This window comes from Pagrus major, chromosome 18, assembly GCF_040436345.1.
Source record: "Pagrus major chromosome 18, Pma_NU_1.0".
Taxonomy (NCBI): Eukaryota; Metazoa; Chordata; class Actinopteri; order Spariformes; family Sparidae; genus Pagrus; species Pagrus major.
In genome coordinates, this window is record NC_133232.1 from 32,199,933 (window position 1) to 32,261,614 (window position 61,682).

The 61,682-nt window shown below is 41.4% G+C and overlaps 1 protein-coding gene across 1 annotated transcript; it reads left to right on the plus strand.

The window, feature by feature from the left end:
• Positions 1-9,157: 9,157 nt before the first annotated feature.
• On the plus strand, positions 9,158-57,433 carry glra4a (glycine receptor, alpha 4a). Its single transcript, XM_073487111.1, has 9 exons — positions 9,158-9,360; positions 37,156-37,283; positions 38,425-38,492; positions 41,095-41,318; positions 42,953-43,035; positions 46,932-47,069; positions 47,283-47,497; positions 50,251-50,400; positions 56,652-57,433. The coding sequence occupies exons 1-9, from the start codon at positions 9,293-9,295 to the stop codon at positions 56,943-56,945; spliced, it is 1,368 nt and encodes a 455-aa protein (XP_073343212.1). The 5' UTR covers positions 9,158-9,292; the 3' UTR covers positions 56,946-57,433.
• Positions 57,434-61,682: the final 4,249 nt, after the last annotated feature.

Here is a 61,682-nt window from a genome sequence, read left to right on the forward strand (position 1 = left end):
TAGGTTTAAATTGTGTTTTTTGACGTCATTGTGCTTATGGTCTTCTTTAGGTTAGGTATTCCATGGCTACGTTCTGGCTGCAACGCGGCCGTTGGAGCCATTTGTGGCCGTTCTAGTCAACTCCACCAGGCACGCCAAGGCGCGTTTCAGAAGCAGCACAGAGCAGATCAAGCCAGGCAGGAAGTCAGACATGGAGATGGCATTAGGCATCTGGCCAATTTGGGTTTCACTTCACCACACCTATCAGCTCCTTCCCTGTTCTAGTGTTTTCCCACTCATTACCCTCACCTGTGTTTCTCTGCCTCACTCCACCTGCACCTCATCCCCTCGTTAGTTTAGTATGTAGTTTAGTTCGGTCTTTGTCGAGTTGCCCTCATCCTGCTGTTGTGTTTCTCTGCGTTTGCCTGAAATAAACTTCATCCATTGCACTTCCTGCCTGCCGCCTCCTAACACCGGAGGAGAGAGGGTATGACATACAATAAAAGGTGTCTATTAACCATTTGAGCACCAGGACACCTCAGGAATGATTTGAGTTACAACAGTGTGTTATGAATGTGTAGTGTGCGACAGTTATTTTCCAAGAAAAGTAGAAGTTATAAATGGATATACACTATTCTGTCCCTGTTTCATGCAGTTAAGAATCATACTTCAGAGATGAGATGGACTTCAGAGCATCCATGATTAATTATAAATCCATGATTAATTTTAAAAAGACGCAAGAAAACAGGTTCAACACAATATCCACAGCAAGCGATGGTACTGTAGCCCCCTTAAGACCAACAGATTCCTCGCTGTGAAGGAAAACTACAACCAAGAGGCAGATTTCTTAACTCTTCTCTGATTCGCTAATTAATATTTAATGCATAACCACAATGCTTTGCATCCTATTCATTTACATCACACACTCACAACAGCAACATGAAAGAAGCCACAGGGTACAGTACTGTTGTCTCTCCCTGTTTCTCACCCTGCGAGTGTCACTGGCGTAACGTGGAAAATAGGCCAGCCATTGAGTGCTCCTTCAAAATCCACTCCAACAGATATGAGTCACACAAGCAGTTCAAAACTGTCAATCTCCAAAAACCTCTTTTATGAGCTGTCTCAAATTAAATAAAAAAAAGATCTAAATGTTTTCCCTAAGAAGAAATGGCTCCACAGCCAATTAAGTACATGTTTCCTCTGTAAGTTAAAGGGAGAACAAAGACAGTATAGAGCACCTTTATTTATGGCTGCTGCATGTTCCTTGCCTCATAAAGCCGCACATAGCTGCACACAGCTGTGCATTCAAGTCAACCCATCCGGAGCTGTATTTCATGGTTACAACTTTTTGATACGGTGGCTTGTGAGTGTCATAAAGGTGCAGCAATTAAAACCCACTGCATCATAGCTGTAACATGACTCAAAGTGTACCAATTTCAATCTGCTCAGTGTGCAAATCATTACAATTGATCTGTGGAGAATGCTGGGTGAGTGTGTGGAGTAAACAAAACAGACTCGCTCCTCGTGTGTGGCTTTCTCTGTAGGCCACGCTGCCTTTCATTTTGCAAGAAAAAGAAGGATTTAGCTTAGTGCTGCAAGTTGGACCGAATGCGACCGTGAGGGGTTGCATGTTGTCATTTCGTCCGGCCCCACATGTGGCGGCGGGGGAAAAAAATGGCGTTATCAGCAGCAGAAGAAGTCTCCTCCTGCAGCTGGAAATAAGGCTGCGAGAGTGTAAAAAGGTTATTTTCTTGTTTGAGAGACGGAACAGAGTTGCTGTTTGGGTTTGAAGCTCTTATCTGGAATTGAGCAAAGCGTTCACTTCACAATTGTACGCAACACCAAAGGCGACAGCGTTTGTCCCCTTGGAGGACTGTACCTCAAAGCTCTTACTGTGTTGTAGAGGGGAAACTGCAGGCCGTGTTGAGCACTAACACAACAAATATAAAACAAATCATCGCTCGTTGAATGAATGGTTTCTCTCGCATGCAATTGGACAACACGGGAATGCGAAACACTGAAAAGTGATACCAGCTATCTTTGATCAGGCCTCCATGACATTCACTACCGACCTCTCAACCATATGTCACCCTGTTCAGCTCTGTCATTTAAGTTTGACCTTTTTCTCCATTTTAGTCTGTTGGGCTATTTATGCCACTGTTAAACATTACAGGCCCTCAAGCTTCCACCAGCCTCTGTATAGCTCCGTACAGCTGGTTGGCAATATCAGGAGATGTCGTGCTCGCCTGACAGAGGTCACAGACTGGCATATAGCAGGTCAGATAAAAGGAGAGAGAAGAACTACATGGCATGATATATCTTGTTTTCATTCTATCTGGGTTAATGCATCTTTGGCAGAGTCTAGAAAATGCAGCGCTTTGTGAGTTTTCTTCATAATTACATGTCAATCAAGTGATAAAGGTTGTCTGCCTTAATGGAAGCTTGTGTCAGAGCCATTCAGGTGAATTATACTACAATAATTAGTTATTTTTGTGTGTGTAAAGGCTTGTGTCATGGGATTTTATTGTCATATATTCTGCAACATCATGGTAGTGATATGTGGACACGGTCGTACTGCTAAACATAGTTTTACAACAGAGTGCACACTGCATTCTCATGTAGGATTGGGCAATAAAACCTGAGTAAGTAAGTCAGGCCAAAGTTGAACCAGGAGGCAGCCCTGCGAAAGCAATGACTGTGTTACGGTTTGCCAAATGTGAGGACTCAAATGCAGACGGGCAGGTTGGAAATAAAAATAAAACAGATGAGTGGCAGGACTGACGTGAGGACAAAAACAGACAAACTGAACCAGAGAAAGAAGGTAAGACACGGATTTAAATACACAAGGGAAGGACAACTAATAAGAGACAGGTATAGGGCAATCAAAAAAGGCGGGAAAAACCAGATAGGAAGTGGAAGGTTAAAACTGACATGAGGAAAAATGTATTGAAAAATAACAGGAAACAACCAAAAACCCCTTAACCATGACAGAAACAAATCTGGGTTATAATGGAATTGACCTCTGAATCAAATAATTGGGTTATTTAAAAGCACTCTGGTCATTAATGTGGTGGTTTGTATTGTATTTATGTATCCCAATAATCAAAAGAACTGATTAGATGACCTAAGGTACTAAAATAAAATTCAGGTGCAACATATGGCCACATCTGTAAGGTCACTCCAAACAAGTAGGGCAGAATATCACCAACTGTTTACTATACTCTTTGCTGTAGCTACCAGCTGATGTTAGCATAGATGTCTGGGAGATGATGTCAAAACTGTTGTTTTTTTTTACATTCTGCTGATGATGTCAGTCAATGTGTTTTTTAAATTCCAGCCATATCTTACAAATTGCTCCTCTAAACACAAATGAAGCCCCTTTTTCTTCAGTTCTTCCCTTCAGATTAACTCTGTGAGGAAGAAAATGGAGGGCTGCAGTGAACTTCGTGCTCGGGAATCATAAAAGAGTCTTTCAGCACCACTAATATGAATAACATGTGGAGCCTATATTGTGTTTAAACTTACATTGACATTGTAATCTTCCAATGATTTGGCTGACTGACTCAGCCTGACTCTGTACTGCCTTGTCATTTCTTTGGTGGCAGCCATGTCCGTCTGTCGAAGCCTATCAGCTTTCTTTTTTGGATTGGCCGTCTACCTTGCCTGGCTGTACAAACTGAATGGATGCTTTATGCATGCAGACCGGTGGTCATGTCTGTCTGGATTATTCTTTGACTTTGTACATCTGTGAAAACCTGGAGAGTGTCTGCCTGGGGGAGAAATCACCCCTGTTTGCTTAATACATGTTATCAAATGATTTAAAAATAGAATTCAAAATAAACCTCTCTCTTAAACAAGTTTGTCTGAAGTCAAGTTTTTGGAGCTAAAAAAACATGACTGAGCAAACAGCAAAGGGCATGAGGATTAGGCTGAAATGGGTTGAGTCCCATATTTATGTATGAGGAGGTTAGATATGGCCAAGCACGTTCTTCATTGAAAGGTGGGTAGCACTTGAATGGGTTTATCCTCCTTTTAGAACAGCTTATCAAAAACTTTTTCCAATACAATTCGTTAGCTGATAACTTACAAAAAGTTATCTAACACTGCCTTGTTCAACATAAATTCCACACAGAACTACGGCACTCATTTTAAGGTCCAAGCATTGGGGGAAAAAAATAAGACTGCAAGATGCCCAAGCTAGTATTGAACAAAGAAGACGCCTCGATAAATAAATGAAATGAAAATGTGAAGTACAAAGAAAAAAATCAAGGCAAACCAAACAAGAACAAACTGAAATATATTGAAGAATAACTGACTAAAAAACTTTGACTTTCCATCTGAGAAATAAGTACTCATTGTGTTATTGTACTACATTTAATATGCATCTTAAAAGCACTTTGTAACTGTGATATTTTTTGTGTTGAATACCACACATTCGTTAGACTAATGCTGGGTTTAGACTACACAATTGTTTGTGTCACTGTGTCAGACGATTATAGAGTCATGATTGCTGTGACTTGGCCAAGAGAGATGACGGGTTACACATCAATACCTGACCAATCATAGCACATCAATGTTGTCATTGGGAAGGAGGTGCTAGGGACAGCTGCAGCCTTGCAGACTCTACAAGCAACGCCCTGAATAAGCCATGCCCATTTCTTTGTCAGCTTCATCAGAACAACCATCCCACATGCTGCACATTATCTACCATTGTCTAATGGCAGGCAGAAACATGTGTAGTGTACACTGATGGAAGCGGACAGTTGTTAGAAAGTCCCATCAAATCCAGACAGACACGATGCAACCAGAGAGGATGGCACCTTAACCTTGTCTCCATGTAAGTTTCTGTAAACATTTTGAGGATAATCACGTCTTTAGGCCATAAACAGCACGGACCACTGCACAAAGCTTCTTGTATTCACCCAGACCTACAGCCATGCAGAACGTTATTTACTCTGCAGCTGAGGATAAGGAAGAGGTTAGGCCACAAACAGGCTACTCCAGCCACAGGTCAGTCCCTCAGGGGAGGTTTTGAGATTGGGATTTTGTGCCAGGCTGAGCAGCCATTTCTCGGGGACTATGGGGGTTAAAAACCCTCTGAGGAACAACTGTGGCAGCTAAACACTTTCACAGCAAATGTAAGAATGCTGGACAGGATGACAACATAATGGACAGCCAGTAGATGTAGTATTACACACATAGTTTCAAATCTATTGGTATGTTTCTAGTCTAAATCACAGGCTCATTCTTTCATTCTTTAGACCACAAGTAAAGAAACGAGACATCGCGTCATCTCAGACACCGTCTCCTTAGGTTACTGTGTTAAAGGTCAAGTTTGGTATGTGTCCACGCATTAAACAGAGGCAGGGCTCATGGTTATATTAAGGTAGGGTTGGTCAAGTAACGCTTTCTGTTCGGATGTCGGGGTGAAAGGGAAAAAGGCCAGCGTGATCACCACAGATGGAATCTGACCTTTCATGGGGACGCCACCCATTAATCTACAAGGCTGAGATCAGGGCAGGGCAAGAGGTTACAGAGTGACACGCAAGATAAAAGGGTTGACATTTCAGCATTTACTTCACATATCACATAGGTGGCTTATCAGTGGCTTATTTTCTTCTTGCAGAGTTGTTTATTTTCATGTTGCAGTGTGAAAAAACTTGGAAGTGCAAGTAACACTGAGGATTTCGTTACTACAGCAGATCATTAAATAACAATGAATTTATGATTTGGACTGATTTACAGACTGAGTGTCTCCTTTTTAAAAAAGGTATTACATATTTTTCTCATTATCAACAAACACCATGAAAAGATCCAAACCTGTGATGAGTTGATCCTACTAACGGGATATAGCTCTGATATACCACAGATCTCCTGCGTTAAAAGACAAAAACACAGTAATGAGCCACATGGTTGCACTGGCTGACATGTTCCTTCATTACCGGGAATATGGGCACTGTTGTTTACTGTATGTCAACCGCACATACACCACCGTCCTTCTGCAGTATATACACTAACACACCGAATGTGTATTATTGTGCTGCTGAAAATACTCACCAACAAATGCACCTTTTACTCCTGTATAATATAACTTTGGCTAAAAAGTTTTTTTTCTGAAATGAGACTATATATTTGCATTTGGTGCTGTACATCTGGTTGGTTTCATCTGTTCAATAAAAAAAACAGGGTAAAACAACTGGTTTCACAGGAGATTATTATTATTAACAATCGGAGGAGCAGATGAATGCAGCATCACTGAACGGGTGTTGAATGGAGTCTTCTAATCTAATCAAACTCTCGGCAAGTGTTGAACCATTCTTTCAAGATTTGCATCTTCTCTATAGTAACGAACAGACGGACAAGTCTGTAAATATTAGGGGTGTCATGATTTCAATATGAGCTTTTAATTTAATTCATCCCAATTAAAGAAATAACAAACTGGGAAAATTGCCAATCCTGCTTTTAAGGACCTGCACTTACGGTAACAGAGTTCACAACAGTAATGGAGATGTTGGGTTTAGTTTCTTTTCAGAGATCCTTTATTGATTTCTTTGGGAAGAGGGTTGACTCAGGACAGATTTGAGAAAACCAAACTTTGGAAGAAACTGAATTTTTATCTTTTGCTGTTTTGAAGGGTGGTGATTTTTTTTTTTTTTTTGGTTGAACGCAAGAATCTTCATTTTTGGTGAAATATTATTTGAACTTACAACTAACCTACAAAAATGGCACCGCGATAAAGGGTCTTGTGACATGAATATTCCACCTATTACGGTCAGCTCCCTTCATTACAATCTGTTGGCTGACAGCGGCCTGTTAGTAGGTGACACGCGCTCTGGACCCAGATGTCAGCACTCATGTTAGAGCTCCGCTGCTCGCCAACTGTCTCAGAAAGCAGCGACAAACGTTCAGCTGCCAAAAGCAGAAGCCCTCATCTTTTAATTTCCTCTGTTTCTCCACCACATCTGCTCACTCTCCCTGCCACACTGCTGTTTGAGTTGGCCTCTCAGGTTTCTACTGCTGGCAAAAAATAAAAATAAATGCATGAAGGCGGAGAAGAAGCGGAAGGTGACACCAGTGTCAGAGTGTGCATTTCTAATAAACTCTTTCAATAAATATAACATTTCAGATGTCTCGACTGCTGCTACAATAAAGTCTGCCTGCCAGCTCATATAGCGGAGCCAAACACACAAGCAGCATTTCATTCATATTAATAAAAAACGAATTATCAGACTGAAAAGCCAAAGAGGCTTATGATGTTTCAGTCCTTCATAAGAGCAGAGAAATCCAATGCATCTTTAATAACCACGCGTCAGTGACGGAGGAACAAGGAGATTGAGTAATTGCACGAGGTGAAGGTTAATCTGCTGTGTTTTCCCACATAAAGAGAACAGAAAAGAGTGACACCTCTGCATGCCGAGGAAACACTGGATCTGCTGGGAGGAAAGCCACTCGGGGAGACGAATGACTGCAACAGAAGCAATTTGTCGGTCAGACCCCTGTGAGTGATGTGTCACATTGTGCGACTGCCCTGTGATCTCTAACATACGGAGACTTTAATGGATCCTGAAGGTGCACATACACTGATGTATAACCTGAGACGCTGCGTGTCTGAAAGACATCCAGTAGGTATTTGATCGACAAGGAGATTTAATATCTGATCGGGGAGATGGAGCCCACTCTCATGAGCAGAGTAATGATGGGCATACTGTGTTGAGACATCCTGACAGTTTGAGAAAACCACTGGACCACTTCCTGTCAGAGTCGCTGTGAGTCACAAGTGAAAGCTAAATTCATGCTTATTCATAACTATTTGTAGTTACTGGTAAAATTCAAGTGACCATGCACCAACAGCATTTCCTCAAAGAAATATGGCGGATAATTGTTTGACCTTCACGGTGGAGAGCCGAATTTGTAGGATCTCAGACCTACATTTAACCCACCTAACTTCTAGTGATAGTCTCCAAAAAAGAGCCCATCTGGCTCCACAGTAGGGTTGGATAGGATTTGCCAGTCCAGTGTACGAGCTTAAAGTGATAGTTCAGGTCTTTTGCTGTGGGGTTGTATGAGTTCCTTATCCTGCAGTCAGTGTGTTACCTGCCGTAGATGACCGTCGGCTCTCCCCCTGTGTGGAGAAGCAGCGAGTTAACGCCTACAGGGATGCAGAGCGTTGCACTGCTAAACAGGTCGAAACAAGGCTTTGTACGAACGTGAAATGGTGCATGAGGCCGAAGTCTTAGTTTATTTATTATATTATGTTAAACTTTAGAAGAAGACAAATTAAGTGGAACGGTTGTTGTGAGAAATTATGACGTACAGTACTGTGGCGCTCTCATTCATGGGATCTCATTGGGTTCAACTCAAGAGACACCTAATGGTAAAATTCAGTGTTACTGATCCAGTTTTTGGCTTAATATTAAAACATTTTTTACACCGGCACAAACCTACTCTTCGGCTCTTTATTTATTTTTTTTTTTTTTTTGCCAAAAAAAGAGTTTGCTGCTGAAAGATCAAAACGATATAACAATCTGTGGAGCTGTGGGGAGCTTGATGCCCAGTACATATTCAAACCATTTTAAACTCTTGGCAAACACTCAAGAACCCCCAAAACTCCAAAAATTTATTATTTTTGTGGAGTCAGGATCTCTAAATGAATCTAACTTTCCTTTCAACATCTTCTCCTGCACACATGAACACACTCCCCTCCTCCTCCAACATTATGTCTCCTCCCACTGTAACTGATTTTTTTTATTTTTAGCTGTGTTTCACTCCAGATTGCTCAGAATGCATTCAACACTCACACATCAGAGCAGTCATCCTTCCACCCTGATTAACTCCTAATTAGACACGAGGCTGCCTTCAAAACAAAAGCTGCTGTTCCTTTAAATCTTCACCCTCTTTTTAAAAAATTTTTTTGGGAGTGAGGGGGGAAAAATACATGAGAACCAGGCGTGTCACACACACGCACTGAGACGCAAACACGCGACACTCCCCTTTCCAAACAAGCACCAACACACACACACACACACACACACTGCCTGCCTCCTTTAGTGACCAGTGCCGTCCAGCCGCGCCTGAAGCAGAGAGCCCTGCTGCTGCTGTGTGGATGTGTGTGTGTGCAGCCCCCTGGACTTGATGGGAGGGGGAGAAGTTTCCCCAAAGACAAGCTTGGATCACTGAGAGAGACGATGCCTTCCTCCTCTAGCCCAGTCTCGCCAGCTGCTCAGTGGATTTGCTGATTATCCCCGAAATTATTATTTTTTTCTTTCACTGCAAGTTATTCAGCGGGACTGAGGGAGAGATTTTGAGCCAGAGGATGCTCCCACAGGTCATTCGGATTCTGTATGTCTTGTCTTTCTGCTTTTTCCAAGGAGGCTTTATCAGGTGAGGCGCGCACTGGCATTTATTATTACTCTGTGTGTGTGTGTGCGCGTGTGCGACTTGTTTTCTCTCATCAGCTGCTTGACTTCAACTTTTAGTCCAGTGGAGTCGACTCGCACTTCACATCTGTCATTTCTTTGACTTTTGCGCTTGATTTTCTTCACGCAGCTTTCGCGTTGTTTGTTTTGCTGTTGTTGAGGCGAAGGGACGGGGTTTAAGCTGCCTTCAACTACCCATCGATTTGTCAGGGCTTGCCACCATTTAACAAGATGAACGACAAAATAAAGCCAGTTTCAGTGCTGTTCATGCGAGGGGGGACGTGCGCATGATTTCAAGAAAAAGGAAAGAAAATCCAGCATTTTACGCACGGAGCAAAACGCTCATCTGTCGTCGCCAACTTCGAAAATCTGCAGTTTTATGAATTCAAATTTATCAATCAGCCTTCATGCAAACAAGCTACTATCAAAAAACACCATCAGATATCAAACCTTGTTGTCTTCCTGCCGAGAGGAAACCTCCCCTGGTGGCAAACTACCTGTGGATTTCCCGCTTGGATCGCAGATTTATAGGTGGCTTTTTGGGAGGGGGAGTAGGTTAAAGTGAAACGTCAAGACTCTAGTGTGTGATATCATATTCATGAGGCGATTAACAATTTACCGACAACATGTGAGCAACGAGGTCATTTGGAAACATCTCATTCATGCTGAGAGATGTCATACATGCCAGATGTGTGCAAGAAAAGTGTTTGGTGACAAATTATTGGAAGAAAAAGGGGAAAAGCTCCAATCGAGAAAACGGAAAACCCACCTCCCTCTGTCTCCTCTTCATTCTCTCTGTTTGTCCTTCCTCAAAACCTCATGTCTCTTTTTCCTCCCTCCCTCAGAACATCAACCAGCTACCAAACTCCCTTTCCCCCTTCCTTCCTTCCTTCCTTCCTTCTGTCCTCTCTTCCTCCCCCTCTCTATCCCCCTTGGTGGCGAAAACTTTTATTTGCAGTGAACACTTTCCTTATTTCATGCCCTGCCAACCTCAGGTATGAGCGGGAAGGGAATTAAGATCTGCATAATCCTGGAGCAGAACAGAGCCGCGACTCCGTGAACCCGGGGGCGAGGAGAGCAGCTCTTAGCCTGGAGAGCAGTGGACTGACAGCACCCTCCTCTGAGAAATGTTCTGCTCTCCCTACCAGACTCTCTGCTCACCATGTAGGCAGGGGGAAAGGGAAGGGATTGAGGAGGGCAGGTGTAAAAGAAGACAGGCAGAATCTGATGTGGGGAGGGTGAAAATGGGAATTGAGCAAACTGGGATTAAGAGAAACGCGAACAAGAAATTCAGAGGGTGATTCATTTAGCTCGAGGCGGCGGGGAGATTAGTAAAGTGGAGGACGGTGCTGTGAGATGGAGAGAAATGGTTCAGATAGTAAAGAGGAGATGAGATGAAGAGAGAGAGAGACAGGAAGTGCTGGAAGAGATTCATGTAAAGTAGAGCACAAGCTGGGTCGGGGTGATAGGATTCGGACTGGATGGTCGTCGACACGAGGAAATGAGAAACAGGACAGAAAAGGTGGAATGAATAAAGTTCATATCAGAGTCTGAGAGGGTTAGGAGACCTGTGTGTGTGTGTGTGTGTGTGTGTGTGTGTGTGTGTGTGTTCGCGTGTGTGTGTGTGTGTTCGCGTGTGTGTGTGTGTTCGCGCGTGTGTGTGTGTGTGTGTGTGTGTGTGTGTTTTGTGTTGCAGCAGCAACACTTCAGGTCTGTTTGAGCTTGAAAGGAGACCCACTATCTGCTCTCCTGAATCTTTTTCCTGCCACCCAGTTTTGTTGCATGTGGGTTTTTCTCAGCCGGTTCGTTTGGGAGAAATCTAAAACAGTATTTGTTTAAATTACAGCATTTTCATCAGCAAAGTGGTCTTTTCATGGCCAAAGTGATGTTGCGTCGGCTTTCATCGTTGGCTTGTTGGTCAAACTAAACTAAAATGTTCTTTTTTGTTCTCTTCACAAACTGATTTTGAAGTTTCACTCCAGGTCAGTAGGGGGCAACATCAAGGTTTGGCTGGTGGCACTCACTATTACACAGCAATATAACAAGCACCTGTGCAATTATGCTGCGTTCCTTCCTGCTAGAAAAAAGTACAATGAAATGCCACTTGAAGTCAAAATTTCTACTTTAAACTCAAATCCATCAATGCTGGCAGTTGTCTGACTTCACACAACAACAGCAGCACACATGGGAAGTGGGTGGGGTGTTTTTGTAGACTACAGCACTTGTTTAAGGCGAGTCAGTGGAATATTTAGAGAAGTTTCCATGTATAGTTTCCTAAAATAAAATGTATAACGGCGTCTGTTACCTCCATGTCTCCTTTTCCCTCCTCTGTTTCATCCATTCATGCGAGGAGGCTCTGCTGCTGAGGATTCAGTTGCCACAGTGACATTGTTTTGTTACGGTCAGCCAAGGTTTTTCTTAACTTTTGGCATTTGTGCAACTGGAATGCTTAGGAGGTTGGAAGTTGGAAATTTCAACGAGGAAATCCCGACCAATTCGAAGGTTGACTGGACCGCAGCATGCGTTGGTGTGTTTGCGTGGAAGGGATAATCCATGCGCTGTGCCACCAAGAGAATCATAGTGTTTGTCAGGGTACAGGTCAAACTCTAGTCATCCAGTGCCAGTTGGCTTCTGTAGCCTCTAAACTTGTGGACGATGTGTTGTTTTTTTGAGATATCAGTAACACTTTTCTACTACACAATTTCCCAGAGCCCAAAGTAGCGTCTTCAAATTGCTTATTTTGTCCAACCAACAGTCCAAAACCCAAAGACTCTTCATTTACTGTCCATGAATAACAAAGAAAAGCAGGAAATCCTCACATTTAAGGAGCTGGAATCAGCAAATGTTTGACATTTTTGTTTTGCCAATAAGTGAAAGTTGGCAACACTTTTATTTAACTCAATTATTAATTAATTGACTGATCTCTGCTTGTATGGAGTTAACAAATCTGACCAAACATTCAGTGCCAGCTTCCCCTCTGTACATGGTGGTTCTTGAGTAACTGCTACCAACACATTTCCATGTGTTGACGCCCCAGTCGAAGTTTTCAACACTCAGTCGGGGTCTCTAAAGACACTTGACTTATTGTATACTTAACTCTGATTTGCAAACTCTCCCATCTGGTGTGTAGTGTCATTAACAAACGGGGCTCACAGTGGGGTGTTGAACAGCAGTTTCTTTCGATTTTTGTTTCTGGTACTCTGGCGCCTTCAGACGTGAACATCCAGAGACTTTTGTTCACTCTGTTGTAAGATGTTGTATCCAGCTCAAAAACAATCACACACGCCGACTTCCTCGGTATGCGTAGATCACAACAGTGGACACACAAAATTGTGCGACTGTACCCACGTCCTCCGGTCATCTGATGTGTATCTGTTCATTGGCAAATTGAGAGTGAAGCGTGGTGAATGCATTGAAGTTGAAGGGCAGAGAATCACATCAAGGAAACCCTGCTGTCCTTGCCTCTGGTCAGTGAGAGATGATGAGTCAGATCTGGAAAAAAAAAAAAAATCAGGAAATAAGTCCCATCATCCGATGGAACTGGGCCGTCAAACGCCTGGTTAGTGGGCGTCCACTTCATAGTGTGTGAGTGTGTTTGTGTGAATCAAAGAGGTAGATTTGTGGGAGGCATACCATCTTCCCTCTTAACGGTAATGACTTAATTCAAGTGTATAATTGCTTTACTTCAAGACGTCTTCAGAAAGTTTCTGTGACAGAATTATGATATGAAGACATTCTGACTCTCATAACTGGAAGAGTTTACCTACTTTACTGAGAAAAAAGACTTTTGCAGATTTGCATCGAAGCCCATTTTGTTGTTCGGTGGCAGGTTTCTTGTTTCCCCAGGGACGCCCAATTAAGACGACACGTATGCCACTGAGATACCTCCCGGTGTTGCTGCAGTTTTGTTTAATAAATGTTCAGCTTTCTTAAATGATCAACTTAAAAATGTCAGATTTCCGAATCGGAGAACAAAGCCTTCTGGACTCCCCAGTTTGCACCAATCTCCAAAAGTCTGTGCTTAAGGCTGAGAGCTCATTATTTCCAGTTTCACGTCCCTGTTTGCTGTTAACTCTGGTGAGCAGTGTCTTCTAACAAACAATGCAGTCTTTTCAGTAAAAGCTGGTGGAAATGATGAGCCTACTGAGCATCCAAATCACGCATTACATCAGTGGAAATTAGACGCCTCATTTTGCTCCCTGTTTGAGCTTTTTTCCAGCTTCCTGACGGTTTTCAAAAATGCATGTTGGAGAGTGTGAAGTGCAGGGAGGTGAAGAAGGTTTGGGATTGGTTCTGGTCAGTGTGAAGAGGAATGGGTGATAACATTTTGTACCAAATGATGTCTCTTAGGACAACTGTCCTTGAACAAAGTAAACTTTGTGCCCGAACACCAACTTCTCATTTTAAGCACAGATGAGCAAATGGTACAGGTCGGCAGAACTTCACTTCCCAAATGAATATCAGGAACAGGCGAACTGAAACTTCGCTGATGACTGGAGTTAAATACAAACTACTCTGACGAGGGGGGGTGAGGTGCAGGTGAAGCACAGGTGAGGGGAACGATGTGAAGGAAAGGGAGCAGGAGAGGAGCTGATGGGCTGGGAAAATATTTGGAACGGGGCTAATGAAGCTGATGCAGAGCAGGTGTGGAGGGAGAAGCAGGCACAAGGAAACACAGGAGGGGAAACAGGAGCAGAAGACGCCACAGAAAACACAACAAACACAAATAAAAGGAGACCGAAATGACAGGACAAAGTAAACACATGCAAATTTTTTTGTGTCAAGTTCAACCTTTTGTGATACATGGCTGCACTGACCTTTTTAAGGGGTCGGAGAACTGAAGTATCTAAATAAGGTAGAAACTATTGAAGCTTATTAGCTGTTTTGCCCATTGGTGCAAACCCAGGAATGGTTTGCAGACAGTTGTGAGATGGGAGTCGATGGTACAAATATGTTTTCTGACACTTGTCTTTGTAATCTGACCCGTTAGCGACAGAGCTAACGGACAGCTAGCTGAAGCTAGCATGATCTTTGAGCTTGTTTTAGCCACCTTCACTTAAAAAGCAAAGCCAATAATATGTGTGACAAATTTCTCGTAGTACACGGGATGTTTCTTCGAGGCCTTTTCTTAGAAACCCCTGTCGACAGTAGAAAAATGGTGTCCATCACAGGAAACACAAGTAAACACAGTTTAGCCAGTCCAAACGTCAAAAGCTCGGCTCTTCGGCAAGGGCACAATCTGTGTCGTGATAGATTTTAATTTAATTCTGACGGTATTCCCAGCTGGTATGGAAGTATGTGCAACAGCAAAGTTGCATATCTGGAGGCTAGTCAACAGCCGAGGGAAGAGTAAGGCAAACATTGCGTGCCTTCATTTTTAAATGTTTCACAATCCACAAGGAATTGAAGATGTGGCTCGTCCCTTCGCATGTGAAAACGTGGGTAATAGACTCTGGTTCGTGAGTTGGTTCTGAATGTTGTAACTGAGCTTTCACTCGGGGTGAAACGAGAAAAAGAAGAAACATTTTTCATAACTTTAAGCGGCGTCACATGTAGCTGCAGATAACAAAGAGGGAAAAATGGACAGATGACAATAAACATGCAGAGTTTAATTTGTTTTTTCTACTAAAAAAAGGCACTGAACGTTACTGAGATTTCACCTTGAGTTATCGAGTGTCACAGACACTTTTGGGGCCCTCTTGTCCTTTTCGGAAAACACAGGAAATCCCCATACACTTGGCTGATATGCAGGCTAGAGCAGCAAGAAGCGCTGACGAAAAGGAAGCGTGAAAGGAGGACAGATGGGATGTTTACGTGAGTTAATGACTAAAAAATGAGAGCCAAGCTGGAGACGAGAGTCGAACAGACGGTTTGCTCTCCACAGCCACCATGAAGAACACCAGTAGAAGGTATACTTATCAATGAAAGACAAAGACGAGAGGAAACACAAAGAAAAAAATCATCAAAAGATAAACAAGGAGTTTATCTTTTTTTTTTTTTTTTTTTAGGCTGGTAAGCTTTCAATTCCACCGAGGATATTCTGAAGGTTTAATCGTAGCTTTCTCAACCCAAACTTCAGAGCAAGTCATTATTTATTCTGCTCGTTCTCAGAGGAATTTCTGGATTTATTTTTTTCCACAACTGCTTTAATTTTGCCTTGTAAGTGGCTCTGCAAGCAGAAAAAAAGTCACTCACACTCACTTCAAGCAAAACTAATTAACGTTCCTTCTCATTATAAATATTTGTCATGAGAAACTTTTAATAAAAAAGAGAGTTGTTGAGCACACAGACAAGAAAGCAGCGTCTGACACAAGATCTGGCCGTTTCCTTCAGTGGGCATTAAATGTGTGTTTGGATATATGGTGGAGGTGACAGCTTACTGATGGTCTCTAGCAGTGAAGCCAGCGCCTTCAGTGTTGGGCTGACAACCTCGGCTGAGAGATGTGACTGATGGTTTTCTGCCCATTTCAATCAAACCACATATGACCTTTCTCTGTTTCTCTTATATGAAATGTGCATAACAACCTCCCTGAGCACAGCGTAAGGGAGTAATTTTCACTGAGACGCTGATGCCGGAGGATAAAAACAGCACTTGTGTCCTCAAGGTGAAATATGTCAATCAATTTGTGCTCTTCTTAGGAGTCACGCCCTCACTGTAAAAGCTATACTCTCACATCTTTATAAAAAAGGTTGTTTTTCAGCCTGGTTGAGAATTGGGTGTCTCTCTCCCTGCCTGTTTCCTTGCCCACATTAAAACCATGCGTTTGTGACATCTCTCTGCTGCCAGCTGAAATAAAAAAAACCCCACCAGCCGCAGAATAATAAATGCATCATGAAGTGTAACTGATGGGCGTCAGCTCAGGGTAAACTTTTAATCTCTGTGGAAATGTAGCCGGCTAATGCCGAGCTGGAAGAGCATTAAAATGCAACATTGTCCACTGGTCATGCAGGGAACCACTAAAACCTTTTTCAGGCATGCATTCACAGAGGTTCAGCTCAAATGTGGTTTTTGTGCTTCCTGCACACACCACTCGCTTTCACACACACGCAGGATAAAAAGTTGTGCCACAGGTCAAATAAAGTGTTGAGTTAAATTTATGACCTCATGGACACAAACTGCTCCAGCCTGCGAACTGCAATGCAAGCAGGTTTACATGATAAACAAAAGAGTTAGGATAAGGAACAAGAGTGATGTGGGTCTGTGCTTTGGCAAAAATACACCAAATTAAAGCTACTTAATGGATTTATTCTGACTTTGAGTGACCCTTTACACATTATACATCAGAGACCCACAGAGGATTATCACCTGACTCTGAAGTTCCCAAACTTTTTTAGCATCTTTCAGCTCATTGTTTTATAGCTCATTACTTTTGGTTCATTCTAACAAGCATCATTTTCTAGCACAGCTGTATTAAAGGGGCGCTATGGTAACTATCTGTAGCTATTTAAAATGTTACTCACTTTTTTTTATTGGCCAAAAGTTGTCTATACGAGCCTGTGGATGATTCGTTTAAGACTTTCTGCAACATGGATGTGACTTTATGGACGTCCTTGAAGGCCTCGTCTCAGATGCCTCTCTATCCGTTCCACTGCCAGAGAGCAACAGTAGCTAAGGTTAGTTTACCAACTGGCTTCCAGGACAACACAGAAGAGCCCCTAAAAGTAGAAAAGCTCTAATAAACTCAGTTTGCTTTACTTTAACTGCTGACAGACAATCACAGTGACTAGCTTATGACCATAGAGGAAGATTTGGCAGCTTAAAGGTCGTATTGATAATATTTTTATGTAGGTGCAAAATAAAAGTGTCTCTTTTCCTTAAAAATGTTGTGATGATTGTGAATTAATAATGTTACAGTGTTTGTCAGGTCTCGTGCACAAGCAGACTGTACATGCACTCGTATCCCGATATCCCTAACTAATTTTGAGAAGTGTAATGTTTTTGTGTCGACAACTTGTGGCCAGAAAAGTTTAATTATTGCAGATTTAGACAATACAAAAGGTCATAAAATGTATTAAGGGAACACGGGGTCGATTTCACATTAGGTGACATTGTGTTGATACTTAAAACTAAAGCTAGTGCCACTTTATCATTCTAGTGCTAGTCGTTGTGAGAGACACAAATAAAAATCCAGTTTTCTCCTTGCTCTAGACCACGGACAAAATCTACAGTCAGACTGCCGGTTTGGAAAAAGATCTTTCAGCACTTGCTGTAGTCAAAAGTTAATTTATTTGCTCCGGGTACAGGAGGAAGTACAGACAGACTGCGGAGGTGGAGGTAAATGTAGATGTGCAGGATGTGATTGTTCCAACCTCTTCCACTCTCTGCACACATCAGACCAACGCTACGTACTCTTGAGTCTCGTCAATATCCAGGCAACAAAGTACGTGACACAGCGGTGATGTAATGCAATCTGCCGGCCCTCTCCACTCTTCTGTGGCCCCGGCAGATTAAAATGGCCACTTATTGAATCGAGCAGCACTTTGGCTGAGGTTCTCTGCTGTAGGTCATTATGTTCTCTGCAATTAGGGACATGAAGTGGGGGGAACATGGCAAACCCCTCCATCATGTCATTATGTCTGACCGTACAGTCCATGACGATTAAACTTTCCCTCTCCGGGTGAAGGGGAAAGCCCGGTCCACACAAAAAAAACAGACCTGGTAATTTATGGTCAGACAAAAAGAAACAGTGAGCAGTGAAGTCGCACTGAAGCTCTGCTTTGTAATTGAATCAAAATCACATTAACTGAACCATTAAGAATGACCACCCTGCAATCAATCAGTAATTACAGGGGCCTGTAATTTATCAGCCAAAAACTGCAGGCTAAGGCTTACAGTCGTAAAGCATACTGCACTTATTAATCATTAACTCAAAGTTAAATTTACACCTCAACCAAAACCTATTGTTATTGTTTAACCCATGTAATGAATTTTTACATAAAATGTAGAAAAAGTCCTAAAACCGCGAAATAACTTGGAATTTTTGCACTTCTGGTTCGCTCATTGTCAATTAATTTTTTTAAATAGGTTTTTGAGTTGATGCCTGAAATAAGAGGTTGTGTTTTTTCCTATTACATTATATACATCAGTAAATATCTCACGGACGTGTGAATTCTGAATCTTTTACGTGCCTTTAAAAGTGGCTAAATTAGACCACAGAGATTGTTGTTGACATTAAACATCATTACACAGAACAAGAAAACTCTATTTACTTACTTAAAGCTGCCGTAAGCGTTGTCATCGTTTTAACTAGCTTCCTGTCCATTTTTGCCGTTAGCGATCCCCTCGCTAACGGAGGATCCTGCTCGCTGCAAAGAAGCGAAGAGGACGGCCGATTTATGTAGTTCTCTGTCCTGATTGGATAAAGTGAGCAGGGATACCGTTTGTGGTGGTGACGTTGAAGTCGTGATCGTTGTGTAGTTTGTTTACAGCCTAGCGTTAGCTTTTTACTTCTGGCGATCACATTTACGCTTCAAAAATCATAAAGTGGTGCTCTTATATAAAGACTATCTTGCTGCAGAAAAAAATATGTGAGTGCCATTATACAAAATCCAATGGAAGAATCCCGTCGGCTTTTTGTCAAGGAAAGCAAGGTGATGCTAATGTCCGGGTTAGCCTACTGAAAAACTGTCATCCCTGCAGCACTCGACACTCAGGTGGAGCGTTTTCATTTGTTTCACAGGTGCGCTGTGCTGTAACAGCCCATTGATTCAGAAACAGCCTCTGTGTCGAGATGGCACAGCAGCACCCTGGTCACTCGTATAAGTAAACCGAGGCCCGGCCGCGGCACAAATAAAAGCCAAAACCACAAACAAATCGTTTCCTCTTCCTCCGAGGTCATACATGACCAGCGAAGCGTGATTTGTCGTGTGGTAAAGGGGGGCGGAGGGTGCTGTTGATGGGGATTACAGCTGTGTTCGTAAAAAAAACAACACAATAGCAGTAAAGAGGGTCTCTTCTCTCCGGGAGCATGAGATGAGAGCAGTCCATGTTGGGATACGATGCAGCAGTCTGTGTAATTCCTCCCACATAATGGATGAATTAGTGGCACAGAGCTCTCACACACTATAGGAAGAATCAAACGACATGCCAAGGCCGTAATCATAGATTCACCACAGATGCTTTGTTGACAACAATGAGTTGTTTTGTGTACGAGGAAGAGCAGCTTTACAATCAGATGTTCACCTTAGTGACACAAACAGCAAGATATCTCCATAGAAATAGCTCTGTATTGACGGTTGGACATACAGTACTGGATGTGTCCATTACCTGACACTTTGTGATGATGTGAGATGGCTGTTTGCCATAAGTGGCCTGCAGGCGACTGCACTTTATAAACAGTGCAAAGCTGCTTCAAGGGTAAAACACCACAGATCATGTACTTCCACAAATCCCTCGTGCTGTGACCTGTGGATCACTGGCAGACTTTTCTCCTCACATTAGTGAGATGGCTAGTTGTCCTTGACAGGTGAAATGCAGTGTTAATAATATCACGGTGTGCTCAAGTAAAAAAAAAAAAAAAAACCTTGACAGTAGCTGAACCAAGTTTTCTATTAAGAGGAGAGCTCAACAGTTTGAGCTTTGAAAGGTGTTTTTTGCTAAGCCCAAGGATATTTTTGGTTGCGCTGGTTCACGGCTTCATAGAGAGAATGCTTTTGAAAAGGATGCAGCCTTGACTTTGACTCCAACAAGGATGTTTTCTCGTAATTGCTGTTTGCAGTTTATAACCAGTAGCACTGCTGTAAAAGATTACTTGCCGAGTATAAAATGTAGACGTTCCAGCTCCTCACAGTCTTACTGTCGCTCTTATTATCTCAATATCTGTCACTGAAGCAAAAGATCACTGTCTTTGTGGATGCCTAGAGCTGAGAAAGGCATAAGTAATCCTTTTTATAGGAAAAACACCCTTTAAAGGATAAATTCACCCAAAAATTAAAATGCAGTGTCTATAGACTCACCCTCAATTGCAGCATTCTCCTAAACAACTGAATTACATGGGCATCTAAACATAAAAACATAAAAAATAACCAAAGAATATAAAATAAAATCTGTTATTTACACCCCTTCAAAGCCGAAATCTTAACTGTAGCTGCTAATCCATCTGAAGTGGGTGAACTAGCTCGGCTGCGTGTCGAGGGTTTAAATAAAGTCTTTCCAAATCAGTTTGGGATCTCAAGGCTTCTAGAGACTTGGGTTGTGCCAGACGAGCTGTATGGATCCACTTTATATTTTTGGTGGTTCATTTTTAAAAATATTTTCACACATCTACTTCAGCTGCTCAAGAGAATACTGATTTTTTTTTTTTTTTTTTTTGTAAAACTTCAGAAATGTTTTGTGGATTATGAAACCTCACCTGACTACCTCATTATCAGGGGGAGTAATGACTGAATATTCATTTTTTGGGTGAAATGTTCCTTTAATACTCTTGTTGAACATAGTTCTGTTAAAATAATTAAGTGAACTTGGTGAGTTTATTCATTTAAAGAGCACATGTTACTGACCAACACAGTGACACAGCAGTTCGTGAAACTGACACGAAATATAATCGACAGGATTTGTGTACACGGTCACTGATTTTGAATTATTTCGTGACTGCAACACGTTTCTTCGACTGAAGGAAATACTGTATTTATGAACCTGGCGTCGCAGGAAGGAGGTTGAGGATGGCAGACGTACAAAGTCCATGATTGTGACACCGGAAACACGATTCCTTGATTACATTTCCTCCTTATTTGACAAACTATCTTGTGCGGGTCTTTTCAGAAAAGCAAAAAAACGTCATTGTAAAAATATTTGAGTTCGATGCCTTTCAATTGCAAATGCACTTACTTAGTAGCTTCTTATAAACGATTCAACACACAAGCAAATGTCTGGGGGAGAAGCATACATCCTTGTTTTAATTAGGAGCCTGGAACGAGGACACTAAACATATTACCAGTGTGGCAGGCTTGGCACAAAATGTCAAGTTTCAGACTCTGAATGTAGCCTGAGACATATTTATCACAGTATGGGAGTCTGTTAGATCCTATCCTGAGCCTTTAATTAACTCTTCCCCCTTCTCTTGATTCAATCAATGGCCTGCCGGGCATTTGTCCTCCCCTGAAAGGACAGATTCACGTTAGTCATTAGCTGCTGAAATCATGTTGGTGCTTAGGCTGATGTTTTATTAATTAACAGTAACCGTTAATATATAATAATACATGTATGTCTTATGATTTGGGACATATCGTTACTGCCACATATAGGATAGATGAAGAAACAGAACCTAATTGCTGTTTACCAAACATAAGAGGCTTCAGTGGTCACTGTGTGTTCGGAGTAAAATTCAATCAAAGCCTTTGTCGGGGTAAACAGACGAAACGGTCGTTCCAAGGTAATCCAGCTAATATTTCAATGCCCCAGTCTTTATGACATCAGATTTTAGAGTCACATTGAGTACAGGCTGTAGACACTGCAGTCGAGTCGAATGTGTCCTGACATTTTATCACGCCTCTTTCGGAGGACATAACTTGGATGTCAGACTTTTTAAGATTTTAGCGTGTTTCTGTATCTGTCACGCTCGGCCATACTTTGTTCACGGTTATCTCGGGCCATACACTCAGTCTCGGAGCTTCTTATCCGTCCACAACAGCACTGGAGACGCATCTCTTTATCATGTTGAACAGACGCAGCGTGAGTCCTGAATGTATTCTTTCTCTCACTTTGCTGTTTGACCGTTGAGACTCTCTCCGTTTGTCCGTACGTCCCCACAAGACGCCCACATTGTTCCCTGAAAGAATGTGTCAAATCCTGTGGTTCTCTTCAGGATGAGACATGTTTTCAGTAACTGGGTGGTACGCTCGATGATTGTGAAAATATGTACTTAAATGGTCTTTTATTGATGAATAAAAAGTCTAAATATGGAAAACACCCCCCCTCAAATAGCTCTCATTTTACACCTGACTTTCACTACACTCCCACCCTGCCTGAGATTTGCTAACAAGCATGTCAATTTTTCTGTTACTTGAGACTTTCTTCTTACATTTTTCACAAAAGAATCTCAACTGCTGCCAAGGTCAAGAATCTTAAAGAGTTTCGACATTACCCAGTGGATTCAGCCGAGTTTTCAGCTGAATAAAAGGATTGAGTCAGGCCTCCCCTTTCCCTGATTCACTCTGCCCGTCATCTTCTTTTTGGGCTTGCTATCATAACTGTTATGTTTCCCACTCCAGTAAAAATGTTGGGAGTTCCTGCCACTCGTTAGTACATTGGCTCAATCCCATTTGCCATTTTCACCCATACCCCTCGTTTTCAAGTGCTCCTCGTCAGTCAGAACAAAGTTACAAGGGGTGGTAGTCGTTGAAATCTCCAACTTTAGGGAAGAAATGGAAGGGTAGGGCTTAGTGGTGGGGGCAAGAGGGTTTATTGGGCTTTATTTCAGACAGCAAATAACTGCTGTTGGTTAAGATGAGGTCATAGATACTCATACCTGCTGCCAGAAAAACCCCTCAGTATCACAATTTGTGGAGATGTGTGTCGAGGTACCTGGCAACCTAACCCAGAGGTAGAGGCGAGGTGAGTGTGCCCAATCCCTGCCTGTGTTGTGTCACTACGCTTCGGCCATTTTATGCCACTGAAAATGGATAAAACGGGTGCCAAGAAGAAGAGACATGCTCCAAACTTCACTCCATTTGGTGCAAGACTTTCCCCTTTATTTGGCATTTGCCTCCTGTCCCGCCTGCTCGTCTTCATGCCCCCCCCTTGTTCTTTCTGAAGGTCCTCCTGGAAATGATGGCCGGGGGTCGAGGGTAGGCCATTTCTCTCTGTTTTAGAGGCAGATATGGACACTTTTTTTTAAAGTAACTACATGAACTGCAAGCTGGCCACTTGTAGTAATGAAAGGATCCACCTGGGAAAAACTTTTGAGCAAATTAATTTAATTAAAAAAACCTGAATTCTGTGTATTTTAGAAAAAGTGTTAACTGGTGTTTACTGTTCAATATTTAAAGAACCTCACTGGCAGTTCGGGACGGGTCGCTGCACTCACTTAAAACAGTCTCCAGCTGGTAAAATCAAAGGGCTGTTGGCATGTGGTAGCTAGTTAGAAGGATTTGCATTTACAAAAAACATTTCATGATTTGACCAAAGTTTTTTTTAATTTCTCTTACTAGAGCCAACAGTTACAAATTAATGCTTTACTTTCTCTGAGCTGGGAATAATTACAAAAACCAGCGTGAGGTTCTCACGGCAGGAAACAGAAAACAGTGGATATTGAATACCACCTTGATAGGGATTTATTTTTTCTCAATAATGATCTTGACAGGGACTCTAAATAACAATTTATTTGGGGGTTTGGTTATGCTTAAAGATAAAGTGATCTTCACATCTTTGCATCTTAACAGTCACGTCCTCATCAAAGGGTCAAAATCAACTTCTACATTCACACGTAGAGAAACTCTACATTAGCAGCATGAGCGAAATGTGAAGCTAGCATTTCACAAAACATTGTCAGGTTGTTTCCTTTGTGGGTATGATTCAGAAAATCCCTGGTAGACCCAGCTCCATGGTGGCTTTGTCATGACGCTGTTGGTTCCAGCCAGCAGCTTGATCAAGCGAAACAGGCCAGCGGCTATGCCTACAACTTCCTTCGTCCTCGCTGTCGTTTCCTGAAATATGGGTCATGCAGAGTGCAGTGTCTGTCTTCTTATGCGTGTGTGTGTGTTTTTTGTGGAAACCATTTTCTGTAAGACTATCTGCTTTACTTCTGCTGGCCTGAAACTTCACTTCACTGTACAGATTGACAGCTAAACCCCCAGTTGCTTTCATTCCTTGGTTTAAAGCACAGGTGGACCATAACTGGGGCCAAGCGCACACTGACTACTGGCCCTTGGCTTTTTCATGTCTCTCTTTTAATGCAGTAGCTGCTGTGGCGCTTTGGTCCCCCGGGGGCAAAAATGAGAAAGCCACCTAACCTTACTTCCTCCATAAGCAGCAACCGTTAGCAGTTAATAACCATGAGGGAGTAGCCAGAGGAAAGTCAGAGCGATGGAAGGCTAAGGAGGGAAAACACCATTGCATACGTCGCTTAAAGCAGTTAGTAAACGGCTTATGATAGCTGGAAATTACCTGCAGATAACAGGAAAACAAGCATATGCCATCAGAGGATGTGATTTATATTGCTACTGATGGCAGCTGACACCTCTATCCATATTCATATTGGTGCATGTAGCAAATGGAAGACATTAATCATCACAGTCAAGCAGTCTATGGCTTCTAATTACATGTGGATTCATATGGAGGTAGACAACAGACTGTTGTCTCCCTCCATATGAATCCAGCTGGAGAGAGATTTCCCAGAGGTGTTTAAAAGTAAAGAAGGATGGGAGGGGTGAGGGGGTGCAGAGCCCGACATGTGAAGGCACTGGTGAAGCCTTCTTTTTATGTACTGGATACACACACACACCGTAGTGCTTCATTATGTCATGCAATTACCATCCCATTTAGTTTGCAATGAAAAATCCAGTCCAACTTCTCTAATCTGTATTTCATTACCTTGACTACAGTACATGGAGAAGACGAGGGAGACAAACATCCAGCTTTGTTCACGGTGTCTCTTACAGCACGGTGTGTAACGACAACATAAATCGGCATCCATCGGTTTTGACACCTTTTGTTAAAGAAACCGGGAAGTGTGTGTATACATGTGGGCTTCGTTCCATTTGCATGAATCTAGATGAGCTGTATTTCACGTTTTGATCCGAAGAGAACAAAAACGGATAATTATTTCAACGCTTTACTGTGTCGAGACACATGACAAAACAAACCTAAAGCTTATGCGGTGGAGGAGCCGACTACTGTAAGAGGACAAAGCTGCAGTGCATCTCGAGCCCCCGAGCAGACACATCAAAGCAATCTTTTGCAGTCAGTATCGTCCCTTCTCTCTATCAGAAATCCTGCTAGATCTGCTTCACAGAGACTGACAGGAGGCAATCCGCACTGATATCAGATCTCAGACGTGAAAAAGGTGGCCTGAATACAGAGGGGGTTGGAGAGACATCTGGAGGATGGGTAGGACTCTACACTAGATTCATCTCCCTTTGGGGGGGGTGGGGGTCAGGTCTTCAGGCTTATCACAGAGATTGCCATTTAAGCTGCCTCTTTTGGAAACCTGGTGTTTGTTTGATGTATGTTTGGGGAGAGCTAACGGGAGGTAACTGCTGAACACTCGTATGCAGTTAAAGACACCATTGATTCAAATGTCACAGATGACTTTAGGTTTTAGCTAAGAGTGAAATGAATTGAACTGAGCTTTCAGTTTTGATTATCAAAATCAGAAGCAGGATCTGCAATTTTCAATTTGACTCGCGCTCGTCCAATGCACATCCTATCTTCTGTCGCTGACTATGTGAAATGGCCAGATGTTATCGTCTCATATCGATTGCAGGCCCTCTGAATTCAGCTGAATTGGTGTCGTGGCAGACTTTGTGATGCCGCCTAAAATCCAAATCTCAATGGTACGGCGATGAAACTTTACACTCCTAGTGTGCATGAAGACAATCGGCTGACGGGTACAGAAGAAGGAGATCTGAAAAGTCGGGTTCATTTTCTTTTTCAGAGATCCTTTATTGATTTTTCTGGGAAGAGGGTTCACTCTGGACAGATCTGAGAAACCTAACTTTGTAACAAACTGACATTTCTAACTTTTGCTGTTTGTTGTTGAATCCCAGAGGAGTCGTATTTTTTGTTGAACTCTGGTTTCTTCTTTTTTTGGTGAGTATTATTTGAACTTGCCAAACCCTAACCAGCAAAAAGCCATAAGAACAAAGTCAAGTTATTGTAAATTACCTGTCTGTTAATTGCTATTGTCCAACAATGGCATAATTGTCAGTGCTGAAAAAAAAAAAAAAGTTTTAAATTGAAAACTGAATGGAATCGTCGATCATGTGTAGCATAGTATTAACACACATTTTAACCAGTGCACAATGGAGTTGCTCGTTCCCTGAGCGATAGGTTTCTATGCCTTGTTTCAATCAAATCTTTGTGGCTTGTGAAAGATAGTTGATTTCTACTTCACTCGAGTAAAAGCTGATTATGATTGTCAAAAGCTTCCCAATTCTCTATGATCTAAGTGTTCTGTTTCATGAGTGTTTTTCCTCTTCACTCATGTTGCTCTGCTGGGAGTGTTTTAAACGTTTGAGTCATGGTGGCGGCACCAGCATGTTTTTACAAAGTTAAATTTACAAAACATGGCATCCCAGTCCATCTTCTACTAAGTCTACTAAGGACTGCATTTACATGGGTTCCCTGGATTGAGGTGCATCTAAAACATTAGATAGCATACAACCACCCAAGAGTGGCAGTGACATTATCAGATTAAAATATAGGATGAAGGCTGAGAGAACATTATAACAACCCTGTTGTCACCGTTTTTCTCATTCAAAGTAATCTTAAGTAAGTTTAACCGGAGCACCCTCTTTGCTCTTAAACACATTTGACATATCTGTGTCTAAAACTGAATATTCCCAAGTTTTAACTGTAAGAATAATTTTCTGAGATGAGCTCCAACAAAAAGTATCTGCTTGATAATGTGTGTGGGCTGAACAATTCATTATGTCAAGACATTTTGACAGCAGGTGTAGCAATTAGTAGCTGGAGAAAGTGTTTTAATCATGCAGTATCCATAAACAGAATTACATCACAAAGAGAAGGATATTATGCAGTATTACACACAAATGTGAGTTTTAAGTAAGTGGATGGGGAATGCACCGAGTGCAGCAGATTAGTTCAGGCTGCATGGGGAAAAGCCCGGGGTGGTTGTAGTTGGAGTCCATATAGAAACGGGCCATCACGAATGTAAATCTGTCATCGAGCAGCAGCTCATTGTGCCCTCGTCATTAGTGTGGCGCCCATGAGCCCACGAACATCATTTCTGCCCGGTACTCCAGAGATGTCAAGCCCCACTCCCACAAGATTAAAGACTGCATTACAAATTAGTGCGCATGAGCGGTACAGAGTTGCGATTTACTCTAGGTTAGCATGGATTAATCAGAATCATTAAAACCCCGGGGTCTGCATTGAGACGGCTAAATATACTTGAACAAGAAGTAGATCCTACCACTACAGCTGGCTCATGGCTGAACTAATTATGCTTTACGACTAAACAAAAGATCAAAGATAACGCTGAGGAGAATAGAAATAGTTCAAAGATAAGGATTGAGTTTAAAGCAAGCACAGTAAAAACCATGACATCTAATGGGAACGAGTCCTCTGCCAATATTTAAAGGATGCTTAATCCTCCAACTGTCTGTGTTCGTCTGAACTTTCAGCTGTATAACCCTTAGATCCAAACATATACTTATCAATACTGATGCGGTTGTACGGTTATATTTTTCATTTCCCTCAGCATATAAAACAGCGGTGAAATTCGAAATGTCTCTTCGTGAAAAGACCAAAACCAACAGAGAATTGATCCTATTGATAAGTACTGCATGTGTTACCAAAACCTGAGATTGTATTCCTCCATGCCGTGGACCTCCATCGTTTTACAGAAGCTAATGAAAACACATTAATGAAGCCTCGGTGTTGCAGTGGCTGACATGTTCCTTCATTACAGTGAACGTGGGTGCTGTAATTTATTTTGAATCGATTGCACAAACACTGCATTGCTGCTATAAATACTTTTAAGTGCAGCTGGAAACAGACCCTAACAATGGACTATTCATTATTTGACTAACAGTGGCTAAAATCTGCAGTGTCCAGCTGTTTTAGGATGTTTTTTTTAAAATATAAGTATATATTCCTTTTGTAACAGAAATTTATTTTACATATATGTAGATCTAATACAGTAACATTCTAGGTTTTTTCATTATGTCAAGTGTTATGACAATATTTTCTGTTATTACATATTAACATGATATAAAGAGTAGACACAGGCTTTTGTTTGAAATTAGTGTCATCCTTATGTGCATTGAAATATATATTTAAAGGTGTTCAATATAGTATTGAATATATAAAATTATATACCTTTTTCCCTTTATATTGACAAACACCATTTTATATATAGTTATATCTATAACATATTATAGACCAGCTACCTACATATGCTAGATCTCTTTCATTAAGATCCACACATTGTTCCCTCTGAAATTGACAAAAATGTTGAAAAATCTCACAATGTTGAAGAAAGTGAGGAAAAAATCCTGAATCCATCCCTTTGTCCGGACCTGCGCCAAAGGTTAATGGGGTCTATTCTGGGACGAGATCCATCCCTCGTCCAAGTTTCGTTGAAATTGGTTCAGTAGCTTTTGTGTTATCCTGCTGACAATCCAACAAACAAACCAACACTGGTTTTTCAATATATGTCAATATATGCTTGTTTCTTTTAAGGGATTTAGCAAAGCCTGAAAGTATTGAGAGACAGAACAATGTGCATTGTTGGTTTTGGTCTTTTCATTCAATGTATTGACAAAAGCAGAAATATGGAAGGTCAGCAGCCATGTCTGGAACAAAAGCAGTAAAACTGAATGTAGCCCATTGTCTTTCTTAACTCTAGACAGTAAATCAGCAGCCTTTTGCTCGTCAGCCTCTTCCTGCATAATGACAGATTGCTGTACAGATGGAATTCATATGCAAAAATGAACTGTGTGAAAAATTCAGGAGTAATTTCAAATCCATCCATCTTATGATCTATCCACTGCAGACTGAATATGCATGTTTGCCCTGTAGGTTTTTTTCCTGTGACATCATAAACCCGGTGGAATAATTTCTAGTAATCTGCCTTGCAAAGGGAACCTCTGTGCTGAATACCTAATCTACGCAGAATTTTTAAATTGTCCTCAGTCCTATTTAAATCTGGCTTATTGTCGATGAACTCCACTTTTCACCGAACATCCAGATGTTGTCTCCTCGTCAGTGTTAGCCAGGCTTAGCGAGAAGGTTTCTCCTGCAGGAAACCGTTCTGCGTCCATGTTTCCATAGCTCAAGGTGTCACTGTGCAGGAGTGGCAGTGGTCATGTCATTGAAGATAAATGTGCAAGGGTAAATTGCAGTGTGCTTCAAATCTCATTCCCCAATGAGCCTATTGATCAAAAAGAGAGACAGCGGTAGCCATGGGCCATCATATGCTGTAGTGTGAAGATGAGGGCTACACAGGTCATTAAAGGCAAAAAAAATGACTTGCCATGGTATAATCATGAAGCAGATCTGTGGTTCGAAGTATTTTAATCCAAGTCCTGTCACTGGGATGAGTCAATTCGTATGAAAGAAAGTTGTTTTGATGGTCTGAGAGCCCTGCATTCAACCTCAGAGTGAGAGCCCTTCAGTGAGAGAAATACCTAAGGCTCAAGTGGACGTCGAGGGCTATGTGACGAGTAGGAAATGAGAGCAATGTGTCTCAACAGGCGGAGTGAGCAGTTTTGTTCCGTTTCCCATTTCGCTAATGGCACTAAAAAAGTTCCTACGTTCATGCATGGATGTCTAATGGCCCTGATATCCCCCAGTGCTTCCTCGTAGGAAACCAGGGAACAGCCATACTGCGATGTGATGTGCTTTTTTATTCTCTGATCACCAGCTTCTTAATGAAAACGCAGTTAACAGAATAGGTTTGCACTCCATGGGCAGAATCCCATCCCATCTAATTAGCGATCATTTTGATCTGTTACCTCCAAATCTGAGGCTCAACAAGGATTCAAATGTGCATAATAAGAAGATAACTTCACTCCTTGTTGTTTTTAAGGGAAAACCACTCAACCAGTTTTGTTTAGTAACTACAGTTTATATAAGATACATCTGAAGGTAAGTATTTAACATTTATGTCTGACCATATTTGTAGTATAGGCTTTATGTTGCAGGGAATTTTGCAAATGTAAAGAAATGTTGGTCTCTTGCTGACCTTGCCTCCCTACGCCTCTCTCCCCAGTCCATTTATGTCCTCATACCTTTTGAGCTTTATGTTCTGTATACAGAGTGACAGCTCCGGCTTCTCTTCTGTCACTGTGTATGGTTATATATTCCCTGTAACTAAATGATGCAGCACACTGGAAACGGGAACTATTTCTCGAGATACGCTGCCCTTTCATTCCTTGCCTGAGCTGTCTTGTCACAGAAATGTTTAACTTTAGATAATATTTACAGGATTTTGTACTTTTCAGGGGAGCTTTTAAATGGTCAGCAGTTAAAGTTGGTTTTACAGGATCCCTCTGCAACTTCATATTATAACTGGAACTCAACATGCATCTCAAAACATTAGCTCCAACATCCCTATATCCCAAGGAATTATAACCATTTTGGACAATTCAATACAGGATTTGTCCTTTATGTTGTGAGCCTGGAAGGAAGTAAGAGCTTCTGATCTGACGTTGCTATCATGCCTTAAAAAATAGTAACAAATGACTGTTGGAAAAGTAACTCTCAAAATCTGACAATGCTGTGTTTGGGTTTGGCTAGGTTTAGGCACAGAGACAGCTTTGCTTGGTTTGGTAAGGATCATGGTTTGGGTTAAAAGGTAGCAAAACATCTTAATTTAGGTGAAAATGATGACTTTGTTAATGTTACGGGACCTTTGTCGACACTTGGTTGAGCATTGACTGCTGGTTGGAAACAGGAGACGAACAGTGAAGTTAAACGTCCAATTCGCGAGATAGTTTATTGTTTCTCATTCCCACCTTGTCAAATATACTTTAGGTTGGTGGCCAGCCCAACCTACCAACCCAAAACGTCAATACTTGAAGAGTTGGAAACTCAACCATCAACTATGTTATACTGGACCTTTAAAGTCGGATATTTTCTTGACTCATCCATCTTGAAAGTTCTTCCTTTGCTCTTGTCATAACCCACTAACACACTATGAACACACTATAAACTTACTTTGCAAGGCAGCTCATTTGACAAGGTAACACAAGAATCTATCTCGCCAGGCTTCCAGTTATGTGCAGAACCACAGTTGTTTGGACCAATCAGCATCCTAAAGGGAACTACTGGCAGCTACAAGCATGGTTTAGATGCGACGACAGAGAGAAAAGTGATTGTTGGTTTGGAAACAACAATGGCCGCTCCTCAAGAGGTTAAATGCTGGTATATAATAAATTACATCAGAACAGGAGAGCAAAGAACGACACTGAAGGTTAATATCGATTATAAAGATTTGGCAAGAGTTTGATATACCAGTGGGCTCCGCTGGTTCTGTTCTCCTGTTTCGTCGTATGATTCGTTGATCTGATTGGTTGAAGTAAGCCTGTGATAGACAGATGTTTCATTCAATCACCTGCCAAGTATTGTTGAATGCACCTTCCCTTTTCCAAACAGTTTCCAAGGACGACTTCTCAGATGGTTCTGATACATTGTAGAGCATGAACGTTTTACGAACATTGGCAATGACCGTAAAAAAACAAAAACACATTTTGTCATTGAAAGGGTTGAGCTGAACATGTGTGGTGCTTCTGGAACCGCCCTGATTGGGAATCTTGTAACGATTTTGGATTAACGCCTATTATAAACAGTGCGGCTAAGAAAGAAAAAAAATGTGAGGGAAATCTGGAAACCAAGGCGACCATGTCCAACACTGGCCCATGCATCCATGTTAGCAGAAAATGACTACATGCCATTCGTCATGTGTACACATACTTTGATTAAAATTAATGGCTGACTGGAAGTTTTGCTTCGGGCCTGTTGGGGTGGAACGGTAATCAGATGCAGCGTTTCTCTTCAGATGAGTTGCACATGCAGTGGATTCACATGGTCGATCTGCTGTTTGTCATAACAGTGTTTGCCTCTCATAGCTGCGCTCGTTTGAGTTATGTGAGCACAGGATGATGAACAACTGCCGTACAAACTACGTCAGGAATAGAAGTCTTTTAATTTTTAAGTCTGTGTGATCACTTTGCAGGTCTATATCTGGAAAGGTTGGCAAGATTAAAACCATGTTTGCGATGTCTATCTAGGCCTCTCCTGAGAGAGACAAACGTTAAGTTAATTAAAGCAAAAAAAGATGTACTGGAGTACTGGCTGGCGTACTGACATTTCAAAGAAAGACGAAATCATTTCTTAGAAGCTGCTGAATTCCACATTTGTGTGACCACCTGTGTTTTTTCTAGTATTTCAAAGTGTGTGTGTATACAGCTGCATTTCAGCTTTGATTCAGCTTTGCTTTCCCCCGCCAAAATAAAGTCACTTGCTAACAAGAGAGTGACAGCCAAAACTTGCTCTGTAATGGAAGGAGGAAAAAAGGAGAGTTGTTACGTATTCTCGACAGCAGTCTGGCACGGATGCTCAGATGAAAGGGACGTAGAGGGAAGCAGAAGGTCAGGCTCATTAAATGTCAGCAAAGAGCATCTTAATAATTAAATCATTCAGACAAAGAACCAATTTAGCTTTGAAGGGTTCTGAGGAAGCACTTGCAGTTACACTTGTAGTTTTAAAGTCACTAGAAATGGTAGATATCATTTTAAAGTGACTTGTCGAACAGTACATTAACCTCCTAAAGACTTAACATCTGAATACAATTGTATAATATTACATTAAAACCAGATAGTGTTTGCCAATGAAGACACATTTTTGGAAGGAATTCTTTTTTTTCCCGACTGCAGAGCCTATAAAACTCATCAAGACTCATCACTGCGGACGTGTTTGTGCCAGAAACTTAAAGATCAAAAATCTTTTGACGTGCTTGTAAAAAAACAGACATTAGCTGTTTCTCCTTTCACCCTGTCCGTCATATATTATAGTCAATACTGAAGCACTACTAAGGCATCCGCTTTGAAATGCATAAGGGATGATGGAGAGGTGATGTAGGCCCAGAGGGAAGGCAGAGATCCGCAGCTCCTCCCTCAGCACGGGGTGAGAAGTTCAGCAGGACACCTCACTACGAAGAGTTTGCTTAAACTATGATTACAAGAAAAATAATCCTTATTCCCAAAGCAACAACAATCTAGTTTTGAGGATAAGAAATGCTGGATTTCTGATAAATCGAAACCTCTGATATGCCTACTCCGAATAACATCAAATAATTAAAAGTCACCCTAAAAAAGCAAATGCAAATAAAGAATATAAGGATGAAGCCTTTTTAATTCATGATGTACATGCAATTACTGGAGATTAATCCAAGGTTGAGCATAATTAATCGTGTTGTGTTCTTAGTTTATTGTATTCTTGTCGTCTTGGTGTTGTGTTTAAGCCAAAAAAAGGACCCCAATGCAAGACACAGAGGCCGGCAGGTTAAAAAACAAAAGGCTTTATTAATAAAGGCAAAATCCCCAAAAAGCAAAAGGGGCAGGTAACAAACAGGCTAACAAGAATCCAAGAAAAAAACTAAAGTAAAGTACAGAAAACGAAGAACAAACCAGAAAGCCACAGGGAACAAAAGCAAGAACACGGAGTACATCCGAGGAGCAAAGGCAGGAACAAGGAACGGACAGGTGGGAAAAAAGGCAAAGACAGGAAGTAAAACATGACATAAATATAAAACAGGAAATAGCAAAAACCCAAACCATGACACAGCCAGAAGTGACCATATTTGGACGAGACAGATCTTTTGGTGACTGGAACTGACTGAGAACCCGAAGACTCACCATGGTAACGACTTGTCAAACACAAGATAGCCACGCCCTAAAACAAACAAAATGAACATCATGCTGTATTAATAAAGACTTTAAAACTAGCAATTAGCACAATACAATCATTAGGAAGCTGTTTACTGAGGTTATAAATTGAGTGAGGTAGGTAGGTTAATTTTCTCATAGGCTTACATACAATCGGACTTCTTTTTGAAAACCAGTGGAGTCGCCCCCTGCTGGCCATTAGAAAGAGTGCAGGTTTAAGGCACTTCCCCATTGGCTTCACTTTTCAGAGCCGAAAGCTTCACCCACTATTTGTCATATAAACAGTATATATATAATCGGTTTCAAGAAGCGTCATAGAAACACAGCGGAGGGATCTCATACTGTTGTGTCTTTACTGTTTATGAACATCAATAAGTAGAAATGACTCACACAGCTCCACAGATCCAGGCTGCATTGCACTAGAATTTGTAGAGGAAGTGCGTATGTGTTGGTTTTGACTTCAAGTCGTCCTCTGTACACAGTGTAGAGGTAAGAAATGAACCTTGTCTTACGGACTAGACTCGCCATGTCTCGGTAAGACTGAGGACGTTGACTGTTTGAACCCCGTTTAGATCAGCCAGCTATGTCAAGACACATTCACAAATCTCTGCCAGTGCATTCAGTTGCGTTCGAGACTCTTTCCGCTTGCATCAATATTTCTTGAAAACTACAGTTTATTGTCACCATCATTCGTCTCTGAAAGCTTGTGACCACCTGTCAGAGAAAATCACACTTGAGACCTAACAGGATGTTTTATTGTTTTGTTTATATCCGTAAAACAAGAACAACCAAGACAGACTTTTTTTTTTTTTTTTTTATCAATGGCTTACTCTTAGTCTGACTATAAATCTCCCAGTGTACCTGTGAGAGTCTGTAACAGAGTTTGTGAGAGAGAGCGAGAGAGAGAGAAGGATGAAAGGGTACCAATATACTGTAAAATCAGCAACAGTACAGAGTGGACCTTAGCCAGAAGCATTGGAGTGGAGTCAGGGGACCAGTGAGAGCTGAGCTTTATAATGTAAGAAAGGCTGAGATATGTGCACAGCTCCACTGGGAAAATCAACAATGGTGCTGGGTCCTTGTATTAGATTGAGCCATACAGTACTCGCAGCGTGACTCCAGGGATGGAAGCTATTGGACGGTTAGGAATGAAATGTGTTACTTTATGATGATGAATTATTTGGCCACATGGCCACAGCTGAAATTACAAATCAGAAAAAGATATTCTGTACAAATTAATTAGTACAGTAACAAGATAACAGCACATGCTGAAGTGTCTATGAATGGTGATGCGGTCCCTAAGCTAAGGAACAAAAATGAACAAACTAAATTGCCAGTGACAGAATGACTTCTACTCATGTGTAGAGGTGTACACTACGAATCACTTTCAAAGTAAAAGAAGTAACATGCTTAGATTTCAGTGAGTGGATAAATATTGTTAAACAGAAAAAAAAATCAAGGCTCCTCTCGTTTTCAAACTTGAAGACTGGAACGACTTGGCCTGTTTCAAGCAAGTTCATGAAACTTAACATCGTGAATACATCCTTCCATCCTGTTGTCGTAGTCCTTGCTGTCGGCTTCCTTAAGCTATCCTCTCGGACTCTCAAAGACTATCTGCGGCATGTAGGAGTCACTCATGTACGTTTTCGCTGTTTTTTTGCTGTGGAAGGCAACTTCAACAAACAAGAGGTGGTCTTGACACAAATTACAGCCTTGCCAACACAACACTCTACACTTATTCCTCGATCGATTTATCCCGATGGCTGCTTTCATTCAAATTCGGACATCGAAGGACGGTGCTGTCTATTGAGAACACTGAGATATTGACAACATGCTGGTTTCAGTGTGAAGAGTGGGAATCATTGACGAATCAAGAGTGAGCAAGGACACTTCAGCTGCAGGTGCGATGGAGAGGAATCTGTGTGAGAGCAAACAAGGAACGGCTGAAACTATCTTCAGAGTAAACCCTCTGGAAAGTATTGTTGCTGAAATAGTAGTGGAGAAAAACTCAGGCTGAGTAATGGTACAGGGAAGTGGAGGTCTTTGCTCAGTTAATGGGAGCAGAGCCACTGATTATATCCAAATGGCAGTGCCTGTTCACCCGGGGATATTATTGTGTGATTAGCTGGTGGGCCCTGAGACCTATTTATGCATATTTTACTGCAACATGCAATAGCACATTTAACCATAGCTTCCTAATTATAATACAGTGAAGGAGTCAAAATTGCAGCCATCACTGTGGCTTCATTTCCAAACAATTCCTAACTGTTGTCTACACATTTACAAGCTATTACAAGCTCAGCTTTACTTTCGAAGTCCTGAAAACATCCTCGATCCTGTAGCTCTTGACGATGCAGTGTACGTGACTCTAAATACAGCGAAGAGGCCATGAGATTGGTGGATCAGTGACTGGCTACACACACTCATGCATCAGTAAAGCTGTGCCTCGGAGGGGATTGAACCCGCTGTCTGTACTCCAGAGTTTCAGATCATGACAGATCGTGAACTGTTAACAATTGTATCACAAGCATGGGGTGCAATCAGCTGTGTTACAGCAGGGGCCCGGTTGGAAATCAAATCCATTATGAACTGGGTTTCCTGCCGCAAAGCGCCTGTTCCTTGTTTCCTCCGGTCTTTCTTTAAGATTTTCTGTGTCCCTTCCTCTCTCTGCTTTCACTCGGGCCTGTTGGTTATTCCTGTCAGTGGCTGCCTGAGCCTCACTGGAGCTTGTATCAACTCTTTCCTCTCCCTGGTGTGACATTCATAGCATTACAATTGAGCCATCAATCTGTCAAGCCTTACCCCTGCTAAGCCAGGAGCGGTGGGAGGCACAGGAGAGGGACAAGTTTACCTCTGAGTCTGTTTTGCTTCTCTGTAGTTACGGCCTAACAACCACAATAAGTCTCAGACATGATGTGAAATAGATAAGCTTTTAGTTGCCAGCTGAGGCAAGCCATTCACTCATCATTTTTCACCCTCATTTCCTCATCCACCGCTGGGTATTTTTTGCTGATGACTGACTTGGTGATAGCTGTTGGCTTCTTATTCTGATTCTCATTATTTTTTCCCACCACCCCCGCTGCTACCTCTTATACATACACACTCCTCCACTGCTGTTTCCCAAATCTTTCTCTCTTTTCTTTCTCTTTGCATTTGTTCCCGCCTTCCCTCCCTCCCCGGGTAATGTCAGACTGAGCTCCTGTAAGGAGGAGATAAAGCCCCCCGGCAGGGCACCGCAGCTGTCGCCTTCAGACTTCCTGGACAAGCTCATGGGGAAGACGTCAGGATATGATGCCCGCATCAGACCCAACTTCAAAGGTATCGCAAGTAAGACCATCGCAGTAGCCCTCAAGAAATCCCAGTAGAGAGCACAAGCACTAGAAAGCAAAACAAAGACCAGAGGATCTGTGCTGTGAGAGCTCAGAAGCTGACCACATCTCAGGTTTATGTTGTTATGTCATAAACTCTGGCATGATTTCAAACGTGATGATTGTCAGACAAGTTTGATTCTGTGATTTATAACGGGATTAATGGACAAAAATTCCAGTTAAGAATATAACATTATATTTACACAGGACACGACCGAAAAGGAGATGAAGAAATATCTATATAATAAGTGTTAACAAGTTTATATATATCAGTCAAAGCCTGAACACAACCAGCATTGTTAGCCATGCTGTAGCTGCTAATGAGCAGATGTTTTATTGTGAGAGCTTCTTCCAGGAAATCGTAGGGAAAACAAATTTAACATACGTTTCTCATAATGTTGATGAAAACTTAAATTCCAGTGATGTTTTTCACTACATTCAGGGCATTAAGCAGATGCTTCTGTCCAAAGCAACTTACAGTAATTCATACATTCATATACTGATGGTGGTGGCTGCCATGCAAGGTGCCAACCAGCACATCTGGAGCAGTTTGGGGTTCAGTATCTTGCCCAAGGACACTTGGGACCAGACCAGGGGAATCGAACCAGCGACCTTCCGATAACAAGATGCTGGCTCTACCCCTGAGCCTGAGCCACAGCCGCCCCGCTAAATGAATTAAACATTCAACAGACACAGTTTAAGCACAACTTTCAAAAAGGGTTGCACAGAGACAGAATGTGGGCCGACACGTCTCTGTGACCCTCTCTGCTCCGACAGTTAACAATGCCAACGTTATCTGTCATTCCTTCGACTTTTGTCTTCAGTCTTTTTGAAGTCGGTCTCAGTAAATACGATTTTTTTTTTTTTGGCTGTAATTAAACTTGAAGTGGCAGGCCTGGAAAAAACGAATCCTTCCTCCTTGTGCCGTTATAAAGACAAGCAGAACTGATGCCATCACAATGACTTGGTGAGCTTAAGAAATGAAGAAACGACTGTAAGTCTTAAAAAGCCACAGGAGATAAATGTATATCCATATGTATATGTTGATGTTGAAGATGTGTGATGTCAGTCTGTTTCTTTCCTTCCCTCAGGTCCACCTGTGAATGTCACTTGTAATATTTTCATCAACAGCTTTGGCTCCATCACAGAAACTACAATGGTAAGAAGACCTTGGAGATTTAAAATGTTTTAAAGCGACAACTCTCAAAGAACAGAAGTTTGTTACGAGGCATGGTTGCATCCCCGCGTGATTTATGTATAAATCTTGAAAACAGTACATCCTCTTTCTTTCCTACCAACTTCTTTGCTAATCCACTCAGTGCTGAAGCCGTTCCCTCATTTCTCTGTTTCCTGGAGCATAACAGTGCAACCTTCAGAGACCAATGGGTCACTGACATGCTGATAATGAACTGTCCACTCTGCAATTAAAATGAAAAATTGAGAAAGTGAATGAAAACGGGTATGAGAGAGAGGACGAGTGTTTCGGCCCTAAAGTCTGCATTTACAGTGCGAGAGCTGCTGGGTCAGCACAACGCAGCAGTGAGCTGTTTAAAGAGTGTCTGAGGGAGACCCAGAGGGTCAGACCTCCAGTCGGGTCAGACCTGGAAACGACAACACTAATGAAGTCATTGTATACGCTGGTGAAGCGTGCTCTTCATTGTGATAAATGAAGTGAACAGGCAAGGAAAAGAACAATCTACAGTGCCCAAAGATGAATTCTGAATTAATTGCACAGATTAGAATTCTAAATTAATTACTCATGTGCTGGCTGCAGGCTGGAGTGACTGTTCGGTACTTGTCCTTGTCCTTGTCTCGCCAACCCTCACCAGCAGCACTTGATGGTTGCAACAATCGAACAAACAGTAAAACCGTCTTATCCGATCAGTTACTTTCCAAAAAATCTGATGAACACGGTGAAGCCAGATGAACACAAGAGCGATGCCTCAAATCAACCATTGACCTGGTTTCAAGTCCTCTAAGACCACATGCAGAAAATTGTGTAGATTAACAAATGAACAAATGATTCTGTTTCATAAGTGTCAGTCATTGACACATGTGCAATCATGATTATGAATAATTTCCACTCCAACAACTTTCCATAAACGGATATATAAAAACGCTCTCAAACACCCATTTACATATTGATGCTTGAGCCCGCTCCACCGCTCATTAGACCTGCACATGAGAACAACAGCAAAGAAAAAGTGCAACTGATTGTTTCTCATCAGCGAGGCTCTTCAACGGCATCAAAACAGCCCTCAACTCATTACGCACGTTTATTACACAAGGCTGGGTTTATTTATAGCCCCGACAGTTACGTGAAGAAATTGCGAGGAATGAACTAAACTAAAATCAGTTAAATCAGTATAATGACAAGTTGTAAGTATTTGGGTAGTTGAAGAGTAAAAATTAATCCCTTATTGCATCATAAAGGCAGATTGTTAGTAGTTGTGTGGTCTCATATTTTAACCCATAATTGCCTTTACCTTACTGCCTGTAAAGTTTAGTCTGCATTGTTTTTTTGTAACATGTGGGTAGTTTCAACATAAATAAGAGTAGGATAATAATAACTTTAGCTGTAATTAGCTTCTCATGGACAGTGCAGCCTGCCTGGTAACCCATTTGGATGAAATATGTTTAGTATTTTCCAAAATAGTAAATGAAGACAATGCGGGGAATCATAAAATGTCACTGTCCTTACCTTTTCACTAACTGTAAAGTGTAACGTTAACTCTTATAGGAACATACAGGTTATATCCATTTGATAGAGAACGACGTAGCAGCCTTCACATTGGACAATGAGTGTACAGCATCAATTTGAAGTGGAAAGTTCAAATACAGTTCTTGGCTCTGTCGTGGAAACTGGCAATGAAGAATTGTGCTAAAAAGTGAATTCTTATGTAAGAACTGACCAATTCTGCCTTAATTTTACTCTTTAATTACAGTCCATGTAATTCTAAACTAATTTAATTTACCTAATTTAACTGACTTTACTTTCCAATTGCTAAATAATTATTCGCCCGTAAATGAAAGAAAGTTAACCAAACCATCGTTGCGGTAATTTCTCAATCATCATTCTGAAACATCTGAAGGATGATCAATGATTAATCTGTACAGCTCATATTGAAACAGACTTTACAAAGTCTAAGCATCAATAATAATTTCAGACAAATTCTAATAAATTTTACCTCCGATTGTAAAAAGCTGTCGACTGCAAAATAATAACGCAATCAGTAAAATTGGCCTTGGTCTACCTCCTAGAAAAACATGCATGGTCTGAATTATGTGTGAGGTTTGCACTTTCTCACTGCACATTCTTCTTTTATAAACACCACTTTATGTGTTATGGGGGATAAAAGGCATATGCATGGTTTCTGTGCGCACACATCGTTTATGCATCCCGTCCTGGTTATTCACTGTTCTCCCCACATCATGATGCCTCCCGGCTAAAAGAAAATTAAGCAGTGGAACTGAGTGAATTCTGGTATTTGTCAATAAGGAAATAAGGCACAATGGATTATACATCATAGATTTAAAGGACTTTAATGTGATATTCCATCTAAGAAAGGGGGCTGTTAAAAGTCTGATATTTCACAGAGCACAACAGCTCAGTGAGAAAAGTCTGCAGCAGTGAGCAGTAACAGAACATTCCCAGAAACTTAAATCACACCGCAGTATGAGCCACTTCTAAGCTCTCCATCTATACTATAACCTCCACTGGTGATATATTTTCCATTAACTACCCCTGGGTTCTTCCACAGGACTACAGGCTCAATGTATTTCTACGGCAAAAATGGAATGACCCTCGCCTGGCGTACAGCGAATACCCAGATGACTCCCTTGATCTGGATCCATCCATGTTGGACTCTATCTGGAAACCCGATTTATTCTTCGCAAACGAGAAAGGAGCCAATTTCCATGAGGTCACCACCGATAACAAGCTGCTTCGGATTTTCCAAGATGGCAGCGTTCTGTACAGCATCAGGTAAATAAAGATAAGAGCCATTGGTGGGTAGGCTGCTGTAACGGCCGGTTGGAGGATGACATCAGTAGCTTAATCGAGATGTAGCTGCAGTATGGTGTGTAATTGGCTGCATCTCATTCTGCTTTAATGTAATCAGATCATGTGGTCCTGGTCTGAGAGGCAAAATAAGTTCATATGCACAATTTACATTTTTGAATATAGTTGGCAGATGGCTTATTAACCCTTTGAACTCTGCAGAAGAAATAATCCGCCTGTGCCCACATTGGTATTTTTGATCATTGTGATGTAATTTCAATCGCTACATAGCCCTGAAATCTGTACAACCTCAGCTTAAAGGTTATGTAAGTCAATAAAACAATAATAAATGATGAGTATTGAAATTATTTCATAAATTTAAAAGAAATCTAAAAATCTGACTTTCATACGTCACATGACTTCACCACGTACATACTTCATGATTAGGCAGGAGACCAAAGTCTTAGCTTCCTATTGCAAAAAGAACGGATGTTTTAGCTATAATGCTTTTTATTTTAGACCAGTTTAACCAGGATCATATAAACAACTTTTCCCACGGCCATTTTGGGTCAATCCTCTGGCGCCACAGTGCATTACTCCGCTGTAAGTCACGTGACGCCTTTTAATCTCTTCCTGCAAGAGTTCCCATGTTCCACCTTTAAGCTGATCCATTTTGGAAATGTAAGCACACAGTTATGGTACCAAACTGGTTATTCACACATTTATTTTATCCCTCTCTTGGGTGCTTTTATGTAAAATGTAATGTTGTTTCAAAATGTAGTTAAAACGCAAATATGTAGACGTTTTAATGGGATTTCATTATTCCCCCCGTCTGATTTACTGAAAGATGCAACAGCTTCTGCAAAGTAGCGAGAGACATAAATCATCTGTTGTACTGAGACTCGTGCAAACACAGATAATCACCACCTCGTTCCACTGATTTACTGCGTCCTCTAGATTTGCTTACTAACTATGTTTGGTAATTATGGATCAAACATCTTTGTGTGCTCTAAATACATGGCACAATTTAGGCGAATGTTGGGAGAGTCAATCACATCGGTAATTGTAGTTTGTTCTTCAGCTGGTGAAAAAGATATTGTGTCATCATAACACTGTAGCAAATGGGTGCCTGTGTGTATATAATGCTGGCGGCTCTTTTCTCGCCTCTTGGCGATGCATTACAGCAGGTAATTACACAGCTTTCCTCCAGACAGACTCCCAAATAGCTCTCTCTCTCTCTTATATTCCAGGATTCTTTCAGGCTTAATGCATTAACACCAAAACAAATAAAAGCAGGGATGCCTACACCAATTACTTTGCCATTACTGTGGTGCGACGAGTAATCAAATGGCAGAGTAACTCAATATGTTCTCCAGTCTAATGTTTTAAAAGGAAAATCTTTCTTTTTTTTTTTTTGTAGTTTTATTGTTTCGCACACGTACAAACCTCCTGTTTCATAAAAACAAAACAAAGCTTGTCACTGATTTATTTCACTGTTCTTTTAATCTGTTAACCCATCAGTTCTCCTTGTGTTTGGTGTCTTCTCCTCGAGCCCCTTTGTGCTTTTTGACACCTCCTATTGCTCCTCTTCTCTCTTCCAATCTGTTTTTCTATCTCAGGCTGACTCTTACCCTGTCCTGCCCTATGGACTTGAAGAATTTCCCAATGGACATTCAGACCTGTACCATGCAGCTTGAAAGCTGTGAGTCTTCTTCTCTTCTTCCTCTTCCTCTTGTCTCACTTTTCCCTTTTTTATCTCCGCCCTCTTCCCCCTTCTGCCTGGCTTGTAAAGTGTCAAACCTTGTTATACATATATATACACAGAGATAGGAACCGCTGTCTCATTATCGGCTTTATATCCACTGGAAAGTGGTTCGCTTATCTTTTTCTAATTGCATCTCATATGTTGGTGGTTATTTGGCCCATTGATGATATTTAGAATGTGATTGCTACCATTAAGCTAGTCAGCAATCTATGTTTACTGTAATCTTGCAGTGGGGGAAAAAGCACAACTGCCTATTTGCTAAACCCTTCCCTCGATAGATGTGTCCAATCAAAGCTTATGGCCACAGCAGCCGTGCACACGGGCTTGTTAAGCTTTGGATTTCTCTGCATGTCGAAGCAGTGTGCATGGTGGGTGTAGTAAGAGCAATACCCCGTGTATATATGTGTATATATATATGTGTATATATATATATATATATATATATATATATATATCGTAAATGTGGATGTTGTTTTTTTTACCCTCTCCAAAACCAGACAGAGAAGAGCAAAAGTGAAAGGAATGGATTACCGTATACGAAGTCTGTCTGCTGCAAACATTAGCATACCAGGCGAACTAGCTTGTTACCTGAAGTTAACCCAGCATGAACTCCGATGCCAGAGCAATTTAATACATTATTGTTGTGGGGTTACAGGCTAAATTAAAGAAGTCACGTTCAGGACAAACACATCCGATGTTTATTTATCTGAAGCAAGTCATGGATGATAGTCTAGCTAGTCGTTGAGAGGTTAGGTTAACATCTCGGCTATCGTCAAACACATTGGTTAATCTCTTCTCACATTAAAAGGGAAGCATATCTTATATTTAGGATCCCTTCATCCACTTTATGCCCAGCCTCCATGATACCTTGCGCGAATTATGAGCCAGACTTCCAGCGCGTCCCGTCACTTAACCGGTGTTGTGGTTTTCCATGCTTTGTGCAATTGTACAGCATATGTGGGGCACCAAATTGACCCTTATGGCGGCCTAATAGGTCAGGTGGCCCCACTATGGGCAGCCCTGTTTTAGACAAAATCAATGATTTCTTGCTATGAATGGGAAGCCTGTTTTTGTCTCCCGCTGTTTGAAATCAAAGACCAATTTTATCGAGTGATGAGTGGTAAATCTGCCACCATTTTGACTATAAATGACATAGAATGGGTTAGGGGGGCTACGCAAACAGTCAGTTGCTCGGCTACCATTCTTTACATGTTCACATTTACTGTCGGTGCACATTTATTAAACCTGGAAAGTTCCAGAAATGTACAAAAGGCATTTGAAACCTTTTAAAATAATATTACATTGCTACAAATGTAGGGGAATAAGAATCATTTTCTCCCCTTTCAGTCTCCCCTTGCCTTCAGCAGAGATAGTATCTGCCCTCATGAAACCAATTTCCAGGATATAAATAATAAAACTTTAATTTTGTGTCCCTTTTATTATATGTGACCCACCCCCTGTCCCTAGAGGAGACCTGATTTCCCGTTAAGGAATTTAAATCTTGCAAAAGGGGAGGAAACAGAAGTGCACACGTACCATGAAGCCATCTCACCTTTTCAGACGGATAAATAAGTCGAGCTGAATGCTGGTATCTCTACTTACATCCTTATCTGATTCAACAAGAAGAAGAGGTATTGGTTTGTATAGAACTAGTTATCACCTCTTTGTCCAGGAGGCAGCATGATTTATCTCTACTCTACAAATTAATACAGGGACAAACAGATAAAAAAAAAATCCAATAAAGTTATGGCCTCAGCCAGCATAAAAACAAAAATATAAAGAAATTTTACTCTTTAGGAGTGTTTGGAAAATGAGAAACAAGATTCTTAAAGCAGCGTTTGTGTTTGGGTATCACATCACACAGCCATAAGTGGAGATGTAATCATTTCTGATTAAAGGCCTGGTGAGGATACTTGGCCTCGTGTTGACAAGTGCTAGTACAACACCCAAGGGTGTGATCACCTTGGCTATTTGAAGAGCACATCATAGGTTTTACTGCCGCTACTGGAGCTGTGGAAACGCTGTCTGTTCGACGTGAGAAAGCGAGAATATAGAAGAGTTATCTTTGGGGTTTGAGAGAGCCAAGGCCAATCTTCTTTTCTGGCCTTTCATGCCACGGGCTTATATAGATATATAAATAGAACCAGAAGAATCTGCCTTACCCTGACACATCAAAGCCCCATATATGCAGCTTATACCACTTCGCTTTGCCTTGAGCCATTAGTGTCCAATAACCTCAAATCTACTTTGTAACTCACACTGTGAGTGCAAAGAAAGACTAAGATGAGCATAATCTCAAACATAACCATAGCTGTATTAAGATCATGGCTTTCATTAGGTAAGTGCCTTTTTAACATGTAAGATGACATGTTTACTCAACCTTGCTCAGATATATTCCAGACATTCTGCCTCATGAATTAGATTTTGTGTCGATTACGGTTTCAACGTCTCTTAGCTGCAGCGTGGCCGAAGAAAAGAAGACGATCTCATTATCTCAGGAAAGCATTGGTATTCCCCTTGCTTGTTAGAGCGGGATGTGTGAATGACAGTGAATTTTCATGAACATGATACGTGTGTTTTAGTGGTGTTGTTTTTGCAGACATGCATTACAGGATAGGTTATAACATCGTGAATAATTGATGTCGTTGTAACTCAGGCCCCCTAAAGGGTCCCAGAGGACATCAGTGTTATTCGGATGTGCGGGGAATCCTGCGTTGTTGTAGCATGTCGCATGCATTTTTAATATATCCATGATCAGGCAGCTGTGAAGATGAATGCAACCCTCAAAAGGAGCAGGCCTTATTTCGTGGAAGCAAAATAATTATGGACTTATCTTGCAATAATAGATATTGAATAGATATTCCATTATTTTAGCCTACAGCTTAGTAGGTATTGTGCACTGGAAGGATTGCACACACTAATCAGCCCAGTGTACATATACAGTACAGTATCTCCCACTGTCACAGCCAGATATGCACCTCATGTCCTCCCTTATTCCGTAACCTTCAAGCAACCGCGACAACAGGACTGTAGCTGTGGTGGGTGACCTTTACCGTGACAAACATGATGGCAGAGGGTAGCTGGTGGCTGGACAGATGGGCAAAAGTGACATTACATCACCACAGTCTTCCACATTCTCTCTCTCTCTGCGTCTCATTAGCCGAGGTTTCTCATGGACAGATTTTATACTGTGGTAACGAGATCCCAGTTAGAGTTGTGTTGTAGGAAAGAAATGAGGTTAAGGAGGAGGAAGGGGATGAGAATCATAGCTTGTGGTAACAAGAAGAGAATATTTAGCAGCTAGTGCAGTGGTGGCACTTGGTTTCATGCAATAATTGGAAATATGCAGTGAACAGCAATGCCTTTGTGATAGTTTTAGCGACAGGACATGTCAGCGTTATAATAAATATCATCAATATCATGTCGAAAATGGTGGAGAGCCATTGCAAGCATCACTTCCCAAATTTAAAATGCACAGTTTATCACCTGAATGCATCGGTGATCCAGTTTTATGAAGATTTGACATGTCTGAAATGGAAAAGTATGTCAAATAATGAACAATAAAGCATCTCATCCTCGTCCATTTTGAATGTTGCGAATGTGAGAAGTAACATGCATGCCATGGTGAAACCATTAGATGCATCATCTTGCCAAGATATGCCAGAATTTGTATGAAACTATGTGCAAGATTGACGGAAAGAAAAATAGGAGAATTCAAAGTCTATTCTATTCAAAATAATAATCTAAGCTAAAGTGACACATTTCTTACTGTTTCCCCCTTATTTAAATATCTTTTTTCTCTCCTCTTCGTCTCCTCTGGTCTCTTTTCACAGTTGGTTACACCATGAATGACTTGATTTTCGAGTGGCTGTCTGAGAACCCCGTTCAGGTTGCTGATGATCTCACCCTCCCCCAGTTTGTGCTGAAAGAGGAGAAGGATTTGGGTTACTGCACTAAGTATTACAACACAGGTACAAAATGAATTCCACTTAAAGTTGTTGAGAAACCAGGGACCCCACGCTGAAAATCCAAATTGCAATTGAGTGCTTCGGCTGATGTCTTCCTCGGAGGCATGTCAAATTAGTTCAGTACAACAACTAAAACAACTTGAAGACTGTACACTGCTGGTTCTTGTTGGGATTTCACCAAAGACTGTTGAACGTATTTTGTCGTACGTCTTGCAGGTAAATTCACCTGCATTGAGGTGAAGTTCCACCTGGAGCGTCAGATGGGCTACTACCTGATCCAGATGTACATCCCTTCCCTCCTCATCGTCATCCTCTCATGGGTGTCATTCTGGATAAACATGGACGCCGCACCTGCCAGAGTGGGTCTGGGCATCACCACTGTACTGACGATGACCACGCAGAGCTCTGGTTCAAGAGCCTCACTGCCCAAGGTGGGTCTAGAGACGAGCGAACGAGATGCATGATGGTTTATACGCAGTGGAAGGTGGATACTTCTTGATGCAGGTGGACTTTCTACTGAGCAAACAGATCCACAAGCACTGAGAGATGCCGGGGGTTGAATTACCATCAGGGATACACAGTTCTGCATTTCCTCAGGTTAATGGGGTATTTAGTGAGTTGTAATTTGAAAACCAGTAAGAGTAGCCCCTACAGTCACTGTTTTGACCCTCGGGGCCACCGTAAAAACAGAACGTTAGCTATTTAAGACATTTCTTGTTGACTGTTTGCTTGAAAATCAATGGAACACACACAAAAAAGTGAAATATTGGTCACAAAAAAAACAATAAACATATTTTGTAACTGTAGTCTGAGGCTCTTCTTCCTCCAATAAACAGGGAATTGACCCGAACAAAAAATTGTAAACTATTCTGACATGTTTTCATGACATATCCCCCAAAAAGTGGTACATGATTTAGAAATACCTTTACCTTTCATACCTGATATTTACGAACAAAGCCAAAAACAAACATGTATATATTTTATAGTCCTCAGTAGCCCATCAGGACTATAAAATATATACTGTTTCTCTACCAAAGCGGCTAACAGAGGCATTTGGAGGCAGGGTTTGGAATTGGACGACCTATCACAAAATGCTGAATTTGCGTGAGGCAGATCCTCTTTTAGAGACTCACTGGGGAGCAGACAAACAAGGGCCAGGTGGGGTGAGGACACTGGCATGCAAAATACATACAGGGCAGGGCACACTGTACCTGGGGAGAAGGTTAGAGACCAGAGGAGAGACAGACTGCATCTATCACCATGACATGGCGTCCAATAAAAATGTGTTTTAGAATGCCATGAAGATAATTCAAGCAAACAGTTCAACCAGTGTTTAGAAAGCAGTGCACGATTGACTGCATTTTTGACGGCGAGGAAGAGTGTTTGTTTTTTAAGGGAATAATCACTGAGCGCCAGAATCCTGTTTGTCACGAGCACCCTGTTCACATTCACACAACTACACACATTCACACCTGGAAGCTGCCCAGTACAACCAGTCTTATCTGCCACACTGCAGCTCCACCAGAGCAGTTGGGGGTTAAGCACCTTGCTTAATTTTACTCTAGCGGTGGTAATAAGGGAGAGAGGGAGTGTTGTTATTTCACTTTTCCCACACAGATTTAACCAATGGTTCCTGCACTATATTGCTTGTGACCCCTTAAAATGAAGGAATGATGGCTTTGGTGGTGATGTGAGTTTATGCTTCTTAGATTGTTTCATTTAAAGTCTTACGAGAGGCCTGGAGATCTGTTCAAAGTCATTTTTGCTCTTGCAGATGAGTCTGATCTCCATCCCATCTGGTCTGTATCGAGCCAATCACAACCTTGAATCAAACATGGGGTGGGTTTGATACAATGACTGATAGAGGAGCTGGTTCACATTTGTTTCACTGCTCTGATTGGTTATAGGTCTGTCCAATAACATCCAGTCTGCAGGTCTGTCCAGCAGCACTACAGGCTCACAAAACACAGATCGAACAGTCAAATACGTGGTGGTGATCAAGTATGAAACGTTGCTCTGCTACAGCAATGCCTATTTCTCCCCTCCAGTGTTCTCCAAACACATTTTAGTTTACTGTTTAGCTGTAATACAAGATAGTCTGTGACAAGACTGCCATTTTTTTCTGCTTTAAATTGGACCAAGAAACGCCCAATCTTGCATGTGTCATTTAACGTCATACATTACTTTGCTCTGATTGGATGTAGATTGTTGTCCTGATTAGATGTAGATCTTGTTTCATTGCCCTGATTGGATGTAGATCTTGTTTCATTGCCCTGATTGGATGTAGATCTTGTTTCGTTGCCCTGATTGGATGTAGATCTTGTTTCATTGCTCTGATTGGATGTAGATCTTGTTTCGTTACCCTGATTGGATGTAGATCTTGTTTCATTGCTCTGATTGGATGTAGATCTTGTTTCGTTGCTCTGATTGGTTGTAGGTCTATCCAAATGCGTCTAGAGTTATTTTTGGTCTGCGCCCAATGATAACGCTCCTTGGAAATCAAAAATGAATTGAGAGAGACAAAACTAATGTGCATTTGTGAATTAGTCTGACAATGCCAGGCTAGTATAGGATTGTATATTAGGACTTATATGGAACAATATTCCTAAAACTTTATCTACCATATTTGTATATAAATAGAGGAATAAAGATATTACAAATACATCATAGATTACATACATACATTACAGATTGTGCTTGAATTAAACAATCTGAACAGTCTGAATGTTTGTACTCTGGCCATCCTCTTGTTTACATGTTGTTGTCCTCTGTGCTTGTACATAAGACATACGAGTTTGTACACCACTGATGTGTCATTTCCTGTTTTTCCCCCCACTATTCACAATATATTTGTACAATATCTGTAACAGTCAGCAAACTGCTGCTCAATTGAGTGAGGTTTCAACACAATGCTTGCTCAGTGGCCGTTGCTGATTTGCTGTGACATATCTGCTCTCATGAACGACCCAGCCGGGGCTCTCCCTAAGTCTTAGCCATGACCTGTCTCACGGCTATGTGTCAACTGCCCACATCCCACTGACTCATTATAAATCTTGGCAGTCCCAAAGATGTGTGTCATTACGTGCCAGAAGCTGAGGAATGGGTAGACTGCGAGCAACCCACGTTTTATCTATTAGCCTCATTGATTGGCTGTTGACAATTCTGTGACCTTGTCTGCTCCCAGGTGTCCTACGTGAAGGCCATTGACATTTGGATGGCGGTGTGTCTCCTGTTTGTGTTTGCTGCCCTGCTGGAGTACGCAGCCGTTAACTTTGTCTCAAGGCAACACAAGGAGTTCATCAGGCTGAGGAAAAAGCAGCGGCAGCAAAGAATAGTAAGTGTAAATCACACTCGCACGCACGCAAACACGACCTAAAGCATGCTTACGCGATGTGTCACACATTGTAGCAGATTCTAAAAACACATACACTCCAGTCCTTGTCAGCCTCGATAACATTGACTTATGCCTCTTGTTATTGTGGGATGCTGTATATCCAGGAACTGACAACATCAACACGCTACAGCTGGTTGTCACATTACATAAGGAAGATTTCAGTTCAGCTCGTTTCCATTGTGAGCACTGACCTGTGAAGAGCCTTTGTGATCCTTTCCCTCTGTCACTGCATTTGACACAGAGCAACAGCAACCCTGTAGCACTGGGAAACCCTAACCCTTACCACTGCAACACTGACGCACTTCTGCAGTCTGACACACGTTAACTACATCTTTCACTGCTGTAACATTACATAGGCCTTTGGATGAGTTAAAAGGTCCAGTGTCTGGGATTTAAGGTGATCAATCAGCAGAAATGGAATGTAATATTCATAATTATGTTTGCATCATTGTATAATGATAAGTAATTTTAAAAAAGTGTATACATTACCTTCCCATGAGCCTTTTATATCTACTGAGGGAGTGGTTCCTCTTCCACGGGGTCCACCATTTTGCACAGTGTTTCTACAGTAGCCCAGAACAGACAAACCCAACACTGATTCTGGAGACGGCCACCTTAGGCAACGTGGTCCGACTCCCAACTCATCAAATTCAGCAGCTCGGTCAGTTGCCTTAAGCTTCAAACTATGACTCTTTACTTACCCCTCTAGCAACACATGAAGGGCTCCACAGTCAAGTTAGGCACAAAAACTATATGCAATGTCCAGTTAGACTTTCAAAATAAAGCTTGATGACAAACATTTCACATATTATGGCTTATTATGACTTTGGACTGCTATTAACGTTGTCAAATGGTTTCAGTTTGGTTAGGTTTAGGCAACAAAACTACTTGGTTAGGTTTAGGAAAACATCTTGTTTTGTGTTAAAATAACATTCAGTCATGTCAAACATTCAAGAGTCTTGCTCCTTATACTAGCGCTACAGGGGTTACTATAGCTTTAAACTTAGAAGCATAGGGCAACTGATCAGGCAAGTGTTCTTCTACACCACATTTTAATGAGGCTTGCATTAAAGCCTTCTCTAAATAAAACAAAAATCAAAATGAAAATTTCTGAAACATTATTCAGATTTGATTGACATTAGCCTGGTGACATGAGCCAACAATCACAGAGCTCATCAGGTTTTAATTCCAACATAACTAAATCGTAGTTTGTGCACAGAGATGCATGGCATCCCCTTTTTCCAGCTGAGCCCTTTTCCATTTCAAGCCAGAGACAAGAGCAAACACAGCACAGACAGAAATCTGTCATGTAAAATAACCAAAACCATTCTTAATTTGGCAGAAAATTGTGCATTGATGTAGGATCCAATCACTCAGCAGGAACCCTAAAATCCATCAGGGATGCAGCCTGTGAGAGAACACTCGTCCTCACTATCACGACATTTTTATCTCAACACTCTCTCTCTGGCCTCGGCTCCCTCTTGTGCACCAGGTGGCAAATATCTCCGTTAATGTGCTGTCATGTCTCAATGAAGCCGTGAGAAACATTAACGTAAACGTCACCTGGGTTTGAACGATAAAAAGCCATCGGTGTAACAGATAGATGAAGCCAGCAGTGTTGCATATTCTGAAAATGCTCTTATAATATTATGTATTAATGACCTTTATTAACATTTCCAACATTCCAACCATCCTCCTGGATCTGATCTTTTGTATGTGTGTACAATGTATAATTTTGTCATCCTGATTGTCCATACTGTTTTATTATGTTGGTTTAAAGGAGTTTTTCTTTATCCAAATCAAGGGTTTAAGGATGGAGGATGTTGTATTCTGTACAGACTGTGTCGCCCCTCTGATCTTTAAACACTTGACATCAATGAAGCCAATTTTTCTATCTTGGCTTCATTTGCTCATCCAAACACACTTCTGACAATTTTCAAGGCAAACAGCTTGTAAGATGACAAATAAAGTTGTTTACAAGAGGTGAGAGACCCTTTCGTGACACCGAGAGGTTTGTCTCGAGAGAAACAGACGGGACATCTTGAAAATCCCATTAAGCAGCTCACAGGCTGGGCAGCTTCCCAGACTCAATGGCAAAGTTCCCTGAAGAGGCAGAAGAGTCCAGCAGATTTACTGGGCAGTCTGCCCTCCTGCATCGATACAGGACAGAGAAAATGATGGTCTGTAGAGGAGAGGACTTCCCCTGGCCACATCACTTGCACAAATACTCCCACTGAGGAGTTTGAGGTCGCACACTATCCATCTGAGAGGTATCGACGCATGATCCGATGTGTTGTACTACAGAGAGGTTGTACAAATCCCACACTGACCAGCTTTAATCAATGCACTTTGTGTCCTGTGTTTTTCAAGGAGCTATAGCGAGCATATCCACACAGACAAAATCAAAAATAATAAATAAAGCTGCCATTTATAGTCCTTACAGAAATAGCTTGAACCGGCTCCTTGAGGATTCTTTATGTGCAGTCTTCAAAGCCAGCTCCCCTAAACTTACAGGCACAGATAATGTCCTGTACAATCACACTCGCAGAGCCGCTTTAATTAAAAGCTGAGAACGTCTGCTTGAGTTTGTTGTTCGAATTTGAAGTCTGCATCTTTATTCGCTTTATTTCTGGCATGGCACAGGTAGGATTTTCATTTAAATGAAGCAGGGGGAATTCTCATCCCCAGCGAAATGTTAACTATGTCCAAAACTAATTATATTTCCCACTCTAATGAGACAACCCAAGTTTTGTTTGACGACAAAAGGTGAAATAAAGAGCAATAACTTTTACTTCGATTTGTCTGCCTTTCTTTCCAATGGAGGCGATTGCCAGTCAGCCTGGGAGTGTTGAGTCATTGCGGAAAGTGAATGACATCCCGGGTAACAACTCAACCTACAGGAATATGAATCAGCACTGCAGCGCCTGTGCCAGGGTAAATAGCTGAACCCTGTGTGCCCCTTGACCTTCAAACCCGATTGCTGTCCGTGCACCCAGTCCTCCAGATTGATTGTGTCGTGCAACTTTGACTTCAAACCTGAATATGTCCCGGCTTCTCTCCCACTTTGTGCTGATCTCACCCCGTCACTGCAGCCCTCTCTTTCTAACCTTCTGCCTCTGTATACCAGCATTACTACTAACTTGAAAGTCTATCCCAATGTGTAACCTGTTTTTAAGACTACTTTAAAGCAACGTACATGTCCTCCTCTTGTTCTCTTCTTTCCCAGGACACTCTCCAAGACTGCTGACATTTTGTTTTTATATTTCAAATCATCTAATTGTCAAATCTAGACACTTTTTGGGGGAGGGGGAATCAGCTTATTCGCTTACTTGACAGGAGTTGAGCATAATAGATCAGTATTATGCCTGTGCCGTAAATATGAAGCTACAGCCGGTTTTGGACTGTTACCAGAGTATTTTCACTAAGTAAAGGCTCTGAATACTTCTTTGAACACCACCACTGCCTAACAAGAAACTCAGACCATCGCTGATCCCTCCCTAAAACAACCTTCTCCACAGCAGCTTTATTCTCCACAGAGCCCGATGTGATAATCAACTGATCTTCTGCCAACAAATCACAAAGTGCGTAGCTGCCGCTGAGAGCACAGGCGATGAGCACCTATTATCTTCCGAGAAACGCACCATTAGACTCCAGCACATGATGTACTGTATCGTTTAGGAAGGTGTAGGAGGGGATAATTAAGCTGTGCTATACCCCCATTGTACGGTGCAATTTGTCACTGGGACAACACAGTTAGTAACCATAAAGTTAGTCACAACCAGGAAGATGTTATGAAGTGAAACGGTGACGGTGAAAGCAAAGGGCAGCTGTCAGAGATCAGAGGTAGGGAGAGTTTTCAAAGGACTAAATGAATAGACTCTGCCAGAGAACTTTAACAGTAAGAGACAGGTGGAGACAGGTGTGAAATACATTAGTAGGACTGGACCTTTGACAGCAGCTGGTGGGGTCTCACTGCCAAGTCCGTCCCGGGCAGAGATGTGAGGTTGGGCAGAGTACCAGAGAGCTGCCAGGGTCAGTGAGAGAGAAACAGCGAGAGGTAGAGGGGGGGGACACAGGGATCAGAGCTTTCAGGGCACTTCACGCTGACTACTAATCATCCAATTTAGATCCCACATCTTCACTTTCCCCTGCTAAAGTGAATCTCTCAAAGTGTCAGAGGGCTGTCAGAGTTAAGCTGCATGTCTATTAATATTCTCTTCAGAGGGCAGGAACACTGTCTCATTTACTGTATTAAAAAAAAAAAAAAAAGTCCCCCGCCATTCATCAAAGCATAATGCCAAGTGCAAGGTTTTGTGGGGTTTTTTTGGTGGGGTTGAGATCATGACTTTTTATTAATAGGCAACTTTGAAAAGAGCTGAAAAGGAGAGACGGAGGTTAATTTTTTGATTAACTTTCAGGTATTATAATTTCCTTTCTTCCTCCTAATGACGATGCCCTCCGTTTCCCCTCTTCGTGTCATCGGAAACTTCAGAAAAGCTTAATTGATAAAAGGAAAGTTTATCTGAGGCTAGAGTCCCTTTTCTGCCCCCGTTTGTGCATTTCATACATCACCATGACATTCAAATCACAGAGGTAAGCAGCCTGTTTCTCTGAAAAACAAATGCATAGTGATCGTTAAAGATAAAATATATTTTTTAACATTATTATAGCCGCAGACAGCTGTTTGATTGTAAAGATATAGTGGAGTCCTTGGTCAGTGGCCTTATAGCTTCTTTCTCTTCACCAAACTAAGATGTTTTACTTCATCCTCGTGTCATGTTGTGTTACTTCCTGCCCTGATTAGTTTCACCTGTCCCTGATTAGCCTCCTGTGTATTCGATCCATGTTCTCCTCCTCTCTTCGTCTGTTTTCCCTCCGTATTCCCGTCTCTCCTGTGTTCAATTAGTTATCACTCCCTGTGTATTTAAGTCATCGTCTTCCATTCTCTCTTTCTCAATTCGTCAGTTTTGTTTCCGGTGTTTGCTCCTCCTCGTTCTCCATTTGGTTTTTGCATTTCTCTTTGGCTCTTTTTGGTTTTGCCCCTGCCTGTTTTTGTCAGTTTTGTTGCTTGCTTTTTGGACTTTTTGGATTTTTTTGGATTACAGCTCATTAAAGCTCGCCTTTTGTTCTATTACCTGCCTGCCTCACTGTGTCTTGTGTTTGGGTCCCTTCTTGTTAACCCTAACACTTATGGTGCGTTCCATTGCAAGTCGGAAGTTGGAATTTCCAATCTTAAAAGCGTCCTGGTGCATTTGCTCGGGGAAAACATGGACGCTCGCTGCAAAACGGATGTTTGAATGACAAGTCTGCAAACTTCACAAGCAACTACAGCAGGCATCTCACATATTCTGACTTTCTTACTTATTAATGTCATATATTTCACCTTTTAACTCCGCTTCCTATATGTTGAAGGTATTCCCAAAACTCCCAGTCTCTTTAATCCACTTGTTGCATGAGAGAAAAAGATTTTTAACCCGTTGCCAAAGTTGCGATTGTATTTCCTAATCCAAATAAATATAGCTGCGATTCCACGGTCCTTTGATCAACTTGAGCCAAAATGTATAGGTTACATTTTTTTTATCAGTGATGATTTTACTTTATTTTTATATTTCTAGACACTAAATGTGTTGATATTTTCTTGTGTTGTACCAAAAGAGCAAGGACATATGCGGTATGTAACTTCTAGCTACCTGGATTTAGAAAATAAAGTTGCGATTTAAGAAAACGGATCCAAAATCTCTCTTTGCAGAGCAATCAGATGGTGAGAAGAGTCACTGAGGATTTTGAAAAAACCTTTACAACAGAAAACAAGTGCGGCTGAAAGAATCTGGGTTTCTAAACCGACACTTTGTCGGCTATTTCTTCTTCAGAGATAAGAATGGTTACCTCTGTCACTTTAATGTACTATAATGGCAACACGGGAGCATTAAACTGGTGCTGGTGCCTGTTTTACACACAATCAGGAAACAAATCATCTACTGTATTTTTAGAACCTCATCCTTGAATTCTTCAGATGTTTGCCCATGCTTGTGTTGTTCTCACTCTGTTGCACTCTGCTGCCCTTTTGTGCTACCCCTCCTCTCCCCAACGCATTTGGGAATGGGCCACTGAGAGGAAATATGAAAAAGCTCTGAGCTAATCCTTGTTGACAGCAAGAGGCCAATCTGTTTTCCCTATGCTTGACTCCACAGGAGGAGGAGCTGGTGAGGGAGAGCCGTGGCTTTTACTTCCGGGGTTACGGACTGGGTCACTGCCTGCAGACCAAGGATGGAGCCGCCGTGGAAGCGGCCACTGTGTTCACCCCCCCACCTCCTCCGGTCATCATGTACGACGGAGATGTACTTCACAAGCGTTTCGTGGACCGGGCCAAGCGCATTGACACCATATCCAGAGCCGTCTTCCCTTTGAGCTTCCTGATATTCAACATCTTCTACTGGATCACCTACAAAGTGCTGCGACACGAGGACATCCATGCAAATTTGTAAAAGGCTCTCTGCCTGCCCTATTTCTTTTTTCTCTCTCTCAGAACCAAAACTGCCTGTCAGATCTACATTACAATGAGGAAATGTGTCAAGAGGCGTATCTGCTTCTTAAAAACCGTCGCTAAAAAACTTTGTGCTCAGGTGCGTCTTCAGGATCTCAGACGAAGAGTGATTAAGCCGAGAGACAAGGTTAAGCTGCGTGGGTTCAGGCTGGTGTTGTTTGTGATTGCCCTCTCGTTTCTGTCTTGGTTTTGACCCGTCCGGATTACAACAGAGACAACACACTGCTGGTACTTGTGGGTTTGTGACGTTTGTTTGAGATAATGAAAGTTCAGAGAAGTCGATGTTGATCCTGGCTGGAAGAGACATACTGACTTGAATTTTGACACCGCGTATCTTCGAATGAATGTTTTTGAAAAAAACAAGATAATGGGGTTTTTTACACCTTTAAATTATCAGATAGGTGCCAATGGGTGCAGGGGGGAGGGGTGGTTCTTTGATATTTATTAATATTCAATTGGTGGTGATCATTAAATTTAGATTATATATATCTATAAATAAGTGTATATAAAATATGCTGTTCATGAAACTGCACAAAGCACAAATATGTATTTCCTTTTGTCTAAATTTAAATAAATTGTTATTCTGCCAGGAAACAGATATGATGTGTTCCTCTTTAAGCCGAAGTTTCGGTTGGTTACTTTGCAAAAGAAAAATCCAGTCAGAGAACAACTGCATAAAAAACAATTACTTTTCTATTTCAGTCCTTTAATAAAGCCCATCAGCTCCAAATCCCAAGAGGAAAGGGGGGGAGCAGAAAAAACTTAAACCGAAGGTGGAAATCAATTCTGCAATAATGCAAATGCTCCAGATGCAAAATAAGTAATCAGTCCACATCAGCGGCTCTTTTGTGAAGCTGTATTTTGTTTGTTTTATCGTGACTGTAATTGTTAGCCGTGAAACCGAACACTTGCGTAATCAATCTGCGAGGAATCTGAACTAAATCCTTGAGAAAAATGCATAAAAAAACATTTCTCTCCCGGTCTCAGGAGTGGCGGCTTTGAAGGTGTGGAAATGCGGCGGTGAGGCGTGGTGGTGAGGCGTGGGAGGGGGGGGCATCGGCAGCGAGGGAGGACGAATGGGTTTTTTAATGGGAAATCAGAGGGTTGTTTTATCAACTAATGAGTTTGAAAAGGGCTTGGTGTTCCACCGCTAATGACAATGAACTCAGAGAGGCAGCTGGAGCCTACTGTCCTTTTGTCGGCAATCCTAATCAACTCCGCCGTATTGTGTGGCTCCCCAGGTAATGAAAAAAGAGTGTGTGTGCACATGTGTGTGTGCCTTTTTGTTTCTATTTTATCCCTCCACTGTTGTTATATTGATTTAGATTTTTTTATGTATCCAGTGTTCCATATTATCCTAAAATCACAGCCTAATGTACTGAAGGAGCAACTGAAATACGGGGGGCTCTGCTGCAGAAGGGATTTTTTTTTTGGATCTTCAGAGCGTAAGTGAAGACGTGCAAGAGGAGACGACTTATTGCCACAGATAGCTGAGAAGCGGCGTGACGTATTTACTGAAGTCCCTCATACTGACAGCTTAACTAGATTTAAAAAAACAGAATGTGAGGGCCTGCGGACGTCAAAAAGACTGGGTGTTGCTTGTCACTGGCGCTGCTTTCCACATCGGTTAAGTCCCGAACAACTCCAAAATAGAAAAACTTGGATCAGACACATTATTTACCCTATAGACATGCTGATATACTTAATATCAACACAGTATTCACTCACAAAATATACTTGAATTCGCTGCACAAAAGTCAAAACAATGGCATCAAGTCAGACTCCTAAAAGCAAAAATGGTACCGCTTTATCATGAAATCAGTTACTTTCCAAAAGGTCACTCTTCATAAAGGTTTTATGTTGTAACTAATAACTTTAGTAATTGTGAATTAATCATTTATCAAGGCTTTATAAACCAGTTATACCTACTTTAAAGGGGCTCTGAGGAACGTCTGTGTTGTCTGTTGGCAGATCGTAAAGTCACATCCTTTGGACTGTCGCAGAAAATCCGACACGAGTCCTTCACAAATGAATCCACAGTCCAGCTGCATTAAACAACTTGAACAAAAATCATCCACAGGCTTGTAAAGGCAACCGGGGAAGATCTAATTTTTTATGTCACGTTTACAGTCCGCTAACATATGGCCAATAAAAAAGTGATTAGTACACGTAGATAGCTTGAAATTGTTACGTAGGACCCCTTTCATATGAGCATGTATATTCTTTCTTAGTTTATTATGTCTTCAGAGTATCATAAAAACACCTCTGATGACTTTATTAAAGAAAATTGGCATTTTCTGCAGCAGGTAGCTTGTTGGAAAGTGTGAAACACATCTATCAATGGATCACCAGCAATCATTATTGCATTCTTACAATGTAGACTAGACACCATCCAAAGGAATAATCTGTATTTAGTAAATTATTTATTAACCATTTATATGAGCAAGTTAAACGTCTAAACTGTTTATTAGAAAGTGGTCCCACAAAAATGTAGCTAAGCTTCAAAATAAGTGATTTTGTTTATCAATTAATCTCTTTGTTATTTTGTTTAGAGCTTTACATTTTTAATTTAAAGCTCTACACACCAACAATTGACTCTTTAAAGATAAATGTCCCAGACCCCAAACAACAGAGGTATCATGAGTAACAACATCGACCTTAACAGCTCCTCTCCTGTCACTGTAGCTCAGTGATGGTATTGTTTCAATCTGACAAAAAAAAGGCACGTTTGTGACAAAATAAGGAGCTTTTGTAAATCCACAAACCCTGACTGACACACGCAGAACAGGCACAACGATTTCTGACACATTACGCTTCACTGCCTCTTCCAGAAAGCAGCGTGTCACCTCAGAATGTGTATTATTTCGAGGACACAGGAGGAATTGACGCACTTTCATTACGCACAAAATCCCGAAAGTGTGACGATTTTTCCCAAATACATCCCCCAAACTGTCTCCTGTCACAAGGGACCAAAAAAGACAGCCAGCTATCAGACTGTCTAATCTATAAAGTCAACCTCCAGTGGAAAGATGGACCTAAATGAGGACATTAAATACTCATTGTCCACCGACAGGCTTTTAACGCCTCTGATGTGATGCTGCGTGAGGCTTAATTGAAGACCCACTTCTATATTGTGTATAAATGAACAAACAACGATCAGGAGGAGGCAGAAACGCACGTTTGATAGAGCCGTTGGTCGTCGTGTCCAAGGCGTGTCCTTGCTGTCTCCCTCGGGGGTGATCAACATGCTTTCCCCCCTCCTCATTTCAGCTGAATGTCAATGGTGCCAGAGCTAAAACTGATGTGTGAGCTTTGAGAGAGCAGCCTAAGACCTGCAATCAATACTGCTGACCCCTGCGAACACCAGCGTCTTAGCCCTTCAGGCATAAAAAAGAAAAAAATGGTGTATGCAGACACCAAAACAATACTCCGACGTGTAGGATTCTCACGCCTAATGAAGTTTTACAACATCAGTCACGTTATTATCTTTCAGTGGTTGACTCTCCTCAGTTGCTTTACAGGATTGTTTTGTGATCCAGTTTTATGAGAGCTGCAGCCAACTATTTTCATAATTGATTCAGATCAATTTGGTTTGACTAAAACTGTCAAATTAGTAGTGATGTCACAAAATTACAGAATGAAAGGCAAGACTACCGATGAGGCGTTTCAGGAGCAGTGTTTTCTGTGGGAGAGAGGAGCTTCTGTCGGTGCAGACTTTAGCATTTTTAACTTTCCAGATATTTTACATGTACACAAACCTAAATAACACACTGAAGGACATGAAAAAAAATAAAAAGCATTAATAGTTCTTTAAATAAATGGTAGTTGCAGCCCTCTTTTTTCTTGAGGAAAATAATTTCTACTTACTTTTTTTTCATTGAAAATTTTGTTCTAAAGTTAAAAGCTTATTATCCCAACAACTGTAATGTTAACAGTATTTTTTATTTTCTTGTTGAACTATCATTTAATAACTAATTTAGGGCTTTTATGTGACAGTCCAGAAGTATCAACAGTCGGTACAGCTGGAAAAAATAACTAGAATAAATTCTAGTAGTGCAAAAATAAAAAATCTAGAGTAGTAAATATCAGAAATATCCCTGCATCTCTAGGAAACTGTGTAGCCTAGACAACTGCGGGATGAAGAAATAGCAGCCGGGGGGGAATATATTGGTTTTCTTTTGACAGTGATGTATTAATGAGACGATGCTACACATGTCACCTTTAAATATATGAGTGTAAACAGAGGGGAAACTGCTTGCTGCACGCAGCATTATGGATGCAAACCTTGTGAATGTCACCCAGCGTGTGAAAACAGATATCCTTGCACTCTAAATACACCCTCTACTGCAGGTTTAATGCAAATGTCCTGTCTATCCAGTGCTAAATGATCTATTTCTGTAATGCTAGACACACGCATGCATGAGCCCTGTGTTGGTTGGGTTTCCAGTGGCATTTTGGGTATGTGTTTATTAGTTTGCACATTAAAAATACAATTATAAATAAGATAAATGATATGTAAAGGACACCTATGGTACATAAACAGACTTTAACCTACATATACTCATATGAACATGAACCTAAAGTAAACACAAGCTTGTGCAGAAGGGGTTTGAAGGTAAATATCACACATATTGGTCCCATCTTTTATAATCCTTGGCGTATTTTTTCAAATGGCAGC

Excerpts from the sequence above, each read along its gene's own strand:
- glra4a (XM_073487111.1), top strand. The coding sequence starts at position 9,293 with ATGCTCCCACAGGTCATTCGGATTCTGTATGTCTTGTCTTTCTGCTTT. Across the intron at positions 9,361-37,155 it reads TTCCAAGGAGGCTTTATCAG|ACTGAGCTCCTGTAAGGAGG; the intron begins GTGAGGCGCGCA and ends GGGTAATGTCAG. Across the intron at positions 43,036-46,931 it reads TACCATGCAGCTTGAAAGCT|TTGGTTACACCATGAATGAC; the intron begins GTGAGTCTTCTT and ends CTCTTTTCACAG.